We start from the raw sequence: 72089 nt of genomic DNA on the forward strand, positions 1-72089 counted from the left end.
TCAGTTGAAAGGGTTAATAGAAGGTAGATTCACATGGTAAAAGTAACCTGAAAAGAAATTTGTGTAATTGACAAATGGACAATAGAAAGTGCCTACAGGGCTGTTGCTTAATATCTTGTCCTTGTTTTGATTGTGAAAGAAAGTTTAGGTGGAGTAGATGGAAAGAAGTTGAGATATACATACCGGGACAATCTGTCCTTGGCGAGGTTAGTTCACCGACGATGCCCTCGAAGGTCCCAGCCCAAGCATCTCTCTGAGTCAAGAAATCTGAGGTGAGGTTGTATATCTTCTTTATAGTTGCAGGGATTGAAGAGTGCTCGAATTCTGAGTTTGGAGTTGGTCCATTTGGCCTTGTCACCACTGCAGCCAAAACTCAGAAAACAAATCACTTTGAGGTTTAGTAGGATTATCTCTGCCTTACGGCTTTAGAGATCGCCAAACTGCATCAGATATTATTTTCATTGAACTTCATTAAGTTCATAGCAGTTGGAGATGACTGGTAAGTTCCACATCTGGAATCTCTTCAGCTTGAGATATAGTTAAAAATTCTGAAAAGAAGGAAAGCGGAAAAAAATGGGCATTCTAAAAGACTAGAATTTTATGTTAAATTATTAGAAGCGAGTGACGATTATATATGAGTGCCTGAAAAAGTAGTAGTAGTCCTGAGAGAATCAACAAGAAGCAGCAATAGCATTGATTAATAACAAATTGCATTATTGATAATAACTTGCGAGTAATTCGTCGTATATAATTTGTACTGTTACTTATAATTCATAGCTAACTAGTGGAAAAATAATTCAAACATTTATCAACGGCTGGAGAAGTGCTATACATAAATATGCATCAGACTTCATTTTATATATGGACTAATAAGTTACCATCTCTTCTAACAAAATCAATCAAAGCATGAGAATGAGAGCAATGTACATATAATAATTGTGCATTTACCTGTTCCTTTCTTGATCCAAGGGGAAACTGCAATGGTCGGAACTCGAACTCCCAGCCGATCGAAAGTGAAGTTATATGGTGCAGGCCCTACAATCCCATCAGGACTTGGAATGCCGACATTAGGAGTCGGAACATGGTCGTAAAATCCACCATGCTCGTCGTACGTGATGAGCAAAAGGCTCTCATTCCACTGAGGACTAGCTCTTAGAGCCTCATACACCTCCTTCACAAGCTTCTGCCCATTGGCAACATCATGCGATGGATGGTCATCATTTGCAGGATCGGAAGCAATATCGAAGTACCTTGGCTCGAGCACACTAAGCGTTGCCAGCCTCCCATCCCTTGCATGATCCATGAACGTACCAAACGTATGGAATTTTCTCACGTATTTCAGCTTCCTCAAATTCCTATAGAACAGCGTTGTCGGAGCACTACTAAAGTAGATATTGAAGTCCAAGCCATCATCATCAAGACAGTCGAAGATGGTCTTCTGCGGATACCCTAAAGCTAGGTGCTTCTTGTCGGTGCTCGTCGCCCCATGGGAGGTGGCAGAATAGACGAAGAGCCTGTTAGGCTGTGTCGGCCCAGGAAGCGCCGAGAACCATCGATCGAAGACTGCGAATTCTTGCACCAGGGTGGTGAAAACTGGAACCCTGTCAGGCTTGAAGCCTTTCATGACTATGTTGGCTACGTCTTCGGAGATGGTTAGAGCTTGTTCGACGAAGCCTGACATGGTTGGGGTAGCGTCGGAGCCAAAGACTTGTTCCTTGATGCCTTGCAATGAGTGATCTGGATCGGGATCGACGTACGTGGCATCGTCGGAAACACAGATGGTTGGTGAATTGGGGTCTTTGGTGGATCTATGGTTGCATTCGGTGCCGTTGAGGCCATCGATCGATGCGTTGAAGGCCTCTTTCATCCATCCAAGCATGTGATCGAAGGACCGGTTCTCCAGCACAAGGACTGCAATGTGCTGGATGGGTTGTTGGGATGCATGGCAGCAATGTAGAGGGTGGAGGAGGGAGAGGGTGAGTAGCAGCTGGAAGGAGAGGAGAGGGAGAGGAGAGGGTCTAGCTTTGGAGATTGCCATTATTTGGTGGGTCAGAGAGTTTGGTGTGGGACTCACCTAGAGAGGTCCTTCATGCTGATCGGGGGTAACATTCGAGACAGTGTTATATTATACAATTTTTGATCTGGATATATCACGTGCACTATCCATCGCATAATGAATGACTGCATGCAGATGTGCACGGCAGTATGCGCTGTGCACAGCAGAGGATCCCAGTATATTTTTTTAAAAAAAGAAACCTCGTACATCTAGGAAAGAGTCTGAGATATATTTCTTTATATCAAATAAGGGATCTAAGATGTACTTCCTTATTGCGGATGTGGAGGCATGAATGTAGGACGAGAGGATGCATCTTAATAAAATCTCGGAGAAGTATCCTTTCCCAATAACGAATCCTCTGTGGTGCGTGTGTTACGCTGTAGGGTGCAGTGCATTTATGGATGTCATCCATCACAAGATGAATAGCCATCCATGAGCATAGCTTGTGTGATGCATGCCTGTCTATGATGTTTGATGACCGTCCATCCTATGATGGATGGCATCCACAGATGCACATCATCCTGTGGTGTTGCGCATGCACCACAAAAATTCATTCTCCCCTTGCCCTTGGCATTAGGATAAAGATGCATTGATCTTCCGGTTGCCGATGGAAAAATTGCTTGCCTTTTTTTCCCCAAGGATAATATATAATTGCCTATTTTTATTGTTTGCCAAAATCCTATGGGGGATGTTTTTGTCTGTGGTACTTTTGGTGAGCTATGAAAATTACTAAAAAAAAAGGGCATTTTAATAATTTCTATCTATGGAAAATGCCATCGTTGGCTTGGAGCCAAAAAGAATGGTGAATTATCAGTTCATGAATTTCCATAATCTTTTGAAATTGAGAGTAAAATAATAAAAGTGCAAACTAATTATTCATAGCATGTTTGGATATTCTTAAAGAACTGGCCTGAAAATCTTATAGTAATCAGATTGGCTGGTTTATCTAGCTTGAATTTCTTAAGAGCCTATTTAAACACATGTCAGGTTCTAGCCTTTGGGCTATATGAATAAAAAAGATCTATGGATATCTTTTTTTCCTCCTACAAGATTTGTGCTTAGTGGTGTTTAGTTGATACAAGGTTATGCTTAAATAGATAGCTTAATCCATGAATCCTACAAGATTTTCAACCCTATCCTATAAGAATATCTAAACAGGCCCTCAAAAAAGTAATTAAATAATAATCTAAGTATAGTGTAGGGTCTGGTTAGTTGGGCTTTGGTGATGCTATCTAGGAGTACAATCGAACCGAGCCGAGTCGAGTAGCTGGAAGCTTAAGCTCGACTTGATTCATATATTAGGACTCAAAACACGGCTCTAGATCGATTGAATTTTAATATTCTGAGCTTGAGCTTGATTCGATAAAAAATAAGCAAAATTCGAAATCGATTCGACTTAAATATCAATTAAGTCATATTCGAGCTCGAAATCGAGACTTAACCTATCAATAATGTGCATATAAGTATATATTAAAAATAAAAATAATATTATTAAAAATATATAGAAATTCGAATAGGCTCGTGAGTTTTCGAGTCAAGTATCCCACTATTTGAGCTTGATTTGAAAAATCATTCGAATTATTTATGCTTGATAATAATCGAGTCGAGTCAAACTAGAATAGCCTAGTGTAATTGGAGCAAAAGTTACAAAACTATAGAGTAAGGCATTTTTGGCTTGCACTAGCTTTCTTTAGCTTGGAGAATTCAGCTCTCAATAAAAAAAAAGTCTGATTTGTATAGGAGTAAACTTTCATTGTCCACCATGCTTCGATTGGTAGATGCAATTGGACATTCTCCATATGTCTTTTAGCTTGCATGGTGGTTGGTATTGATGGTCACGTGGCTTTAGAGGCTTTAAATGTTGCTTTGGTTTTGGCTGGCTTCTCTTTTTATTTTTTTCCTCTTTCTCGAACCAAGCCTTTGTTATGAAGCATGAAGGCATAAGTATAGTCCCAATCACTACAGACGGTTTCTCAATCACAGATCCATGATTGACCTAGAAGGAGGTTGCTAACCTTCATAGGTATTACATCACACCAAACATTTTTTCTTATCTCTTGTTCGGCCCGAAAGAGACAATACAATTCTGGCAAGTGATAAGTCGATATAGTGTCTCCCTATAAATGGGCTACATATAAATGTTTGTAGGATCTTTACAAGTGATAGAGTCAACAAAGTGTCTCCATAGTTTGACAATAACTATACAACAAAGTCCTAAAATTCCAAAACTTAGAAATTTTGCTGGAAGTGTCTTATAGAAGAAGTTTCAATCTGGTGGTGACCCAACTGCCATTGAAAATATTCTCACAATAATAAGTTTACTATCATATAGGTTTTGATGGTGAAAAGGTTACTATCATATCAACCAGTCCTCAAGTTCTATCCAAAGACTTCTTCAAACTTCTCAAGATACATGCTGCACTGTTTGATTAATTTGGATGGTAATATGGTCGCCATTCTGATACAGCTCTGATACCAACTTAATCCGATTAGAAAGAAAGATTTTCTTCAACCCACTCAACTAGAATCTCTTAAAGGTAAAAAAGTATAACAGAAAAATTGCAAAAGTAAGACTTACATCTCCCTTTCTTTCATTAATTAATTCTCTATACTATAATTTGAGGTACATAATGAAGGTTGAGGATCGCTCTCTAGATCGATCAAACTTGGCACAATGGAATTCAAAATTTTTTTTGACCCGGCACTTGAAACATAGATCAAAAAGATAGATCGTTAGTCAAAATTCAGCATGTATTAAAAATAACTGGAATAATACTCATTACTTTGCACGGGTAGACGATCTTCTCGATCTGATGATTGAGATAAGGTTGAGGTCCGCAGTGTTAGATGTGTATCCTAGAAAGCCAATTGTTGGCTGACACATTATAATTCCAAAGCTTGTATTTGTACTTGTAAAATTTCATTATTAATAAAAGGACTTCTTATTTTCAATCATGTTTTTGTGTCTATGATTTATTTTTGAACTTAAAAAAAATATTTTTATATATTCTTAAGATATTGAGAATTTGAGATATACATAATTAGTGATTAATTTCTAAATACTCTCCATCATGAAATCATCATAGAGGATAGTGATTGATCTCGTCAAGGTCGATGCACGAATTACTTCCTTCCAGATAGATGAGTCTCGAGTCTATGGTGTAGAGACAGTAGGATGAGAGTGCAGGTGGTTGTTAGAGAACAACTTGCATTGAGTATGACCATCATTAGAAACCACTTAGATGTCTACTCACTCGTCAGTGGTTATCTCGATGCTATAGTGGTGTGAGTTATCCTTTGATCTGCGGTGTATCAGTTATTCATAGCGAGGCTACTCTAATTTGACCATACGTTCTTTTGGTTCCGAGCCATTCAGATCCTTGCTGTGTATATTAGCTATAGTAGGTTCAGATTCGCTGTTTGAGTAGGTGTATTTAGATGGGATCTATCGACCTCGATAGATGAGGAGTAGTCTTATGTGATTTGTAAGATTGAGTTCAAAAAATCTCTGGTTAGAGTGTGTGTAAGTATTGAAAAAGAGTTTTCAGATGATTCATAGAGAAACTTGAGTCGAGCCAATCTGATGTATGACTGATGATGAAGTTTAATGAGTTCTCCATAACCTCTATCAAGTCGAAACTCTCGATAGAAGAACTAAATTATACAATAGCTGCACCTAGAGATTCATATCTTTATTCTACTGGATTGTCACTACATACTGTTAGACATTACTGATAGATTATGGGACTCATCGGGAGTCATCTTGATGATCGATGATCGAGAAGGACAGAGTTGAAATTATTCCAGTCTATCGAAAAAATTTTTGATAATACTGTGATAGAAATCATAGTATATCTCACTATCAAATAGAATAGAGTTTATGAGGTCACGCACAATAGAGGTTTTAATCGGATCAGATGATTAATCAATGATTGTAAATCGTTGAAGGGCTTAATCGTCAATTCAATTGATGGTTAAATTTATACAAATATTATAGAAGAATTAATTAATAATTTGATTATTAATTAGCTCAATTTAATTTAGCATTAAGGATTAGATCAAGTCTAATTAAATTGGATTCAGTTCGACTTAAATTGGGTTAGATTTGATTGAGTTATAAGATGGCTCAATTAAGCTCTTGATTTGATTAGAATTTGGATTTTAATCAAAATCTGATTTGATTAAGATTTGATTTATCTAATTTGGTACATAATTGGATTAAGTTTCATCTATCAATTTGGCTCTAATCAAATCTGATTTGGTTTGGACCAAATTGAAGCTAAATTGGACTAGAACCAGACTTAGCACTCAAACCCAATCGCCCACCCCCATTGTCCATGCCAATCTGATTTTGGTGTGAAGGTTTTGCATGCCTATCAAGGCTTGATCGACTAGCCTTAGCCTCTCTTGGATAAGGATAAAATCTGGTTTGATAATTCAAATTTGATTTGAATTCAAATTCAAACCGGATTGTTATCTAGTGGTTGTTTGCTCTCATCCAAACCTTGTCGCCACTCTTTGAAAGGACCCCTTCTCTTGGCTGCCAACTACAGATATTTTTATTTGAGTTTGGCCAACCAAAAAGAGAAGAGAAGAGGCTTTGGGCATAAGCAATTGTAGCCCTTAAGGCGTGGGTTATTTCCTAGAAGAGTCTAGGGTTTTATGGGTTGAGAATTGTTCTCCAATCTTCCACTATTTCCTCTTTTGTTTTGTCTCTTAGATTGTCTAGGAGAAAGAGCCTAGATCAAGCATCAAGAGGGATCTCTGCAAGGGAGCCAGCACCTTGAAAAGATCGCTGACCTCTGATCTGAGAAGACCTTATGCGGATATCTGTGGAGGCTAGGCGCGTGTGCGTGTGTGGCTAAAGGAACTAATTTCAACTCCACGAATCATCAGCTACAGTGAATTACAACCCACACAAAGGTGATGAGATATGATCTCATTGAACATGTGGATGTGATCTACACAATTTTAAATCTCTTTTATATATGTCATAGATTTAGGGATTCGGGTAGTCTATAGATATGATCTAATGCATGTGGGGTAAAAGGGTTTTAACTTTATTGACTGCCGCTGCATATTTCAAAAAAATTTTAAAATTTATATATATTTTTTATCCAACTTTTCAACAGTGGTATCAGAGCTACTAATTCTTTTGATATGCATAAATCTAATTTTTATTGATTTAAGATCTGAAAAGTAGATGTTTTAATCAATCTTGTGCCGAAATAAAGTTATCCTAGCATGAGATTGGTTGTTTTTGAAAAATATTTTCAAAACTAAAAATCAATCTTTTAGATCTGAAATCAGATGTTAATTTTATGATTAGATCTAAAATTAGAATGGTTAAAAATTTGCATCGGACTGATACAAGATTGTCTTGATATATGGTTTACCCCATATATTGAAAAGATTATCCTAGTACGATGTGAATGGAGTTTTTGAAAAGAATTTTCAAATATTTTAATTATTATTTTAGATCTGATTATGATTTGCATATAATGTATGTTTTAGGTCTTGATCCTTTATGCATATATTTGATATATGTTATGCTTCATTTTAGATCAAGAAAAAGATATATATGATATATAATTTTTGTACCCTCGATCTAAAACTTAATTTCATGCAAAATCTTAGATTTGAAACCCTAGGTCTGTTGCATGCAAAATTCGAAAGACCCCAACTTGAAGATAAAAAAATTATGTAAGACATAATTAAAATTGGCTTAGATTCAAAAAGGTGTTTTGACATTTAAACTAATCTAAACTAAAAGTCATGATCATAATGCACTTAATTATGAATTAAGATCTAAAATTAAGATCTAAAATTATGAATTGAAGATCTAATTTCAATTGCATAAAATATGGGCTTGGGTATGGGTTGAATTAATGAGATCTAGAGACTAAACTACAAAAGGGTCCATGATTAGATCAGTTTAGAACCTTTTTTTAATTTTGAGTAGTTGATTGAATCCTATCAAATATTGATGGGATTAGGTCAATAGGGGTTGAAAATTGAGATTAGTTGTAGCTGGTTAAATTGATTCACATTTGATATGAATTGGTTATCTCAAGATCGAATTTGGCTCTCTGGTTCGAGCCCGAATAACTAGGTCACCTATTCGATTCTAATAGACCATTTGGTATTTAAGGTAAGCTAGCAGGCTGACCGACCGATTGATGGTTTTTAATTGGATCTCGCTTACCTGGTCCGAAAGGGTGTCTAAGGCAAGTGTTGAAAATCCTCCCATCGATCTCACTTATCTGGCCATTTGGTAGATTATGGATTGAGTTTGGTTGATTAGTAACTCATGTTCATCCATGCTGACTAGATGGGTCGAACATGAGATGAGCAGATCTGAACCAATTTAGTCATTATATTTGATATATGTGACCAAGTAAAAGAGACCTAAATTAAATCTTCTCAATTGAATATTAATTCTAGTAGTCTTTCACCATTTTATAGATGCAGGTACTTTTTTTGATGTTGATCATTCTCGACTGATCACAGTGGTTCGATTGCATCAAAAAGACACAACCACTCTATTGGTATCTGATGCCCCAGGATGAAGATGAGGTTGGACCTAATAACTGTTAGATGAGGGATCTAAATACGGCTCTGCATCCGTTGATAAACAGTCGATCTGACTTAACTAAAAAATATACCGATAACTATTAGGTGAGGCCACAGGACTTAGAGACCAAATCCACTAAATCTTGCTTAGTGAAGTAATGGACAAAAAATTATCTACTCATTGGTTTGTGCGTTACCAATAACTGTTAGGTGAGGTACACATGAATCAGTGGAAGTGTAGTACCCAATCGAAGCTAATCGCGTATAGATTTTTATTTCTTCACCCGAGAAGTGTAGAAGATCCGTAGAAATAGTGGAAGCCCTTATTTATTTTTAAAGTCCATAGAACAAACAATTACAAGTATAAATCATCTAACTTGAAACTGTATTCTCTGTAGATCATCATGTTGAGCTCAAACCCATTAGTCCGAATCTTAAATACTAATAGATTGACCGACACCAACTATAAAGACTGGCTTTGAAATTTGAGAATCATTTTCACTTTCAAAAAATTGACTCATGTTTTTGACCAGGAGGTACCTGTGCTATTAGCCCATCTGTCTACTGATCAATGAGCTGCACTTGAGAAGTGGATGGACAAGGATAATAAGGCAAAGTGCTACATCTTACAATCTATGTTCAATGATCTTCAATGTCAGCATGAAGATATTAGGATTGCTTGCGACATGCTTGTCCATCTACAAGAGTTGTAGGGTGAGCAAAGTCGCAAGGCTCATTTTGAGGTTTTCCAAAGACTCTTCAGAGTGAAGATGCGTGATAGACAGTCTATCAATGATCAAGGATATTGAGGAGTTTAGGAAGCTCGGAATGAACATGGATAATTAACTGCAAGTGGATCTGATCCTCCAGTCTCTTCCTAATTTATATGGATAGTTCATTATGAACTACCATATGAATAAGATTGATAGTACTCTGCTTAAATTGCTGAACATGTTGGCGACAGCAGAGGGTACCTTGAAGGATTCAAAGGGTATGGTTTTGGCTATGGAGCGAACTTTCTTCAAGAGAAAGACTACTTGAAAGAAGAAAGAAAAGAAGCCCTTAAAGAAGCAAAAAACTAGGGCCAAGCCCAAGAAGGACATTCCAAAGAAGGCCAAAGATAAAAAAAATATTTTTACTGTAATGTTGAAGGCCACTGAAGAAGAAACTGTCCGGCATACCTGACGATGGTGAAGAAAAGAAAGATGGATGCACCTTTTAAAGGTACGTCTGAGTTGCTCATTATAGAATCTAATCTGATGGTTTCTTCATCTTCTAGTTAGATTCTTGATTCTGATTTAAGTACTCATTTATGCACTTCTATGCAGAACCTTGAAAAGTTAGAGGACTGAAGGAAGATGAGATCACTCTTCGGATCAGCAATGGAGCAAGGGTTGCTGCTATGACTGTCGGAATATATCCTCTACGACAATTATTAGGATTTAGATTGTTATTAAAGAATTATTATTATGTACCTGTAGTCAGTAGAAATTTAATTTCTGTATCTATACTGGCATAGGATAATTTTAATTTTCATTTCAATAAAGATATGTGCACAGTTTATTTTGAAAATAAAATTATTACACGTGCTTTCATGATTGATGGACTTTATCATTTGCATATAGATATGAATGTTCATGTTAATAAGTAATTAGTGAACACCATAGGATCTAAGCGACTTAAAGATAGGCTTAGTCAAAAATATCTTTAGCACTTTAGGCTAGGCTATATTGGAGAGGATAGACTTAATAAATTGAAAAAAGATGGTCTCCTTGGATCATTAACTTTCGAATCTTATCCAGTTTGTGAGTCGTGTCTTCAAAAAAAAATGGCTAAGCTTTTCTTTGTTGGACACAAGAAAAGGGCCACTGAGATATTAGCTTGGTGCACACTGATATGTGTGGTCCATTTGATGTACAAGCCAGAGGTGGCTATATCTACTTCATAATCTTTATCGATGATTTCTCACAGTATGGATTTATGTATTTGATGCACCATAAATTAGAGTTCTTTGAAAAGTTCAAAAAATTTAGATGTGAAGTAGAGAAGTAGATCAAAAAATCTATAAAGGCTCTTCGATCAGATCAAGGAGAAAAAATTTTTAGTGAAAAATTTTAGACCTATCTTAAAGATAATAGCATAGTCTCATAGTGGATACCTTTTGGGATGCCTCAGCTCAACAAGATATCCGAAAGGAGAAATAGGATCCTATTAGATATGGTTCGATCCATGATAAGCTTCACGAATCTTGCTATCCATCTCTAGAGACATGTATTATTTTCTATGATTCATCTATTGAATCAGATTCCCTCTAAATCTATTTCTATCTCATTATATGAGTTATGGCATGGTAAGAAGCTGAGTCTGAGTTATCTCAAGATCTGAAGATGTCCGATCTATATCAAGTGACAGTAGGTGGATAAGTTAGAGACTAGATTACTTAAAACTCATTTTATGAGGTATCATAAGAAATCTATGGGATACTATTTTTATCTTCTAGAGGATCACAATGTGATTGTGAGCCATCATGCCATCTTCTTAAAAAAGGAGTTTACCTAAGATAGAGGCATTGAGAAGAAGATTGAGCTCGAAGAGAAATCTCCAAAGAGCAGCGAGTCCAAGAGCCTAAGCCTATTAGTGAGTCAGTCGATGTGATACCTGCTCCACCTCATAGATCAAGTAAAGTCTCCCATCCTCTTAAAAGGTACTTAGATATTCTTACAGAGGATTTAGAGGAAGCATTTCTTATGAGAGATAGGACATTAGAAATGATCTCAAAATCTATGATGAAATGATATTGGATGTAGACTCTGAGAAATGGAATGAAGCGATAAAGTCAGAAATTGACTCTATATATTCTAACTAGGTCTGAATTTTAGTAGATCTACTTGAAAGTATTATGCCTATTGGATGTAAATGGATCTACAAAAGGAAGATGGGATCGGATGGCAAGGTAGAGACCTATAAGGCAAGACTGATGGTGAAAGGATATAGTTAACGTGAAGGCATTGACTATTAGAAAATTTTTTTATCAGTAGCCATACTGAAATCTATCCGTACTCTGCTTGCGGTTGCAGTATATTATGATTATGAAATCTGATAGATGGATGTAAAAATTACTTTTTTGAATAGATATCTTGATGAAGATATCTATATAGAGCAGTTTTTTTGGGTTTCACATCCAGTGATAGTGATCACAAAGTCTACAAGCTACAAAGGTTCATATAGGACTCAAGCAAGCATCTCGAAGTTGGAATACTCACTTTGACAATGTGATCAAATTGTTTGATTTCATCAAAAATGAGAAGAAGCCCTATGTGTACAAAAAGGTCAGTGAGAGCGCTATCATATTTCTCATATTATACGTAGATGATATCCTCTTGATTGAAAATGATATTCCTATGCTGATCTCGATAAAAGTATAGTTGTCTAAAGAGTTCTCAATGAAAGACTTAGAAAAAGCTTCCTACATTCTTGGTATTAAGGTCTATAGAAAAATATCTAAGAGAATGATAGGACTCTCACAGTAAATGTACATAGAGGAGGTGCTGAAGAGGTTCAGCATGAAAAACTCAGAAAAAGATCTTTTGCCCCTTAGGCATGGTATTTACCTCTCCAAGAAGATGTGTCCCGACACACCTGAGGAGATCTAGCACATGAGCAAGATCTCTTATGCTTCGGCAATAGAGAATCTCATATATGTCATGCTGTGTACTCGACCTAATATAGCCCTTGTCATGTGTCATGAGCAGGTATCAGTCGAATCCAGATGAGAAGCACTGAATAGTTGTGAAGAATATCTTTTAGTACTTGAGAAGAACTAAAGATTTGTTCTTGATCTTTTATGGAGAATCAAAGTTGAAAGTTGAAGGGTACATTGATTCAGACTTCATGCCTGATGTTGATGATAGAAAGTCTATATCAGGATGTATTTTCTATGTAATGGAGGATCGGTCAGCTTGAAGACTTTCAAACAACTGATTATTATAGATTTGACCATAGAAGTGGAGTGCATCACTCCCTCTGAAGCTGCTAAAAAAGCTTACCGATTCAAGAAGGTCATTACGGAACTGGACGTGATATCATCTGATGCCATTGTGCTGTACTGCGACAACAACGATGCCATAGCCCTTACTAAGGAGCTCAGGGTTCATCAGAAGTTCAAGCACATAGAGCGGTGGTTCCACATCATACGCGACTACCTCGAGAAAAAATTCATCGAGGTGCAGAGAGTCAACTCTATGCAAAACTTGGTGGACCCACTGACGAAGCCTCTCAGCTAGTAAAAGATCGAAGTTCACCTTGAGAAGATGGATCTTAGGTTTATGATCGATTGACTTTAAATCAAGTGGGAGTTTGTTGGATGTGTGCCTTAGAAAGTCAATTATTGGCTGACATATTATAATTTTAGGATTTGTATTTATACTTGTAAAATTTCATTATTAATAAAAAGGCTTCTTATTTTCAATCATATTTTTTGTGTGCATGATTTGTCCTTGAAATTAATAAAGATATTTTTGTACATTCTCAAAATATTGAGAATTTGAGATATACATAATTAGTGGTTAATTTTTAAATACTCTCGATCATAAAATCATCACAGAGGATCGTGATTGATCTCATCAATATTGGTGCATTGATCACCTCCCTTCCAAACAGATGAGTCTCGAGTCTGTGGTGTAGAGACACTAGGATGAGAGTGCAGATGGTTGTTAGAGAATAACTTGCACTAAGCATGATCAATATGAAAAATTACTTAGATGTTTACTCACTCATCTGTGGTTGTCTCGATGTTGCAGTGGTGTGAGTGTTCTTTGACCTATGGTGCATCGACTATTCACAGTGAGGCTACTGTAGTTTGACTGCATATTCTCTTGGTCCCTAACCATTCGGGTTCTTACTGTGTATATTGGCTATAGTAGGTTCAGATTTGTTATTTGAGTAAGGTGCATTTAGATGGGATCTATCAACTTCGATAGATGAGGAATAGTCCTATACAATTCGCAAGACAGAGTTTAGAAAGTCTCTGACTAGAGCGTGTGTGAGTATTGGAAAAGAATTTTCAAGTGATTCACAAAAGAACTCGAGTTAAGCCAATCTGACATATGACTGATGATGAGATTTGATGAGTTCTCTATAACCTTTATTAAGTCGGAACTCTCGATAAAAAGATTGAATTGTACGATAACTGTATCTAGAGATTCACATCTTTATTCTGCTGGATTGTCACTACATAATGTTAGGTGTTACTGATGAATTGTGGGACTCATCGGGAGTCATCTTGATGATCGATGATCTCGAAGGGTAGAGTTAAAATTGTTCCAATCCATCGAAAAGAATTTTGATAATATTGTGATAGAGATTATAGTATATCTCACTACCAGACAGAATAAAGTTTATGAGGTCACACACAATAGATGTTCTAATTGAATTAGATGATTGCAACGATTGTGAATCATTGAAGGGCTTAATCGTCAATTTGATTGATGGTTAAATTTATATAAATATTATAGAAGAATTAATTAATAATTTGATTACTAATTAGCTTAATTTGATTGAGCATTGCAGATTAGATCAAGTCTAATTGAATTAAATTCAGCTCGACTTAAATTGGGTTAGGTCTGATTGAGTTATGAGATGACTCAATTAAGCTCCTAATTTGATCAAAACTTGGGTTTAATCAAAATCTAATTTGATTAAGGTTTGATTTATCCAATTTGGCATATAATTGGATGAGGTTTCATCCATCAATTTGGCTCTAATCAAATCTGATTTGGTTTGGACCAAATCAAAGCTAAATTGGACTAGAACCTGACCAAGAACCCAAACCCAATCGCCCACACCCATTGTCCATGCCAATCTGATTTTGGTGTGGAGCTTTTTCAGACCTATCAAGGCTTGATCGACTAGCCTTAGCCTCTCTTGGATAAGAATAAAATTTGATTTGATTTGAATACAAATGTGATTTGAATTTGAATTCAAATTCAAACTGGGTTGTTATCTAGTGGTTGTTTGCTCTCATCCAAACCTTGTCGCCACTCTTTAAAAGGACCCTTCTCTTGGCTGCCGACTATAGGTGTTTTTATCTGAGTTTGGTTGATCAAAAAGAGAAGAGTGGAGGCTTTGGGCATGAGCAATTGTAGCCCTTGAGGCATTGGTTATTTCCTAGAAGAGTCTAGGGTTTTGTGGGTTGAGAATTGTTCTCCAATCTTCCTCTATTTTTTCTTTTGTTTTATCTCTCAGATTGTCTAGAAGAAGGAGTCCAGATCCAGCATCAAGAGGGATCTTTACAAGGGAGCTAGCACCTCGGAAAGATCGCTGACCTCTGATCTAAGAAGATCTTGTGTGAATATCTATGGGTGCTGGACGTGTGCACGGCTAAAGGAACCAGTTTCAACTCCACGAATCATCGACTGTCGTGAATTACGACCCACACAAAGGCGATGAGATCTGATCTCATTGTACATGTGGATATGGTCTACACGATTTTAAATCTCTTTTATGTATGTCATAGATCCGAGGATTCAAGTAGTCTATAGATATGATCTAATGCATGTGGGTTAAAAGGGTTTTAACTTTGTTGACTTTTGCTACGTGTTTCGAAAAAGTTTTAAAATCTATACATGTTTTCTACCCAACTTTTCAACATGCAGTTGAACCGCACATGTGCCTATCCTCTATGGGTATCCACTCGGACCTTCGTCTAGAATGCTTTTTCCAGAGCTGATCTGCCTTCTCCAAGGAGGATTTGGAGCTCTCAATCAGCAATGATCTAACTTTCGAGACTGATGGATTGACACTCGCCGCAACCTTCATCTTCCTTCGATCGATCAGCACCTAAACACCTTCAAGCGCACATGAGGACCAGCCCAATACCTTTGGGTGTGGAGGATGAGAAAGTAGCCTACTCTAGGCTAGCAAAGAGAAAGAGGATGTAGAGAAGTGGTGGGGTTTCGAGTCTATATTAAAAGCATAAGCTTCCGAACCCTTTTGAAGGGGCCCTTATATAGACACGAAACCCTAACTTAACAACCATGGAATGGCACCCATTTGAAATCAGATTTCAGATGGGGCATTCCTAATTTTTTCCACCGAAAATACATCTTATCCACAAGGGCGACACTCTTTCATTCCTCTCTAATTTCTTTGTGAAACATTTTCATGAGAAATCATAAAAGATGTGGATAGGTTGTTCCAATCAAATTTCAATTAGATCATATCCTCATTTAAATTTGAATGGCAACCTCCTCAATCTCTATCCCCATCCATATGGGGCGAACCACAATTGGATTCCTGGAATAGAAATCAGAAGACGGTGCATGCCCACCTCATTTCTTCCGAGAGAAATAATGCATAACATTTGCACGAGGAGGATAGGATTGGTTTCATTCAAATTCAAGAGGATCAAGATCAAAACAACCTTTGTTTGAATTTGAACCTTTCAAATTTGAATGGGCAACCAACTAACAACCTCACCCTTATCTACATGGGGTGCACGCCCTTTGGATCTTATCCAGAAGGAGCATGCATCCCTTCTCAATGAGAATATATGGAGAAAAAGAGAGAGGGCGATGGCATGTTGTCGCCCCTCCTTCTCATGTCATCCTCGTGCACCCATTTGACTTTCAAATGGGTGCAGATCCTTTAAAATTTGAATCAAATTCAAATTAGACTAAAGAAGATTCAATGGAACCAACTCTTGGTGCCAAATTAAGAGTCCAATTAGATTAGGCTAAATCCTATCTAATAGAGAACCCAATCCAAGAGAAATTTGGATTAAATCAAGTGCTAGCATGATTACGTTAGACCCAATTGGACCAATTGAGTCCAATTAAACAATCCTAGACCAAAATCCTTTGTTATGTGACCCCATAGATTCAATTCTGCATGATAATGAGATATGTTGTGATCTTCATCAGCAACATCATCGAAATTCTTTTCAATTCAGTCAATTAGAACTATCAATCATTAAAATAATTTTAATTAGTTTTACAATCCATCAGTGATATCTAGTAGTATGTAGTGACAATCCATCAAAACTGAATAAGAACCTCTAGGTGCAGTTATTGTATGATTCAGTTTTTCTATTGTGAGTCCTGACAGAATCGAGATCAAGATAAACTCGTTAAACCTCATATTTGTCATATATCAGAATCGATCGATTCGAATCCGATGTGAAATCCAATAGAAACTTTTTTTTATCTTTCACATTGCCATGGTCATAGTCTTAAGGACTCAATCTCATAATTTACATAGGACTACTCTCCCTCTACTAAGATCGATAGATCCTATCTTGATGTAATTTAATTCCTACAATGAACATACTGCAGCCAATACACATCTCAAAGCTCCGTATGGCTAGAAGATCGAGTATGGTATAGTCAAACTATAGCACCCTCAAGGTAAACTGCCAATGCACCTCAGATTAGAGAATTAAACACAACTGCAGTTACGAATAAGTCATTAATGAGAAGGTAGATATCTTTATGACTGTTCGAGATTGATCACGTTTAGTATCCTTATTCTTAACACGTACTTGTACTTTGATTTTAGTGTTCTACACTGTAGATTCAAGACTCATCTATCCGAAAAAAATGATTATATACCAATTTTTCAGATCATCACCATCTCCATGATAATCCTACGATCGGAAGCCATTTATGAGTTAACTAAGATTAGCACATATTTCAAATTCTCAACTCTTGAGAATATATGTAATCTTACTCATTAACCCAATGGATGATTCACAGATATTATTAAATAATATGTGAATAAAAATAATCTAATTTTATTAATATAAAAATCAAATTATAAATTATGTCCTAATAATATTTTATAAGTGTCAGCCAATCTAACTTCTAGGGCATACATCTAACAAACTCCCATTTGATCTAAAGTCAATTGACTATAAATCTAAGTTCTAGCTTCTTAAGGTGGGCTTCAATCTTTTGCTGGCTTAATTACTTCATCAGTGGGTCAGCCACATTGTCTACGATGTCAACTCTCTTCACCTCGACATATCCCTTCTCAAGGTAACTGTGGATAAGGTGGAACCGCCGCTCGATGTGTTTGAATTTTTGATGAGACCTCTGCTCCTTAGTAAGAGCTATGGTGCCGTTGTTGTCGCAGTAAAGAGGGACGACATCTAATGGCATCACTCCTAACTCTGCAACAAACTTCTTGAGCCAGAATGCCTCCTTTGTAGCCTCTGATGCGGTGATATATTCTGCTTCTATGGTAGAGTCTATAATCACAGTCTACTTGAAATTCTTCCAGCTGACAGTGCCCCCATTGTACAAAAAAATATTTTTTGATGTCGACTTTCGATCATCGATATCAGACATGAAGTCTGAATCAGTATACCCCTACATATTTAGTTCTCCATTCTCAAAGATCAAAAATATATTCTTAGTCCTTCTCAAGTACTTAAGGATACACTTCACAGATGTTCAATATTTTTTTCTTGAATTTGACTGATATCTGCTTATGAAACTAACAGCATAAGCGATATCAGGTCGTGTACAAAGTATGGCATACATAAAGCTCTTTGTAGTCGAAGCATAAGAAATTTTGCTCATGCATTCAATCTCCTCTGGTATGTTGGGGCACATCTTCTTGGAGAAATGAATACCATATCTGAAGAGTACAAGACCCCTCTTTGAGTTCTCCATGCTGAATCTTTTCAGCACCTTCTTAATGTACATCTTCTGTGACAGTCCCAGCATCCTTCTAGATCTGTTTCTATAGATCTTTATCCCCAAAATGAAAGATGCCTCTCCTAGATCTTTCATAGAAAACTTTTTAGACAACCAAACTTTGACCATGGTCAACATGAAAATATTATTCTCAATCAGGAGGATGTCATCTACGTACAATACGAGAAATATAACAGCACTTCCACTGAGACACACGGCTCCTCCTAGTTTTGGATGAAACCAAATGATTTGATTACATCGTTGAAATGAGCATTCCAACTTTGAGATATTTGCTTGAGTCCATAAATGGACCTTTGCAGTTTGTAAATCTTGTAATCACCATCATTAGAAATAAAATCAAACGGCTACTCCATATAGATATCTTTCTCAAGACATCCATTCAGAAAAGTCATTTTCACATCCATTTGCTATATTTCATAGTTGAAATATACTATAGCAAGTAATGTGTGGATGGATTTAAGCATAGCTAAAGGTGAGAAGGTCTTCTGATAGTCAACGCCTTCGCATTGACTATACCCTTTTGCCACAAGTTTAGCCTTAAAGGTCTCTACCTTTCCATCTACACCTATCTTTCTTTTGAAGATCTATTTATATCCAATAGGTACAATACCTTTAGATGGGTCTACCAAGGTAGAAACTTTGTTTGAGTATACTAAGTCAATTTCTAACTTCACTGCTTCTAACCACTTCTCGGAGTCGATATCTGATTTTGCCTCATTGTAAGTCTTGAGATCATCTGTATGTACTTCATTTTCTATGAGAAACTTTTTCTCTACATCCTCTGAGATAATACCTAAGTACCTCTTAGGAGGATAGAAAACCCTACTAGACTTACGAGGTAGAGGAGGAAGTGTGTGGATCGGCTTCGACTGAATAGGTTCCTCAGATTTCAAGGCTTATTACTCTTCAGAGACTTTCTCCTCGAGCCTAATCTGTCTTCCCATGCCTCCATCTTGAACAAACTATTTTTCAAAAAAAGCTGCATGTTGACTCACAATCACATTGTGATTTTTCAAAAGATAAAAATAGTATCTCAGTGATTCTTTGGGATATCCAATAAAATGAGCTCTAAGTGACCTGATTTCTAACTTGTCCACTTGTTATCGTTTGACATGGATCAGACAACTCTAAATCTTGAGATGACTTAGACTCGGCTTCTTACTATGTCATATCTCATATAGTGTGGTAGAAACGATTTTAGATGGAATCCTATTCAGTACATATATGGTAGTCAAAATATAATATCCCTAAAAAAAATTAGAAAGGTCTGTGAAGCTCATTATAGAATGAACCATATCTAATAAGAACTAATTTCTCCATTCTGAAACCCCATTTAGTTGAGACGTTACAGAGGAGTCCATTGTGAGATAATTTCATATTTCTTAAGATAATTCAAAATTTTTTTATTAATATATTCACATCCTCGATCTGATCGAAGAGCCTTAAGGAGCTTTTCGATTTATTTTTTTTATTTTATCTCTGAATTCTTTTAACTTTTCAAAGGCTTCGGACTTGTAATACATAAGGTACACATACCCAAATCATGAAAAATCATTGGTAAAGGTAATAAAGTAGACAAAACCTCCTCTGACCAGTATATCAAATGGATTGTAAACATCAGAATGCACCAGAGCAAGTAACTCTGTGGTCCTTTTCCCATATTTCACAAAGGATAGCTTGGTCATTTTGTCTTGAAGGCATGATTCACAGATCGGATATGACTCGAAAGTCAACAGACTCAATAGTTCGATTTTTTCAAATCTGTTAATCCCGTCTTCTGTAATATGACCTAACCTTAGGTGCCATAAGTATTTTTTATTTATATTTTCTTTAGGATGTTTGGAACTTATAGTATTCACATTTTGCTCGACATAATAAACATAAACATCAACATGTAACTGAAAAAGATTATTAACAAAAAAAATATTTTTAACTTTATTATTTCTTAAATAAATAGTATAATGGTCCTTAAAAAAACTGATTGCATAGTCTTTCTACATTAAACAAGATACAGAAATCAGATTTCTACTCGCGACAGGTACAAAATAACAGTTTCTCAAAGTCAAAATATTCTCCGATGGTAATCGTAGAGAATAGATTTTCACAGTCACAGCAGTAACCTTTGCTTCATTTTTGATGTGTAGGATTATTTCTCCATCCCTCAGCCTCCTGCATCCTCAAGATCCTACAAAAAAGTATACAAATGAGTGCTAGATTCAGAGTCAAGCACCCAACTGGATGTAGAAAAAATCATAAGGTTTGTTTCTATGATGAGCATACCTTCAAAAGGTTCTTCCTTTTTGTTCTTCAGGGTCACCAGGTAAGCAGGGTAGTTTCGCTTCTAATGGCCGTCGGTATTGCAGTGAAAATATTTTTTCTTTTCGATGGTCTTCTTCTTCGAAGCTGCCTTCTTCTCCTTCTTCTTGTCATCTACTTTTTGCCTCTTCACAGATTTTTTTCTTTCTAGTAGCTGTGGAGCAAACTTTCTCTTAGAGAAAGTCTGCTCCACAGCAAGTACAGAGCCCCTTGAACTCTTCAAAATTTTCTCAGTAGTGACCAGCACATTGACCAACTCGTAGATAGTGCATTGGATCTTATTCATATGAAAATTTATTATAAGCTATCCATATAAATCAGTCAAGGACTGTAGAATCAGATCGATCTGCAAGTTCTTATCCATGGATATGCCAAGCTTCTTAAGGTCCTTGATCATTGTCAAACAATGAGCGCGGACCAACTGTCCATCATGCATCTTCACTTTGAAGAATCACTTGGACACTTTGTAGTGAGCTGCATGGCTCTACTCACCACATAACTCTTATAGGTGAGTCAGCATCTTCCTGACAGTAGTCATATCTTCATGTTGGCGCTGCAATTCATTAGACATTGATGCTAACACATAGCACTTAACTTTGTTGTCATCATCTAACTACTTTTTATGAGATGCTCTCTGATCAGCAGTTGGACGGACTGGTAGAGGGGGAAGGTCTTGATCAAAGACATAAGCCAATTTTTTAAAACTCAAAATGGTTTTCAAGTTTCGAAGCTAATCCTTAAAATTCGGTCCGGTCAATCGGTTGGTCTCTAAGATATGAGCTAGGAGATTTGAAGCAGGTATTATTCCTTGAGAGAGTCAAAATTTTTAGTTAGATTTTTTAATTGACTTAATCATTTTATTTTTAAAATAAATTAGAGCTTCCACTATTTTTTTGATTCCTCACACTCCCTTGAAAAAGAAGCAAAAACTTCTACGATTAAGAGTCTTAAGTGGGTGCTGCGGTCTCACCAATTGACTCACCACCTCATCTAAAGTTATTGGTGTTGGATCAATTAATAAGTGGACAACTCTTGTCTAGTATTTCTCCAAACACCTTACTGCCAACTTCGGTCTCTAATTCATGAGCTTCATCATATCTGGAATATTGGCCTACTCTTTAGTTAAGTCAGACCCACCATTTATGCGAAATGGATCCGTCATTGAGACTCTTATAGTATCCAAAATATTAAGCCCAATCTCATCTCCAATCCACAGCATCTCATGCCTAATAGTCATGATTGCATCTTCCTGGTGCAACTAAACCACTGTATCTAATCGAAAATAATCAGTCTTGAAAAGGACCCACACAACCAACAGTGGAAGACAACTAGATTTAATATTTTATTAGAAAGATTTGGTTTAGGTCTTTTTCTTAATTAGTCATAATGGTTATAACTAACCTAATGGCATGGGCTAGCTCGAGTTCAACAAGTTGATCTAATACAAAAACTAACCTCCTAAAATGGCCAAATAAGTTAAGATGTGTGGGGTCCCCCCATTGCTAGCAAGACAACAGAATCAATTACAGAATCACTATCTATGTACTTATCTTAGACACCAAATTAGTTGATTAGAATTGATCAGATAAACCTATTAATCCGGGCTCGAACCGCTGAGCCGAATTAAGTCTTAAATTGATCGATAATATATGGCTGTTAATCGATCTGACTAAACTTACAACTACTAGATTGGTCACAAAGTATTCTTGATCCAAACCTAATCAACTCTTGAGTCGGTTTGATCAACCGCTCTCACTAGACCTAATTGAGCTACCCACACCCTTGACCCATGATTTATGAAATTGTGTCAGATCTGAATTTTCAATTAGATATTTTAATTTCATCTTTAATTCCTAATTAAGTTCATGGATCTAATTCAGATGATAAAATATTTTTGAATCCAAATTAATTAAGTTTTGGATCTCATACAAAATTTCAAAATTTTCTGCTCACCCTTGAGTCAACTCATCCTAGGTTTGAGTTGACTTGTCACTATGAGTCGGCTTGGATCAGAGATCGAGCCAGCTCCCTGTGATGAACAAAAATCCTGTTCTAGCCTATAAAACTCGAGTCGACTCGGATGCAAACCGAATCGGCTCATCAGAGACTCGAGTCGACTCGAACAGAACTCGAGTCGACTCCGCAGGCTAGACAAAAACTCTTTCATATGTTTGATATTTTTAGATCATGCATGCATCATAAAAAAAGTTTCAATTTAGATTTGAAAACTTTTTTAAAATCTAAACAACTAATCATGCATCACAATCAATCAAACCTAGAGTTTTAAATCTAGAAGTTAGCAAAAAATTAAGTTTTGATCCTTTCACTGTTCTTCTTTATGAGATTCCACATGGCACCCCTACATGCCATAAGAGAATCTTTTTGAATGGGCAAGAGAGGGACTTAATCCCTGCTTCCTCTTATGATCAGATGGCTTGGTATTCACTCAATTTGAGTACTTAGCTGCTTAGAGATTAACTAGATCTAATCTACTGCATATCACATATGTAAAATCTAGTTCTAACATATTACATATATAAAAACTACATTAGATCTAGCTAACACATACTGAAAAATAAATCTAAACAATTTTATATCTACTGACTACATCAGATCTCATCTGATCAGATCTGATTTTGATCTATTTTTTAGACTTTAATCTGGCTCTAATACTAGTTGAAGATTGAGGATCGCTCTCCAGATCGATCAAACTTGGCACAGTGGAATTCAAAATTTTTTCGACCCAGCACCTAAAACATGGATCAAAAGGATAGATCGTTAGTCAAAATTTAGTATATATTAAAAATAACTAGAACAATACTCATCACCATGTATGGGTAGACGATCTCCGTGATCTGATGATTGAGATAAAGTTGAGGTCTGCAGTTGAGATGCGCATGTGTTCGACCTCTATGGGTACTACTTGGACCTTCGTCTAGGATGCTTCCTTCAGATCTGATCCACCTTCTCCAAGGAGGATTTGGGGCTCTCGATCAACAACGATCTAACTTTTAAAGCTGATGGATCGACACTTGTTATAGCCTTCATCTTCCTTCGATCGGACAGTGCCTGAACACCTTCAAACGCACACGAGGAGTAGCCTAACACCTTTGGGTGTGGAGGATGAGAAAGTAGCCTATGTTAGGCTTGCGAAGAGGAAGAGGATGTAGAGAAGTGGTAGGGTTTCGAGTCTATATTAAAAGCATAAGCTTCCGAACCCTTTTGAATGGGTCCTTATATAGATACGAAAACCTAATCTAACAACCATGGAACGGCATCCATTTGAAATCAGATTTCAAATGGGGTGTTCCTAATTTTCTCCACCAAAAATACATCTTATCCACAAGGGGCGACACCCCTTCATTCCTCTCCAATTTCTTCATGAAACATTTTCACGAGAAATCATAGAAGGCGTGGATAGGTTGTTCCAATCAAATTTCAATTGGATCATATACTCATTTGAATTTGAATGGCAACCTCAACCTCTATCCCCATCCATATGGGGTGAACCACAATTGGATTCCTCGAACAAAAATCAGAAGAGGGCGCATGCCCACCTCATTTCTTCTGAGAGAAACAATGCACAACATTTGCACGAGTAGGATAGGATTGGTTTCATTTAAATTCAAGAGGATCAAGATCAAAACAACCTTTGTTTCAATTTGAACCTTTCAAATTTGAATGGGCAACCAACTAATAACCTCACCTTTATCCCATATGGGGCGCACGTCGTCTGGATCTCATCCAGAAGAGGTGTGCATCCCTTCTCAATGAGAATATATAGAGAAAAAGAGAGCTCTCATGTCATCCTTGTGCACCCATTTGACTTTCAAATGGATGTAGGCCCTTTAAAATTTGAATCAAATTTAAATTAGACTGAAGAAGATTAAATAGAACCAACTCTTGGTGCCAAATTAAGAGCCCAATTAGATTAGGCTAAATCCTATCTAATAGGAAATCCAATCTAGGAGAAACCTGGATTAAATCAAGTGCTAGCATTATTACCTTAGACCTAATTGGACCAATTGAGTCCAATTAAACAATCTTAGACCAAAGTCCTTTGTTGTGTGACCTCATAAGTTCAATTCTACATGGTAATGGGATATGTTGTGATCTCCATCAACAACATTATCGAAATTCTTTTCAATGGATTGAAACTCTTTTCAATTCAGTCAATTAGAATTATCGATCATCAAAATAATTCTAATTAATCTTACAATCTACCAATGATATCTAGTAGTATGAAGTGGTAATCTATTAGAATCGAATAAGAACCTCTAGATACAGTTACCGTATGATTCAGTTCTTCTATCATGAGTCCCAACAGAATCGAGGTCAAGATAAACTCATCAAATCTCATATCTGTCATATATCAGAATCGATCGATTCGAGTCTGCTGTGAAACATAATAGAAACTCCTTTCTATCTTTTACATTGCCATGGCCATGGGCTTAAGGACTCAATCTCATAATCTATATAGGACTACTCCTCTATCATGATCGATAGATCCTATTTTGGTGCAATTCAATTCCTATAATGAACATACTTAGCCAACATGCACCTCAAGACTCCATATAACTAGAAGATCGAGTTATGGTGTAGTCAAACTATAGTACCCTCAAAGTGAACTACCAATGTACCTTAGGTCAAAAAACTAAATACACAACTGCAGCTATGAACAAGGCACTGATGAGAAGATAGATATCCTTGTGACTATTTGAGATTGATCCCATTCAGTATCTTTATTCTTAACAAGCACTTGTACTTTTATTTCGGTGTCTCTATACTGTAGATTTAAGACTCATCTATCCGAAGAAAGCGATCATACATCAATCTTTTAAATTGATCACTGTCTCTATGATGATCCTACGATCGAAAGCTATTTATGAGTTAACTAAGATTAGCGCATGTCTCAAATTCTCAACTCTTGAGAATATGTATAATCTTATCCATTAACCCAATGAACGATTCAGAGACACTATTAAACATAATGTGAATAAAAATAATTTAATTTTATTAATATCAAAGTTAAATTATAAATTATACCTTAAAAGTATTTTACAAATATCAGTCAATCTGACTTCTGGGGCATACATCCAACACATAATCCCTATTTATAATAGTGAGGTTTGTTCTTGCATATTTTAAGTCATATTCTTCTTTTTATCTTCTAGAAGGATATCCATCTTTGAATAATTTGGGTTGGATTCTTTTTTCTAGCTTAAATAGGATTAGATCTCTAAAAATATAATGAATATAAAAAATCATGAAAAAATATTAAAATTTTATGGAATATAGATCTCAAATTCTGCATCAATTTTGCCTTCCACCACTCTATCTAATTTTTCATGGATTGGAAGATAATCTCCGGTCAATATCTTTTCTAAAAAGAAAAGTTAGTGTTTGATCAGCCTATTTCAATGTCTAAATGATAAAATTTATCCAATTTAGCATCCAAAGGATTGTCTTAAAATTTTAAATCTTGAAAAGATATTTAATTTCAAAAAAAATATCATCCAAATCAGGCATTGTATGACCGAGTTATGAACTCCAAAAACTTGGTACATGATTTGACTTATTGATGTGGTGGATTTTGCTCCTAGATCCTGTCTAACTTTGTTTGTAGTGGCCAACATGATCCACATCAAATCCTTATACTAATGAAAATGATCTATATTGAGTATGATGTTCCTCTTGAATATTCATAGTGGTCAAAATAGTTCACATCGAGCTTAATAATCTATATAGATCATAGCTCCCCTTATTTAGAGGGATTTTGCTTTTGCTAACTTAGAATTGAAGATGGGAAAACACTTGTTTTCCTACCTTGCGGCTAAACTGCTTGGCTTTACATGAAGATGGTTTTTAGTTTTGGTTTTTCTTGCTAGATGGTAGATCTTGATCTGTAGATGTAGAAGATAACTTTGCCATAATAGTTGCTGAAGCTTGTGTTAAAGGTGCTGCCAATTGAGGCAAGGCCTAGGTGAGTTGAGTAATCTTCTCCTCTAGTTGTGTGAAATATTCCTCTATCTCATCATTCATCGAAATAAAACTAGCAGTCATACTCACTTTTTTTCTTTCAATGTACTTTAAGCATGAATAGCTTTTCTCCCGATTGCTTGTATTTTGTACAACTTTTTTAAAAAAGTAGATACTCAACCAAATATAAGATACTTCAAAATATGTTACTTTTCCATGATCAACTAAACATATCAAAACTATTTTCTTAAAAATCATATTTTCAAGAATCAACTTTCTAGAAAAAATAAGAGAATTTAACGCCCAGTCCATTAGTGGATTGGACTTGAACTTTTAATCCTAGTTGACCAAATTTAAAACTCCCAGTCCATTTTCAAATTAAGTTTAACTTTTAATCCTCATCAGACAAAATTGTCCTCAATTGAATGTGGTACATTCTCCCCTAATGGGATTTTTTCTCCTAACTTCCTCATTCCCCAACGAGAAGTAGGTTTGGCGGCCAAGTTCAATGCGAATCTACCCATGCTACTAGTAGCGATGATGTTCTCTAACCTTCTCTTCACTGGCCAAGATGATGAAGGTGGTGGATGTGAGTGGTGAATGCGGGTGGAGGCGAGGCCAGTCAGTAATTTTCTTTCTCTTTCTATCTCTCTCCTCTCTTCTCCCTTTTCTCCCTCTCTCCCTCTTCCTTCTATCTGGCCTCCATTCTTGCTGTGGCTTGTCCTATCCCTCTTTCTATCTCTGTCATACGTCGAACCTAACATCCGGATCGATCACGTGATATAGTCGCATGAACCCTAAAGTAAATCTCTAGAGATCATGCAAGACCTATAAAATCACTTTACTGCTCGAACTCCAAGTCAAATCCATCCGAATCATAAACATCCTGTAACTCTAAAAAAGAAAAGAAAAAAAGACGTTGAGTTTTACAGTCCAGTAAGAATGCCTTACACTCGCACCAGCATGAACATGAAATATTTTTTAGCAAATATACATAACTAATAGAAAAATAACAAGATTCATACATTATCAATATAATAGTTGAATAATATCATCAAAATTTTATTCAACACATCACACGTCACCAACTAGTAATTCTATTCAGTAGTCTTTCAAAGAAATTACTTATCACTAGCTAGTTAACACAATTTTGATCCACTTGTGCTCCAACTCGTGGTAGGCCAAACACACACCATATTTCTATCCATGTCCGGCAACTATATCTTAGCCCACAGCTAACATCACAATACCATATTTCACATATGCTGACTAGTCCAGATATCCTTCAATTAAATATGATTTATCATCTTGATTTGATTTCGGTACTAGACTAGTTACAACCATATTCCAGACTGTGACAGGCTAAATATCTCAGCCCGTGGCAGATACACCATGTTTCACACATGACTGACTGTCTATATGCTCTCCTTTTCTTAGATATTATATTTATATTTTTATTATTGGACTAATTACAACCATGCTCTAACTCGTGATTGGTCAAACATAATGCTGCACCCTAGTCTGAGGCTGATCCAGTATAGTCCAAACACCGCCCATGCCCCATCCATATTATTGAAGTTATAATCTGATTTTCAGTATTAGATTAGTCACAATCATGCTCTAATCCATAACAGGATAAAATAATGCCACACCCTAATCTAAGACTGACTTATACACCATGTTTCTTACATGACCGACTAATCTAAATGCCGTCTATCCCATCAATTATATAAAATCATATTTTTCTTGCTCAGCAATCATTAAGCATCAATTAATCATAATTCAATAAATATCAATTCAATAATATATAATACACATACTGATAGATATAGAATATACATCAATCATGTAGATTTAATTTTTTATAAATATGTAAGTTATCATGTTGAAGAACCCTTATCTCTATTGGTGATTGACTCAAATATAGAAATTGATGAACTTCTCGATCTACAAACTCCAAAGCAAGGTATTCCGCTCAACACTTTATGCAGACAGTCGCACCTTTACATGATCATGTCAAATATAAAAATCATAGATGATTAGAGATAATAGAAAATTATAGTAAATGATTCTAACAATGTAGGTTCAAAACGTCTCCCAGGATTAACTGGCCAATCCAAATGTACTGGACATCTGAACCCTCTACTAGTCTACAGGATTTTTAAAGAAAAATTCACGAAGAGAGAGAAAATTTTTTAAAAAAATAGAGAGACAAACTAATTGAAAAAAAAAATAGAAAAAAAAATAAGTGGAGAGGGGGAAGAAAGAGAGAAGGAAGAGAGAGAAACCCTTTCTTTTTTTTCTTTACGGATCCTGCGCTTACCTAATAAGAGAGGAGAGAATAAAAGAGAAAGGAGATAGCTCTCTCTCTCTCTCTCTCTTCTTTCTTAAGGCCAATCACCCCTCCCCTCCCCTCTTCTTCCCGTCACGGCTATGAAGCCCGAGCCGGCGACCAACAACAGTACTCGACGACACCACATCAACAACCCCGGCATGGCAACGGCCGACATTGGTCGGCGAAACAAAAGGAAAACTCAAGAGAACAGGGGAGACCCTATTCATAGTGACGTCGGCGCAAGCTGACTAACTTCCATCATGTAAGCTAATGACTTGGAACAACGACATACTTCTCTTCATTGGAAATCTTACTTCGATCAAGCTCCGTGATAACAAGCCCGAGGACTAGCGTTTTTCCGATCATGTCGTTAATGTCGTCGACGGCACGAGTAAGCCTGAAATTTCAAAAAAACCCTCCAACCGTCAACTTAACCGTGACAACTGCCTTGGCAGCCATGGATCCTGCAGACGTCGCTGATGGAACTGCGGCCTCTGAACCCACCGACGTGGTGGGTGGGACTGCAGTCAGCACACGACAAGTCTGGCCACATCTCGCCGACGTCCGGCGAGGAACGGATGGTCGGAAGATAGACTTGGACAGGGTTCTATGGCTCCTGCTCCTGCTTGAGAAGAAGAGGAGGGGGAGAGAGTGGAGGTTTGATGTCTGAGACGCAGCGAGGAACATCTCTTCTGCAGGCTGGTTTTTTTGGGGGGTTTACTTCATGTGTCATCTGAATACGGGTACCCCTCCTGATGTATATATAGGAGTGAGCACGCTCTTGCCAACTCTAGATTTGAGAGACTTCTGGTGCTAGAAACGGGCGCAAAACACCGTAGCTATTGCTTGCCCGAGTGTCCTTCAATAAATTCTTGTTGACTTGCTTGTTTCAGTCTTCGGTACAAAAAAAAAAAAATTATTGATCAGAATGATTCTATTATATATATCTTAAATCATCTAATAATAAATCAGTGCACCATTTAAAAAAATAATTTTTTTTTCATTTAAAACAATAAAAATTGTTAGCCGATCATTCATAATTAATTATAAAATATTTTTGCATTTGAAATTTTCAAGCAAGTGTAGATAATGATATATTTGCATTATCTAAACTTGCTTCTTTTTTTTTTTCCCGGGCGGGTTGTTACAATCTCCTCCATGTTTCTTTGTTGCCGCACCCTACTAGTGGCTGGCGGCCCCTCCCTCTGTCTCACTGTCTCCCTTCTGGCTGTTACTTTTTTCAATTCAATTAATGACCTGAATATTTCCAGTAATTGCCAATCCCAACCGGTAAGAATAGGATGGTGCTTTCTCATTGACAACTTTCAGAGTTTCCTCACATCAATGATATTTCTTCTACATGTTGATTTTTATAATTAAACTAATGAAGCGCTTACCCCACATATGATATGTATTCTACTTTTAACCAAACAGTTGCTCATGCTCAGAGATTGATCAGTTTAGATCTGATGAATTACCTATATTTAGCCCTTCAAATGATTACATTAGTGAGTGGATTGGTAGAAGGGAAACAGATTACTAGAGAGGAAGCAATTGCTTACATTCATAATGCAGCTATCAGAGAGTTATAATTACTGCTTAGACCTCTCATTTTTTTGCATAGAAAGTTGTGTAGGTACCATGATCAACACTAGAACGAAAGCATACAGCTTGATTCTTTACTGTATATAGTCTATGTTTTAGAAGTTCTTGTAGAAATTGCATAAAGAGCATTTGATTAGAAAATGTCTGAATGGTTTCTTGTTGATATGGTTTGTCTTTAATTTGGTTTGGGTTTATATTTTATTGTCAAACTGATAAGAGTTAAATTTGTAGGACTGCAAGCTCTAGTCCATGTGCTTGCTTTCTTCATTCTAAGAACAGTGACTGCCGCTGAAGCATGATTTGTGCCCTTTGTAAAATATTGATCATCATGTTGCAGCAGAGAATTGACAAGAGGTCACAGAAATTTTAGTTAGTGTATTGAAATTACAAGCTTTTACAAATCTGATTTGGATATCATCTAAATACCCATTCATTGACCTTAGACATCTAAGTTTGATTACCTTGTTGTGAGCTCATGCTCATCTCTAAAATGTTCTAATATTATTATTGAATTATCTAGATGACTTGTCTGTAACAACCTCTGAGAGCACGCCATTGCTTCTATTAACCTTTAACATTGTTTCCATTATATTGGGGTTGTTTGGTTAAATTTATAGCTGCTATTTTCCTATAGTTCGGATTGTTAGGATGTCTGTAACTTATTGTACATTGTTATGCTACAATTCACTTTATACTTTATTTTAGACATTATTATTTATGAAATAAAATTTTGCTTCTCTAGTAGTAGCTTTGCATTTCAATTTTCTTTTAGGTTTTTTGAGATAAATTTAATTGATATATGTTTGTAATATTATGATGAGGTTTCTAATATATATAGTTTGAATTTGATTTGTGATGTAGTGTTATGATGTCAAGTTCAAGAAGAGACAAAGAATTTTGTATTGATCCGACAAATATGGCTAATGGAAGGTGCTCCTTTAGCCACTACGTTGAGTTTATAGACAGACTTATGGAGTACATGTCCGGGGAGTAGAAAGCAAGGGTAGTTGGTACTCCATTTGTTGTGAGCTCATGCTCATCTATAAAATGTTCTAATATTATTGTTGAATTATCTAGATGACTTGCCTGTAACAACCTCTGAGAGGAAGCCATTGCTTCTATTAACCTTTGTTGCGGCCAATCCCCTCGTCGCCTGGTTGCCGGGAACGAGCGCCTGCAAAGGAAAGTCCACACTGATCGGAGGCTGCTCCGGCGGGGACCCTCCGACGGTCAAGTCAGAGAAGAGACTAGGCAACAGTGAAAAGGAGACAAGGAGCTCTACGGAGAGAGAGGGGGGGAGAGAGAGAGAGAGAGCAAGCTTGAGTGTTTTCTCTGGGAAGCCTCCCCCGCTAGCACTGTTGCCTTCTCCGATTTATAGTAGGAGGCGGTATGGCCTCGCCATCGGTGATATAGATAACTGGAGAGTTGTCAAATCACCGGAAGTTGTCATGCCGTTGACAAAGTTGACAGGTCCTAGGAATTAATTCTCGTCCTTAGCAGGACAGTGCCCCAGGCTTCATGGCAGGGTAGTGCCCCCTGGCGCTCGTACGGTGTTTACTTGATTGGACTGCAGCCCACGTCGCTCATCCGGCATCTAGGAAGGCCGGTAGAGGTGGGACGACAGCCATCCAAACCGATAGTGAGTCGTTGGCATCCCATCCGATGGGAAGTCAGTGATGGGGGGTCGTGTTGGGAATAGTGTCCCAAAGCCAATCGTCAGCCTGTTGACGGTTGTGCTCCTTTTGTATTAGTACATGAATTATAAATAAATAAAAGTTATTTTGGTATTTTTCATCACAAATGTTTCATCTTCTAATGAACTCCTGTGTTGTGGTGAAGTCCTTAGGACTATTTAGACTCGACAAAGGAGGATTTGTCGTTTAGTCCTTAAACATGTTCGCGACCAAATGATACGTTGTTACCAAGGACGACAATATTTATCGAGCATAGGTCGTTGTGTGCCATATGGGTTGGTTGTCCTCATAACCAAAGAGTGTGGAGACACTGGTATGGCATACAGGTGAGATGTAATGGTACATCTGCACTGAACGTGACCAACTCCGGAGCTATTTCTGCTGTCAAGATTTGCTCCGATGGGATATGGGTATAAATGTCCCTCCGACCTGAGACCGACACGGTGACTTGCAAGCAACTCACTGCACTTAGGCACTGGACTACCTGAATTTCTAATTCAGTGACGGAAGGTTGCTGGGTGTAGTCAAGTACTTGACTTGTCGGTGCGTGTGTCAAGATGGGATTGACCACTCCAGTTTAGGAGCTGTGTACAGTCGTGTTTCAATTTAGCAAAACCTTGGCCAGGGTAGTCCTAGTGAGGAGTCACAGGACTAATTGAGTTGAGCACGATTCGGATGATATCATCAGGGTTGACAGTTTAACCCTGAGTCATCCTAAACACAGGGGTCAAAAGGGATGAATTATACGGTAACCATATTCACGTAGGTTCTGAATGTTGCGATTGCGATTATTCGACCTATCCGGTCGTCGGGTACCATTGCTAGATGGTCACTTCGATTAGTACAGAAATTGGTTCCTGTGCTACCGGCTTAGGTTCGAACCTGCGGGGTCACACACATTAGAGGTTCCTTTCTGATCTGATGGCTGATTATGAGTCTTATCTATCTGAAACTCTATGATTGAGAATTAGGATTCTCTAATCATGAGTTCCACACATTTTGGGTACCGGGGTCAAAATTTTGAATTTCGAATTTTGAATTTGAAATTTGAACTCTTTGATCAGGGTTTCATATCGATGGTCTCTGATGCCTGATTGCCCATCAGATTTGGACTCAACATTTATGAGAGGTTTAATTAGTGATTTAATCACTAATTAACTCAATTTGATTGAGTAATTATTTTTGGATCAAGTCCAATTGAATTGGATTCAGTTTGGATTGACCCGATTAGGTTAAATGTTGACTGATCATATACTGTATATGATCGAGATGATTGAGCGCCTAAGCAAATTGGGCTTTCTTCTGCACGAGCAGCTCGGTAAGGATGCGATCCTTAATTCCTTGCCCAAGTCCTTCCTCCCAATCCTTACTCATTTTCGAATGACAAAGCCTGCAGTAAACTACCACAGATTGTTGGGGTTGCTGCAGAACTTTGAGAAGGATCACCAACTCCATAAGGAGTCGGTGAATGTAGTGGGAGGGTCTTCTTCTCGTCGTCAACCCTTTGGGAAGGGGAAGAAGAACAAGAAGAAGAAAAATAAGAAGGTGCAATCTCATGCTGGGACAGTAGCACGGGGTCAGACCAAGAAGCGCAAGCATGACCAGAGTCAGGCGGAGTGCTTCTTTTGCAAGAAGCACGGGCATTGGAAGAGGAACTGTCCTCAATACATTGCCTCACTGGACCCGAACAGGCCAAAGAAGAAGCAAGGTAATTATATGATAACTCCTTGCAACTTTTTGATTTGTGATACGACTGCCTGGGTATTGGATACCGGAAGCCCTTATCATATTTGTAATTCGATGCAGGGTCTGCAGGTCAGTAGGAGATTTGATGAAGGCGAGAGGTTCCTGAATGTTGGAGATGGAAGCAAAGTTCCAGTTCTAGCTTTAGGAATCATGAGTCTTGTAATCAATTCTCGTAATGTAATTCTGAGTGAATGTCACTATTGTCCAAATTTTTTATTAAATATTATTTCTGTAGGCCTTTTGGCCATGTACGGTTATGATTTTTTAATAAAAGAAAATATTTGCAATATCATTTTGAATGGTGTTACAATATTTGTTGGACAATTAAATAATGGAATTTACTTACTATCACAGCCTGTTAATGTGGTTCAAAAATTCGGTAAACGCTCTAGAATAGATAATATGTCAGAAGTCTACCTTTGGCACTGTAGGCTAGGTCATATCAATAAGAACAGGATAAACAGGTTGGCTCAAGAAGGAATTCTTGAAGTTAGTGATTGTGAATCACTTCCAACCTGTGAGTCCTGTCTTCTTGGAAAGTTGACCAAGTCACCTTTTACTGGAAAAGGTGAGCGAGCCAGTGAACTCTTAGGTCTGGTACATTCTGATGTATGTGGACCCATGAGCTCAAGTGCAAGAGGTGGATTTTTCTACTTCATAACCTTCACAGATGACCTATCCAGGTATGGGTATGTCTATTTAATGAAGCATAAGTCGGAATCATTTGAAATGTTCAAACTATTCCGAAATGAGGTAGAAAAACAAACTGGGAAGTGTATTAAAACTCTTCGATCTGATCGAGGAGGTGAATACCTTTCCAATGAGTTTCTGACGTATCTAGGGGAGAATGGGATTCTCTCTCAGTGGACTCCTCCTGGAACACCACAGCATAATGGTGTGTCTGAAAGGAGGAATCGGACCCTGTTAGACATGGTTCGATCCATGATGGGGTTTGCTGGTCTGCCGATCTTCCTCTGGAAATATGCGCTCGAATCGGCTAGTTACCTTCTAAATAGAGTTCCGAGTAAGTCTGTAGCCAAAATGCCATATGAGATATGGATAGGACGTAAGCCAGTACTCTTGCACCTTAGGGTTTGGGGGTGTCCGGCTTATGTTAAACGTTTAATTACAGACAAGCTTGGACCTAGGTCTGACAAGTGTAATTTTATAGGGTACCCAAAAGAGACCAAAGGGTATTATTTCTACCTTGCTGATGAGCAAAAGGTGTTTGTCAGCCTTAAGGCAATCTTTTTAGAAAAGAAGTTCCTTAGTGAAGGAACTGTTGCCTCTAAAGTCAAAATTGACGAAGTTCGATAGGTGAAAAAATCGACACATGTTACTGAACCTGAACCGGATTTGATTAGATCAGATCCGGAGCCCATTGATTATGCACCCTTAAGGCGGTCTGGTAGAGTACCACATCAACCGGACAGATATTATGGTTTCTTGGTCTGGGATGGTGATCCTATCGAACTTGATGAAAACGATGAGGATCCGATCACCTACATGGATGCAATGCAGAGACCTGACTCTGAGAAATAGCTAGAGGCCATGAAATCCGAAATGGAGTCCATGAAGGTCAACGATGTGTGGACATTGGTTGACCCACCCGAAGGAGTAAAACCCATAGGGTGTAAGTGGGTCTTCAAAAGGAAGAGGGGCGCAGACGGAAAGGTGGAGACCTATAAAGCCCGTCTGGTTGTCAAGGGATATCGTCAACGTTATGGTATAGACTATGACGAGATGTTTTCTCCTGTGGCAATGCTCAAATCCATTCGGATTATGCTTGCGATAGCTGCCCATCTGGACTATGAAATCTGGCAGATGGATGTGAAGACAGCTTTTCTAAACGGAGAGCTGGACGAAGAGGTGTATATGATACAACCTGAAGGGTTCACATCCACAGATGAGTCTAAGGTGTGCAAGCTACAGAGGTCCATTTATGGACTTAAGCAGGCATCTCAGAGTTGGAACATACGTTTTGATAGGACGATCAAAACGTATGGCTTCGTTAAGAACGGAGAAGAACCCTGTATTTATAAGTGGGCTAATGGTCCAACAGTAGTATTTCTTGTATTGTATGTGGATGACATTCTCTTAATCGGGAATGATGTCCCTGCATTACAGGGAATAAAGATTTGGCTATCGTCACAGTTCTCCATGAAGGATCTGGGAGAAGCTTCCTACATCCTAGGGATGAGGATCTATAGGGATAGATCCAAAAAGTTGCTTGGCTTATCCCAGTCCACGTACATTGATACTATGCTGAAAAGGTTCAGCATGGAAAATTCCAAGAAAGGCTATCTACCGATAGGCCATGGAATTTCTCTCTCGAAGAGGGATTGTCCGACAACACCTCAAGAGAGAGAGCGTATGGGTAGGATTCCATATGCTTCGACAGTGGGATCTATCATGTACGCCATGACATGTACACGATCAGATGTGGCATACTCACTAGGGGTAGTGAGTAGATACCAATCTGATCCAGGAGAGAATCACTGGAAGGTTGTTAAAACCATCCTGAAGTATTTGAGAAATACTAAGGACCAGTGGCTTATATATGGTGAATCAGACTTGAGACTTATAGGGTTTACAGACTCTAGTTTTCAGTCTGATCGAGATGATAGCAAGAGTGTGTCAGGATTTATTTTTACCCTTAATGGTGGGGCTGTCTACTGGAAGAGTTCCAAGCAGCACACTGTGGCTGATTCAGTATGCGAGGCGAGTATATTGCTGCATCAGATGCTGCCAAAGAAGCGGTGTGGCTGAGGAAATTCATCATCGAGCTCGGAGTAGCACCCTCCCTTGTTGGTCCAGTTCTGCTCTACTGCGACAGCTCTGGAGCCATTGCTCAGGCGAAGGAACCAAAGGCACACCAGCGGACGAAGCATATTCTGCGCCGCTACCATCTCATCCGGGAGATCATGGATCGAGGTGACATCGACCTTCAGAAGATCGACGGGAAGGAGAACCTGGCCGACCCATTCACTAAAGCCATTGCGGTGAAGGAGTTCAACGACTACAAGTCGAAGATGGGTATTAGATACTGCACCGATAGGCTTTAGGCCAAGTGAGAGATTGTTGGGAATAGTGTCCCAAAGCCAATCGTCAGCCTGTTGACGGTTGTGCTCCTTTTGTATTAGTACATGAATTATAAATAAATAAAAGTTATTTTGGTATTTTTTCATCACAAATGTTTCATCTTCTAATGAACTCCTGTGTTGTGGTGAAGTCCTTAGGACTATTTAGACTCGACAAAGGAGGATTTGTCGTTTAGTCCTTAAACATGTTCGCGACCAAATGATACGTTGTTACCAAGGACGACAATATTTATCGAGCATAGGTCGTTGTGTGCCATATGGGTTGGTTGTCCTCATAACCAAAGAGTGTGGAGACACTGGTATGGCATACAGGTGAGATGTAATGGTACATCTGCACTGAACGTGACCAACTCCGGAGCTATTTCTGCTGTCAAGATTTGCTCCGATGGGATATGGGTATAAATATCCCTCCAACCTGAGACCGCCACGGTGACTTGCAAGCAACTCACTGCACTTAGGCACTGGACTACCTGAATTTCTAATTCAGTGACGGAAGGTTGCTGGGTGTAGTCAAGTACTTGACTTGTCGGTGCATGTATCAAGATGGGATTGACCACTCCAGTTTAGGAGCTGTGTACAGTCGTGTTTCAATTTAGCAAAATCTTGGCCAGGGTAGTCCTAGTGAGGAGTCACAGGACTAATTGAGTTGAGCACGATTCGGATGATATCATCAGGGTTGACAGTTTAACCCTGAGTCATCCTAAACACAGGGGTCAAAAGGGATGAATTATACGGTAACCATATTCACGTAGGTTCTGAATGTTGCGATTGCGATTATTCGACCTATCCGGTCGTCGGGTACCATTGCTAGATGGTCACTTCGATTAGTACAGAAATTGGTTCCTATGCTATCGGCTTATGTTCGAACCTGCGGGGTCACACACATTAGAGGTTCCTTTCTGATCTGATGGCTGATTATGAGTCTTATCTATCTAGAACTCTATGATTGAGAATTAGGATTCTCTAATCATGAGTTCCACACATTTTGGGTACCGGGGTCAAAATTTTGAATTTCGAATTTTGAATTTGAAATTTGAACTCTTTGATCAGGGTTTCATATCAATGGTCTCTGATGCCTGATTGCCCATCGGATTTGGACTCAACATTTATGAGAGGTTTAATTAGTGATTTAATCACTAATTAACTCAATTTGATTGAGTAATTATTTTTGGATCAAGTCCAATTGAATTGGATTCAGTTTGGATTGACCCGATTAGGTTAAATGTTGACCTAATCGCTAAGGTGGTTTAGTCCCTGATTTGATCAGGGGTTAGGTTTAGTTAATTCCTGATTTGATTAGGATTTTATTAAGCCTAATTAAGCCTAATTATGTTGGGTTTAATTTGGTCTAATTGTGCTCAACCTATTTTAAACTAGGTTGGCTCAATTTGAATCAAACCACCTTGTTTTAAATTCCCTGCGTCACCCAACTTTCTTGCACCCATTTGAATTCACGAGAAGAAACTTCTTGTGAAATTTTTCTCACATAAAACCCTTCCCCACGTCCTCATTTGTGCACCATATGGATGGATAAATTAATTAGTTAGCCATTCAAATTCAAAGCATGTTTGAATTTGAATGGATAACTTATCACTTGCCCTTTCATCCTTATCCATTTTGTGCGCCACATTACTTACACGAGAAAAGGTTTCTCGTGAAACTTTTCTACGCACAAAGAGCTACACCCCTTCTCTTCTCACGCCCAAAAGGATAGGGATAAGTTGGTTTTCGTTTGAATTCAAATTTGATTTGAATTCAAATGTGTAACCTCTTGTCTTTATCCTCTCACGCGGATAAGACACGTTCGACGTTGTTTTAAAAAGAGGAGAAAGGTGGGACGTGCGTAGAAAAATTAGGAGAGAAACTTTGGGGCATGAGGAAGGCTTCTGCTCAAGGTGAAGGTCCAAAACCTTCCGAGAGAAAAAGAAAGAAAAGAGAGAAAATTGGGCGCAGGGTTTTTGGTGAGTACCCTAGGGTTTCTACCTAGGGTTCGGGAAGTGAGATTGGTGTGCCACGAGTGTCGTGAGTCTATCAAATTTCAGAGAGAGATCCATCAGTCTCTCAAGTAACTGTGCAAATGATCCGAAGCATCTGAGAAGTCGGCACACATCGATCGAAGGAGTTCGATCAACATCTGCCATCAAAAGGGTGAAATCACGAACTAGCATTCGTGAGGAGCTGATCAGACGGGAGCTTCGTGTGGACGATCCGCAGAGGCCAGACAGTTGGGTGGCTATGACGTGATGATCAGAGCCCTCCGACGGTGATCAGATTGCGGTGATCGACTACCCGCAAAAGGTGATGTGTTCTGAACACAGTACTGTAAAACGTTTACTGATTCAAATTTGAATTTCAAATTTAAATGCATGCTGTTGTATCATATTTAGATCCTAGTGTAGGGTTAATTAGTATTAATTAATGAGATTAATTAATAATTTCGCTGTAAAATAGTAATTTTGAAAAAGTTTTAAAATTACCATTTTGCCCCTGCACTAAATTTTTGCTTCAATTGGTATCAGAGCAGGTTCTAGAATATGATATACATATGCATGCGTAGATTAAGGTGTAATCTATAAGTTTAAATTTAAAATTCAAAATTCAAAATTCAAAATTCAAAAAGATTTGAAATTTAAAATTTGTTAGAAGTTTCAAATTTGAAATTCAAAATTTGAAATTTGAAATTTGGTTGAAATCTCAAATTTGAAATTTGAAATTTGAAATTCGAAATTTAAAATTTGAAATTCAAAATTCAAAATTTGAAATTTGAAATTTGGTTGAAATCTCAAATTTGAAATTTAAAATTTAAAATTCAAAATTTGAAATTTAAAATTCAAAATTTAAAATTCAAAGATTGAAAATTCGAAATTTGAAATTTGGTTGAAATCTCAAATTTGAAATTTGAAATTTGAAATTCAAAATTTAAATTTTGAAATTTGTATATTTAGATATACATGATCCAAGTAGCAAGTAATCTAATTGGGTTGGTTGCCATGGCCGTCCGGTCATAGGAAAAAAGTAGGGTTTAAAAGCCCTCTCTTCCCATTCGATGGGGTCTCCTATGGCGGTAGGGGTGCCGATGCAATTATATCCCATGCCGATGAAGCAGCGAAAGGACTTAATTAAGAAATTTATCATGAATGTGTTAGATTAGATCTAAAAGAAAATTTATGATTTATTTTGAGTTATTTTCTGTTATGAAATGAGCAATAGAATTGCTGTTTATGAAATGTGCTGACCCGTTTGTGAAATGAGTTAACACATTTGGCGAACAGAAAATAAAATCTTTCAAATTTGAAAATTATTTTTGAAATGCCAAACTCTGACCCATCAGCCCAAGTACTTAATTAAAAGAATTAAGTGTTGTCTAGTAGGTCTAGAATTGTGAATTAAGACCTAAGACAATTGCATAAACTTTTGGGTCAATGGGTTAGATGAATTAGGTCCATAATTGGGTTAGACCTAAGGTTAGTTTAAAAAATGGACGAATTGGAGTAATTGGTCAAATCTAATCAAAAGTTGAATTAGATTAGGTCAAGGATACTCTAGACTCAACTTCAATAGTTGTAGTTGAATGGGTCCATGTCTTTAACTAGACCAAGATGGACTTAATTCATGGCTACGCGGTGGAGCTCTATTTACTAAGTTGATCAAAATTAAAACTAATGAACCGGTTGGTGTCTAAGGTAAGTTCGGCAGTTTTGACCAGTGGTTCTTAAGCGGGAGCTACTCACATTGATTCGATCATTGACGAGTTAATGGCAAATCCCCACCACTGATCTCACTTACCTGGCCAATCTGGTAAGTTAGATTTTGATTAGATCACTTGGTGATTAGAGCTCACCCATGTCATTAGGTAAATCAGTATGACTGATTAGGTGCTCCTAATGCCAGCTTTAATTAAATCCTTTTTAATCTGACTTGGTGAAGTCAGTGGGAGGATTGAAATTGGCTGGATGATTTCTTCTCTACTATTCTTTAATAAAATCCTCAAAAATTATTAGGTCCCTAAAATAATTAAGTTATAATGATAACTAAGTCATAGCCTCCCATTAAGTGAATGATAATGAGTCCATTAGTTCAATGATCATTGGAGGCCCAAAGGCCTGGTGCTCATTGGCTAATGAAATTATTATTCATAATATGATAATTTAATTGAGTCTTTCTGATGGTGGTTAGGTTGGCCGGCCAAAGTCGGGCATGATCATTTATTGGTCCGATTCACTAAATTAAGTCATGTTAATGGTTGGACCTAACCAGATCTTTTCAGTGGAGGCCAAAGCCTACTGATTAGGTTCTGGGGCAAAATAAATTACTAGAAGTTGTTTAGAGAAACAACTGGTTAAGAACCTACCCATAGATGCACATGGGTTGACCAACCAAAGTTGGGCTCGTGTGTAGTCTGTGTGGATTCTAGTACCCATTAAGGAATTAAAGTAATTTCTCGAATTGGAGGATGAGGCTACCAGTTCGTAAAAATATTGGGAAAAACTTTAGACTAAAGTCCAAGTCTTTAGTATTAATTTATGTACTAATAGAGGTCTCGTTTTTCTTTAAGCAGCTATGGCCACTACCCTGTCGCTCCGGTCATTATTAGATAATGACAAGCTCATGGGGCCCAATTTCGATAGCTGGTATCGAAAATTGAAAATCATCCTTGAGCATGAACAGATCTTTTATGTAGTAACGGATCCAGCACCTGAGGAGCCAGCTCCGAACGCTAGTAAAGCGATCCAAGACACTTACTTGAAGTGGCTCAATGACCGCACCACCGTTCGATGTATTATGCTGGCAGCAATGAATGACGAGTTCAGCTGAAGGTTTGAGAACGCCCAGCCACAGGAGATGCTTCAAATGTTGAACGACTCTTTTGGCACGCCTGACGACGTTGAAAGGCACAAAACTAGTTGTGCTATTTTCAATGCTCGGATGAGGGATGGGGCCTCAGTCACTGATCATATATTGTATATGATCGAGATGATTGAGCGCCTAAGCAAATTGGGCTTTCTTCTGCACGAGCAGCTCGGTAAGGATGAGATCCTTAATTCCTTGCCCAAATCCTTCCTCCCATTCCTTACTCATTTTCGAATGACAAAGCCTGCAGTAAACTACCACAGATTGTTGGGGTTGCTGCAGAACTTTGAGAAGGATCACCAACTCCATAAGGAGTCGGTGAATGTAGTGGGAGGGTCTTCTTCTCGTCGTCAACCCTTTGGGAAGGGGAAGAAGAACAAGAAGAAGAAAAATAAGAAGGTGCAATCTCATGCTGGGACAGTAGCACGGGGTCAGACCAAGAAGCGCAAGCATGACCAGAGCCAGGCGGAGTGCTTCTTTTGCAAGAAGCACGGGCATTGGAAGAGGAACTGTCCTCAATACATTGCCTCACTGGACCCGAACAGGCCAAAGAAGAAGCAAGGTAATTATATGATAACTCCTTGCAACTTTTTGATTTGTGATACTACTGCCTGGGTATTGGATACCGGAAGCCCTTATCATATTTGTAATTCGATGCAGGGTCTGCAGGTCAGTAGGAGATTTGATGAAGGCGAGAGGTTCCTGAATGTTGGAGATGGAAGCAAAGTTCCAGTTCTAGCTTTAGGAATTATGAGTCTTGTAATCAATTCTCGTAATGTAATTCTGAGTGAATGTCACTATTGTCCAAGTTTTTTATTAAATATTATTTCTGTAGGCCTTTTGGCCATGTACGGTTATGATTTTTTAATAAAAGAAAATATTTGCAATATCATTTTGAATGGTGTTACAATATTTGTTGGACAATTAAATAATAGAATTTACTTACTATCACAGCCTGTTAATGTGGTTCAAAAATTCGGTAAACGCTCTAGAATAGATAATGTGTCAGAAGTCTACCTTTGGCACTGTAGGCTAGGTCATATCAATAAGAACAGGATAAACAGGTTGGCTCAAGAAGGAATTCTTGAAGTTAGTGATTGTGAATCACTTTCAACCTGTGAGTCCTATCTTCTTGGAAAGATGATCAAGTCACCTTTTACTGGAAAAGGTGAGCGAGCCAGTGAACTCTTAGGTCTGGTACATTCTGATGTATGTGGACCCATGAGCTCAAGTGCAAGAGGTGGATTTTTCTACTTCATAACCTTCACAGACGACCTATCCAGGTATGGGTATGTCTATTTAATGAAGCATAAGTCGGAATCATTTGAAATGTTCAAACTATTCCGAAATGAGGTAGAAAAATAAACTGGAAGTGTATTAAAACTCTTCGATCTGATCGAGGAGGTGAATACCTTTCCAATGAGTTTCTGACGTATCTAGGGGAGAATGGGATTCTCTCTCAGTGGACTCCTCCTGGAACACCACAGCATAATGGTGTGTCTGAAAGGAGGAATCGGACCCTGTTAGACATGGTTCGATCCATGATGGAGTTTGCTGGTCTGCCGATCTCCCTCTGGGGATATGCACTCGAATCGGCTTGTTACCTTCTAAATAGAGTTCCGAGTAAGTCTGTAGCCAAAACGCCATATGAGATATGGATAGGACGTAAGCCAGTACTCTCGCACCTTAGGGTTTGGGGGTGTCCGGCTTATGTTAAACGTTTAATTACAGACAAGCTTGGACCTAGGTCTGACAAGTGTAGTTTTATAGGGTACCCAAAAGAGACCAAAGGGTATTATTTCTACCTTGCTGATGAGCAAAAGGTGTTTGTCAGCCTTAAGGCAATCTTTTTAGAAAAGGAGTTCCTTAGTGAAGGAACTGTTGCCTCTAAAGTCGAACTTGACGAAGTTCGACAGGTGGAAAAACCGACACATGTTACTGAACCTGAACCGGATTTGATTAGATCAGATCCGAAGCCCATTGATTATGCACCCTTAAGGCGATCTGGTAGAGTACCACATCAACCGGACAGATATTATGGTTTCTTGGTCCGGGATGGTGATCCTATCGAACTTGATGAAAATGATGAGGATCCGATCACCTACATGAATGCAATGCAGAGACCTGACTCTGAGAAATGGCTAGAGGCCATGAAATTCGAAATAGAGTCCATGAAGGTCAACGATGTGTGGACATTGGTTGACCCACCCGAAGGAGTAAAACCCATAGGGTGTAAGTGGGTCTTCAAAAGGAAGAGGGGCGCAGACGGAAAGGTGGAGACCTATAAAGCCCGTCTGGTTGTCAAGGGATATCGTCAACGTTATGGTATAGACTATGATGAGACGTTTTCTCCTGTGGCAATGCTCAAATCCATTCGGATTATGCTTGCGATAGCTGCCCATCTGGACTATGAAATCTGGCAGATGGATGTGAAGACAGCTTTCCTAAACGGAGAGCTGGACGAAGAGGTGTATATGATACAACCTGAAGGGTTCACATCCACAGATGAGTCTAAGGTGTGCAAGCTACAGAGGTCCATTTATGGACTTAAGCAGGCATCTCGGAGTTGGAACATACGTTTTGATAGGACGATCAAAACGTATGGCTTCGTTAAGAACGGAGAAGAACCCTGTATTTATAAGTGGGCTAATGGTCCAGCAGTAGTATTTCTTGTATTGTATGTGGATGACATTCTCTTAATCGGGAATGATGTCCCTGCATTATAGGGAATAAAGATTTGGCTATCGTCACAGTTCTCCATGAAGGATCTGGGAGAAGCTTCCTACATCCTAGGGATGAGGATCTATAGGGATAGATCCAAAAAGTTGCTTGGCTTATCCCAGTCCACGTACATTGATACTATGCTGAAAAGGTTCAGCATGAAAAATTCCAAGAAAGGCTATCTACCGATAGGCCATGGAATTTCTCTCTCGAAGAGGGATTGTCCGACAACACCTCAAGAGAGAGAGTGTATGGGTAGGATTCCATATGCTTCGGCAGTGGGATCTATCATGTACGCCATGACATGTACACGACCAGATGTGGCATACTCACTAGGGGTAGTGAGTAGATACCAATATGATCCAGGAGAGAATCACTGGAAGGTTGTTAAAACCATCCTGAAGTATTTGAGAAATACTAAGGACCAGTGGCTTATATATGGTGAATCAGACTTGAGACTTATAGGGTTTACAGACTCTAGTTTTCAGTCTGATCGAGATGATAGCAAGAGTGTGTCAGGATTTATTTTTACCCTTAATGGTGGGGCTGTCTACTGGAAGAGTTCCAAGCAGCACACTGTGGCTGATTCAGTATGCGAGGCGGAGTATATTGCTGCATCAGATGCTGCCAAAGAAGCGGTGTGGCTGAGGAAATTCATCATCGAGCTCGGAGTAGCATCCTCCCTTGTTGGTCCAGTTTTGCTCTACTACGACAGCTCTGGAGCCATTGCTCAGGCGAAGGAACTAAAGGCACACCAGCGGACGAAGCATATTCTGCGCCGCTACCATCTCATTCGGGAGATCGTGGATCGAGGTGACGTCGACCTTCAGAAGATCGACGGAAAGGAGAACCTGGCCGACCCATTCACTAAAGCCATTGCGGTGAAGGAGTTCAACGACTACAAGTCGAAGATGGGTATTAGATACTGCACCGATAGGCTTTAGGCCAAGTGGGAGATTGTTGGGAATAGTGTCCCAAAGCCAATCGTCAGCCTGTTGACGGTTGTGCTCCTTTTGTATTAGTACATGAATTATAAATAAATAAAAATTATTTTGGTATTTTTTCATCACAAATGTTTCATCTTCTAATGAACTCCTGTGTTGTGGTGAAGTCCTTAGGACTATTTAGACTCGACAAAGGGGGATTTGTCGTTTAGTCCTTAAACATGTTCGCGACCAAATGATACGTTGTTACCAAGGACGATAATATTTATCGAGCATAGGTCGTTGTGTGCCATATGGGTTGGTTGTCCTCATAACCAAAGAGTGTGGAGACACTGGTATGGCATACAGGTGAGATGTAATGGTACATCTGCACTGAACGTGACCAACTCCGGAGCTATTTCTGCTGTCAAGATTTGCTCCGATGGGATATGGGTATAAATGTCCCTCCAACCTGAGACCGCCACGGTGACTTGCAAGCAACTCACTGCACTTAGGCACTGGACTACCTGAATTTCTAATTCAGTGACGGAAGGTTGCTGGGTGTAGTCAAGTACTTGACTTGTCGGTGCGTGTGTCAAGATGGGATTGACCACTCCAGTTTAGGAGCTGTGTACAGTCGTGTTTCAATTTAGCAAAACCTTGGCCAGGGTAGTCCTAGTGAGGAGTCACAGGACTAATTGAGTTGAGCCTGATTCGGATGATATCATCAGGGTTGACAGTTTAACCCTGAGTCATCCTAAACACAGGGGTCAAAAGGGATGAATTATACGGTAACCATATTCACATAGGTTCTGAATGTTGCGATTGCGATTATTCGACCTATCCGATCGTCGGGTACCATTGCTAGATGGTCACTTCGATTAGTACAGAAATTGGTTCCTGTGCTACCGGATTAGGTTCGAACCTGCGGGGTCACACACATTAGAGGTTCCTTTCTGATCTGATGGCTGATTATGAGTCTTATCTATCTGGAACTCTATGATTGAGAATTAGGATTCTCTAATCATGAGTTCCACACATTTTGGGTACCGGGGTCAAAATTTTGAATTTCGAATTTTGAATTTGAAATTTGAACTCTTTGATCAGGGTTTCATATCGATGGTCTCTGATGCCTGATTGCCCATCGGATTTGGACTCAACATTTATGAGAGGTTTAATTAGTGATTTAATCACTAATTAACTCAATTTGATTGAATAATTATTTTTGGATCAAGTCCAATTGAATTGGATTCAGTTTGGATTGACCCGATTAGGTTAAATGTTGACCTAATCGCTAAGGTGGTTTAGTCCCTGATTTGATCAGGGGTTAGGTTTAGTTAATTCCTGATTTGATTAAGATTTTATTAAGCCTAATTAAGCCTAATTATGTTGGGTTTAATTTGGTCTAATTGTGCTCAACCTATTTTAAACTAGGTTGGCTCAATTTGAATCAAACCACCTTGTTTTAAATTCCCTGCGTCACCCAACTTCCTTGCACCCATTTGAATTCACGAGAAGAAACTTCTCATGAAATTTTTCTCACGTAAAACCCTTCCCCACGTCCTCATTTGTGCACCATATGGATGGATAAATTAATTAGTTAGCCATTCAAATTCAAAGCATGTTTGAATTTGAATGGATAACTTATCACTTGCCCTTTCATCCTTATCCATTTTGTGCGCCACATTACTTACACGAGAAAAGGTTTCTCGTGAAACTTTTTCACGCACAAAGAGCCACGCCCCTTCTCTTCTCACGCCCAAAAGGATAGGGATATGTTGGTTTTCGTTTGAATTCAAATTTGATTTGAATTCAAATGTGTAACCTCTTGTCTTTATCCTCTCACGCGGATAAGACACGTTCAATGTTGTTTTAAAAAGAGGAGAAAGGTGGGACGTGCGTAGAAAAATTAGGAGAGAAACTTTGGGGCGTGAGGAAGGCTTCTGCGTAAGGTGAAGGTCCAAAACCTTTCGAGAGAAAAAGAAAGAAAAGAGAGAAAATTGGATGCAGGGTTTTTGGTGAGTACCCTAGGGTTTCTACCTAGGGTTCAGGAAGTGAGATTGGTGTGCCACGAGTGTCGTGAGTCCACCAAATTTCAGAGAGAGATCCATCAACCTCTCAAGTAACTGTGCAGACGATCTGGAGCATCCGAGAAGTCGGCACACATCGATCGAAGGAGTTCGATCAACATCTGCCATCAAAAGGGTGAAATCACGAACTAGCATTCGTGAGGAGCTGATCAGACGGGAGCTTCGTGTGGACGATCCGCAGAGGTCAGACAGTTGGGTGGCTGCGATGTGATGATCAGAGCCCTCCGACGGTGATCAGATTGCGGTGATCGACTACCCGCAAAAGGTGATGTGTTCTGAACACAGTACTGTAAAACGTTTACTGATTCAAATTTGAATTTCAAATTTAAATGCATGCTGTTGTATCATATTTAGATCATAGTGTAGGGTTAATTAGTATTAATTAATGAGATTAATTAATAATTTCGCTGTAAAATAGTAATTTTGAAAAAGTTTTAAAATTACCATTTTGCCCCTGCACTAAATTTTCGCTTCAGGTCGGCCCTCAGGCGATCGACGGCGATATGGGGCCGCTAGGCCGATCCGCTCCGATCGAGGCGCAATCGATAGTTGCTGTCAGTGTCGCCCGCGGTCGGTCGGGATGAGTCGGTCGATCAGGATGGAGTCGATCGGTCGGGATGGAGTCGGTCAGTCGAGATGGAGTCGGTCGGTCGGGATGGAGTCGGTCGGTCGGATGGAATCGGTCGGTTGGATGGAGTCGGTCGGTCGGGATGGAGTCGGTCGGTCGGATGGAGTCGGTCGGTATATCCCAACAGTTGCCCCCTCCCACTCCTGAGCTTGATGTCACATTGGCCCGCGTCTCCACATGGGTAGGACATTGGGCGAAATGAGTGGATTCCTTGCTGCATCCTGGATCGAGTTTGCCGACCTCACCGGCGGATAGTCTGGGCGAGTCGATGTCAGGTGTCCCATTGTTCGATGTCCCGATGTCGAACGATCTGGTGTCAGGCGATCGGGTGTCATACGATCGAGTGCCGGACGATCCGTTGTCAGGCGATCAGGTGTCGGACGATCGAGTGCCGGACGATCGAGTGTCGGGCGATCCGGTGTCAGGCGATCGGGTGTCAGACGATCGAGTGTCGGACGATCCGGTGTCAGGCGATCGGGTGCCGACGATCGAGTGCCGGACGATCGAGTGCCGGACGATCCGGTGTCAGGCGATCGGGTGTCAGACGATCGAGTGTCGGACGATCCGATGTCAGGCGATCGGGTGTCTTGCACCTTTTGGGGAATGCAAACCGCCGTCCGGCGTCGGTTCTGGGGACGCGGGTCGTTGTCAGGCATCCCATCGGGGACGCGAATCACCGCGGGCAATTTAATTCCGAATCACGGCCCTTCCGCCATGTGTCAGTGGTTGTTGGCCCGGCGCCCCTCACATTTAATGAGGGCGGCGTGGCCTTCCCGGGATGGGTGCGCCGAACCGCCGGATCGAAAGGGGGCCTGGATGCCGCCACATGTCGCTCAACCGAGAAGTCTCGATCGGTGCGGCATCATCTCGGCCGTCGAACAGCCCTATATATATGGGGCCACTTGTATTCGAAGCTCCATTTCTGACGGTTTCACTGCGGAGACTCTGCCCAAGCGGTCTCTCTGTCGTCGACGGCAGCTGTGCCCACCCCCACTCCCATAAGGGTTCATTTGGAGCTCGTCCCCTCCTTTCTTTTCCTCCTCCTTCTTCGATTTCGTCTTCTTCTTGGTTCTGGTGTTATGGCCAGAACCTCTCCTCAGGAGGCTCGGTCGGGAAACCCGACCGACGACCTTCGGTCGACTCCGGAAGTTGAGGTTTCCTCACTTTCGGGGCCGAGTGTCGATCGACTTCAGGATCAGTATCGTATCCCGGAGCAGTTTCGACTTTCTGCCCCAGGGACCGACGATCGGGTTAACAACCCGCCTGCGGGCCAGGTGGCATTGTACGTCGAGGACCTCCGAGCTGGTCTTCGTCTTTCGATTTTGGAGTTTGTCCGAAATCTGCTAGATTATTACGGACTTTGTCCGGCGCAACTGGCGTCGAACTTTGTTCGGCTAATAATCAGCTTCGCCCTGTTGTGTCAGCTTCTGCCGACCAACCCTCGTATCTCTCTCTTCCGGACATTTTTTGTCCTCCGACCCCACCCTAAGGCCCGAGGGTGGTGGCTCTTCAACCCCCGGAAGGGTCTTTCCTTTATCACTGGCCTTCCATCGTCCATTCACCGATGGAAGAATCAGTTTTTCTTTGTTTCTTCTTCTTCTCCCTGGGGCTTCCCTTCTCACTGGGGCGTGCCTCGAACCGAGGCAAACGAGAACAGCTGGGTGGAGGCAGACGATCGGGAGGACTTCCACCGACTCAAAGACATGTCGGTCTCGAAGCAGAGGGAGCTTGTTACCGAACAAGCCCTCTATGACGCTGGCCTGAGCTTGGTCCCCCATTTAGGTATCGTCCGATCCATCGGTTGTCTTTTTATTTGGCATTCATTCTCGTGCATGTACTGATCCTTTTGTCGGCATTACAGGGACACTATCGAGGATGAGGCCGACCGACGTTGAGATCAGACAATTTGCGACGAGGAAGAGGCCGACGTCGGGGGTCGGACCTTCACGACCGTCGAAGAAACCCTCTGTAGTGGCGCTGACCGTCGCAGCATCAGCGACCGATCAGTCGGAGCCAGTGATTGCACTCTCGGCTCCGACGGTGCAACCGGAGGACAGGCCGGTGGAGGTAGCGGCCGAAGGAACGTCGGCGGCTTTGCCAATGGGAGTAGCGTCGGACGCCGTTCGGGAACCCGAACGTCATCCGTCGGCGTCTGCAGCGGCAACGGGGGGGTGCTGTGTCAAGCTCGAGCATCCCTTCCTTACCCGATCCACTGGCTGGGGTGGCCGATCGAGGGAAAGCCCCGATGGACCCCGCTGACGATACAAGGTCGGGGAGTCGCACCGCGCCACCTAGTGCTCAGGTCCCCGAAGGAGCGTCGGTGCTGGCCGACCACAACCTGGCTAGGAGACTGTGCCAGGGGATCCTTCTCCCAGCCGACGTGGAGGTGCTGAAGTCTCGGCAAGTGACCGAGATGCTATCTTCGTTCTACCCGACCATGGTCGGGGTAAGTTCCACTTCATCTTCCTTCGTTCTTAGTATTTTCATTACTTCGCTTTCTTGATATAGTGCCCACGTTTGCAGCTAATCTATACCATGTTCGAACTTGAGGTCGGGTACCGGAGGTTCGAGAACGTCCGGGCGGCCTGGAAGGACAGGGCGGCGGCCGTCGAAGCCGACAGGGCGATGCTGGTCGAACACTTGAAGCAGTCGACCGATCGGGAGGCAAAGCTGGTGGACGAGATCTCTCATCTCGGGTCTGAGCTCAAGTCGGCCCGTAAGGAAGCCAAGCGCAAGGGCCGGACTGCGCACCGTTTGCGGCACGAACGGGACGACGTCACCGTCGAGCTCGAGGCCAAACGCGAGCAGCTTCGGGTCAGTCTGGAGAGTCTCACCAAGGCCAAGGAGGGCTTGTCGATTGCCCAAGCCGATGCCGACATAGCGAAGGCAGAGGTGGAGTCGGCGAAGGACTCTCTCGATCGGGCGAAAGCGGAGGTAAGGTCGGTGAAGGAGTCAGTGAGTCGGGCGGTGGATGACTTCTGTGGCTCCGACTGGTATCGAGAGGAGCTGCTGGAGTCCGGCTTTGCGTCGTACCTGGTGGGGTACAAGGATGGTCGGGACACAGTCCAAGCTTTGTACCTGGAGCTGGACCTCAGCAGCATCATTCCATCGGGGGTCGAGGACCAAGCCACGGAAGAGATGGCCGACCCGTCGTCGGAGGGCGTCACCGTGGCGGGAGAGGCCATCCCAGAACAGATTGCCGAAGGAGGGACGGCCCTGACTCCTGACCAGGCCCCGACCCATGATCCAGCACCGACCGCCAGTCCAGCACCGACCGACGATCCTGCCCCAGCCGTCGACCCAGTGCCGATCACGGTGGATACACCGATCATCCCTGAGCTTCCGTTAGTCGAGGAGATTGACTCCGAAGGATGATCGCGGCCTTGTCTTCCTTTATCGTTTTCGTTTTTCTCTGCATACTTGTAACCGGGCTTCGACCTAATTTTGTAATCAAATGAACTTAAGAAAATTCTTGTTCCCTTTTCGACTTCCCTTTCTTGCCTGTTGGGATGTACTTGCAATCGTGGGGTCATAAGGTCGGAGAGCCGCAGCCTTGGCGTGCCGCATTAGGACACCCAACGTCATCCCGAGTCGTTAGTCGAGATAGTCGGTGGCTCGGTATAGGATAGGCAAGACGAACCCCGACCATTAATCTCCCGTCTCAAGACCTGGACCGAACTTCCGTCGTTAGGCCGTAAACCGAATGCCAGAGTCGAACGTACGTCGTCCTGGCGTGAGTCGGGGGTCGACCGACTTCCAGGCACGAGTCCGCTGAGTCGGTCGACCGACGGAGTCGAAGGTCGTCTGTGGGGAAGAAAGTCGACCATCTTTCGGGTGCACCCCGATGACCCTAGTGTCGTCCGATGCGATCAGTCGGACTGCATCGGGTACATCGTCGCACGCGATCGACGTGTCTGGTCGGGAAAGCGATGGCAAGTCGGGTTCCCCTTGCCCAGACGTAAGTCAGGCACTTGTGCAGTGCCGTGTGATAAACGGTGATAAGCCGAATACCCTTCGACCGACCTCGACCCGATCGGTAAGTCGCGAACGCAGCGTTGGTTGCATTGGCGCTTGTGCCTTTCCCGACCGGAGTGGGGTCGGTGAGTCGGCCGATCGTTCTGCCCGAACGTTCTAGCCGAAAGCTCTAGATGTAGAATGAGTGTAACTCCCATTTTCGCAAGTGCGTCGGTCCTTCAAACATTCGACGCACCGTCGGCGGTCAGTCCGATGGCCCGCAGTAGAATGTTAAGTCCGTGTTGGGATGTCGGAGGCTCGCGTTCCTTGGTGAGCGTCGAACCACAGTCGAAGGGTCAAAACTCCAGACTCCGAAGTTTAAACTGAGTTCGTATTCCAAATGGGGGAGGTACAGAGTTCACTGATAATACAACCTCAGATTGTCGGTGTTCCAGGTCCGGGGAATGGGTTTCCCTTCCAGGGTTTCCAGTCGGTAAGCTCTCGGTCCGTAGGCATCGGCTACTTTGTAGGGTCCCTCCCAGTTCGGGGATAATTTTCCCTGATCCAAGGATTTTGAGACTTCTGCCTTTCTCAAGACCAGGTCTCCAGGTCGAAGGAGCTTTGGCTTTACCCTGGCGTTGTAATATCGGGCTACCTTTTGTCGGTAAGAAGCCATACGAAGTTGTGCCTCACGTCGGAGCTCGGGTAAGAGGTCCAAGTTGGCCCTCCGACACTCGGAGTTATCCGGCACACGATATTGCTCGACCCTAGTTGATGGCAATTCGATCTCCAGCGGGATCATGGCTTCCGTTCCATAGGCCAAGCTGAAAGGTGATTCTCCGGTCGGGATACGGGGTGTCATCCGGTATGCCCATAAGACAGAGTTCAGCTCTTCGATCCAAAGGCCCTTGGCTTCATTCAGTCAGGTTTTGAGCCCATACAATATGGTCCAGTTGGTCACCTCGACCTCGTCGTTAGACTGTGGATGCCCGATCGAGGTTAGTCGGTGCGCGATCTGAAATCTCGCGCAGAAGTCTCTGAAGTCTTGGTTGTCGAACTGCCGCCCATTGTCGGTAATGATGGTGTTTGGCAGTCCGAACCGAAAGATGATGGACTTCTGTACGAAGTCTTCCATCTTCCGCTCAGTGATTTGTGCTAAGGGTTCGGCTTCCACCCATTTAGTGAAGTAGTCGATCGCGACGACGATGAATTTTCGTTGTCCGGACGCTGGGGGAAAAGGTCCGAGTATGTCGATTCTCCACTGGGCGAAGGGCCTCGGGGCGATGACCGGAGCAAGCTGGCTGGCAGGTCGATGTTGTATGTTGGCATACTTCTGGCATGGTTCGCACTTCCGAACCAATTCAGCAGCGTCCTTCTTCATAGTGGGCCAGTAGAAGCCCTGTCGCAGGACTTTATAAACCAAGGACTTGCCCCCCAAGTGATCGTCATAGATTCCTTCATGTACTTCTCTGAGGGCATAATCCGCGTCGGTCGGCCCCAGGCACTTCAGCAAGGGAAAGGAGAATGACCTTTTATACAGTCGGCCATCGATCATCACGTACTGGGAAGCCGCCCACCGGAGTCGTCTGGCCTCCGCAGGGTCTTCGGGGGTAGATCCGTCGGTCAGGTACCGAGCGATCGGGTCCATCCAACTCGGCCCCGCCACTAATTGCAGTACTTCCTCGACTTCGTCGATGCTCGGCCGCTCAAGACTTTCCACGAAGGTCCGGCCCAAGGCGCCGTAGTCGGATGTCGCGAGCCTGGATAGCACGTCGGCCTGAGCATTTTTTGCCCTGGGGATGTGGGAGATCTCGAAGTATTCGAAGGGCGCCACGAGATCTTTCACTTTTTGGTGGTACTTGGCCATGGTCGATCCCGTATTTCGAACTCGCCTTTGATCTGCCCAACGATCAGTTGAGAGTCGGAGAAGACTTTGAGTCGGCCAACTCCGAGCTCCAGTGCTAACTTCAAACCCGCGACGAGCGCCTCATACTCGGCCTGATTATTGGAGGCCTTGAAGTCGAATCGGAGGGCGTGCTCAGTAACCACCCCCTCTGAGTTGGTGAGTAGGAAACCGGCCCCACTCCCTTGAGCATTGGAAGCTCCGTCAATGTGCAACACCCAGGCCGAATCGGGGTCACAGTCGGGGGTCCCGACCTCCACGGGGCTTCCCTCCCCCGATGGTAGGTCGGTCGTCGGGCATTCGGCGATGAAGTCGGCCAGAACCTGAGCTTTGAGAGCAGGTCGTGGCCGGTATTGGATGTCGAATTTGCTCAGTCTCATGGCCCATTTCGCCAGCCTTCCTGATGTGTCGGGGCGGTGCAAGATGGCTCTCAGGGGCTGGTCGGTGAGGACCACGATGGCGTGTGCCTGGAAATACAGACGGAGTCGCTGTACCGAAATGACCAGAGCGAAAATCATTTTCTCTGCTTTCGAGTACCGAGTCTCGGCTTCGTGGAGCACCTTGCTGACATAATATATCGGTTGGTGGACCCGGTTCTCGTTCTCTCGGACGAGCACCGAACTAACTGCCTCCGGGGAAGTAGCCAGGTAAAGGTACAGGACCTCCCCGACCTCCGGTCTCACGAGGAGCGACAGAGAGGCCAGGTACCTCTTCAGTTCCTCGAAGGCTTGCCAGCACTCGTCCGGCCAAGAGAACTGCTTGGCTTGTCGCAGGGTTTTGAAGAACGGGAGGCATCTCTCAGCCGACCGAGAAATGAATCGGCTGAGTACGATGATCCTTCCGTTGAGTTGCTGCACCTCCTTCTTGGTGTCTGGGTGTCGCATATCGACGATGGCCCTGATCTTCTCGGGGTTAGCCTTGATTCTCCGTTATGAGATGAGGAATCCTAGGAACTTCCCCGAGGTCACTCCGAAGGCGCACTTGGTCGGGTTCAGCTTCATCTGGTGTCATCATAGAGTGCGAAAGGTTTCTTCGAGATCCCGGATATGACCCAAAATTTGCGCACTCTTTACCAGCATGTCGTCGACATACACTTTCATGTTGCGCCCGATTTGATCTTTAAAGACCTTGTTGACCAGTCGTTGGTAGGTGGCGCCAGCGTTCTTCAGTCCGAACGGCATTACTCTGTAACAGTAGAGGCCCTTGGCGATTACGAAAGCGGTGTGTTCCTCATACTCGGGCGCCATCCGGATCTGGTTGTACCCTACGAAGGCATCCATGAAGCTGAACAATCGGTAGCCGGACGTCGCATCCACCAGCTGATCGATCTTCAGAAGTGGGAAGCTGTCCTTCGGACAGTTTCGATTCAAATCGATGTAGTCGATGCAGATTCTCTATTTTTTATTGGCTTTTTTCACCATCACAACGTTCGCGAGCCAATCGGGATAAGTGGTCTCCTTGATGAAGCCTGTCTCGAGTAGCTTATCCACCTCCTCGTCGATGGCCTTCTGTCTTTCTGAAGCGAAAGATCTTTTCTTCTGCCTTATCGGCCTCACTGATGGGTCGATGTTGAGTCGATGGGTCATCGTCTCTGGGAGAATTCCCAGCATATCCGCCGCTGACCAAGCGAATACGTCGGTATTTGCCTTCAGTAGCTCTGCCAAATGTCGCCGCTCGGGGTCGGGTAATTGAGACCCGACCCATACCTTCCGGTCGGGGTTCCCTGCTATCGCGATGGGAACGAGCCGTTCGGCTGGCTCGCCCCGCTCTTCTTCCTCCCGTTGGTCCAGCTTATCGGCCGTCAGGGGGCCTTTCGATTCGTCGCTTTGAGCGGAGATCTGAAAGCATCGACGAGCGAGGTGTTGATCTCCGCGCATCTCCTCGATGCTGTTTTTGGTCGGGAACCGAATCAGGAGATGATACGTCGAAACTATCACCTTGAGGGCGTTCAGTCCGGGTCTTCCGAGTATGGTGTTGTAGGCGGAGGGCACCTGGACGATCGTGAAAGTTAGGAGGACCGTGCTTTGTCGTGGTTCGGCTCCAGCCGTAACGGGCAGGGTGACCTCTCCTTCCACTGCGACAACGTCTCCAGCGAAACCTATTAGGGGCGTAGAGACTCTCTTGAGTCGGTCGGCCGACAGTCGCATCTGTGAGAAGGTCGAGTAAAACAGAACGTTCGTTGAACTTTCATTATCTATAAAAAAAAAATTTTCATCATAATTGGCTATTGTTGCCAAGACAACAACAGCATCATCATGGGGGATTTGGATGCCCCGAACATCTTCTTCTGTAAAGGTAATCGCATCGTCCGGGTGTAGCTTCTTCGCCGGCTCCCCTCCAGCGGACGTCCCCGGGCCCAGCCGTTTGGAAATCATGTTGATGACCCTGGCCGTAGGTCGATTATCAGTCGCTTCTTGGATCGGCTGGGGTCGTTGGTCGGCAACGGGTTGGGTTGGTGGGTTTCTTCGAAATTTTTCAAGATATCCCCGGCGGATGAGGGCTTCAATCTCATCCTTAAGCTGGATGCATTGCTCGGTATTGTGGCCGTGGCCCCGGTGGAATCGACAGTATTTTCGTCGGTCGAGGCCCTTTGCCTTCAAAGGTGGAGGCCATCGCAGGTACTGTTCCCCTTCGATCTCCATCAGAATCTACGCACGGGGAGCAGAGAGGGGAGTGTAGGAATCGTACCTGGGGTGCGTCGGCCTCGGGCTCCGTCGTCGGGGCGACCTCTGGTCCCGTCGTGGGGGTGATACCCGACCGTCGGTCGGGGGCCTGCTAGGCACAGCAGGGTCCCGACCCTTCCTCCGCTTCTCCTTCGGGCCCTTGGGCTCAGCCAGGCATCGGTCGGAAGCTCTCTCGTCCGTGCGCATGTACTTGTACGCTCGCTCCAGCAACTCAGCGTACGTTCGGGGGAGGGTCTTGTCCAGGGAGTAGGTGAACCGGGATGCCCTCAGCCCGCGCTTCATTGCCGAGACGGCCATGTCCTCATTGAGATCCTGAACCTCGAGCGTGGTCGCGTTGAATCGCGCCACGAAGTATCGGAGTGTCTCATTTTCCCCTTGTTTAAGAGAGAAAAGGCCGTCCAATGTTCGGGGTGGCCTTCGGCTAGTGCTGAAGTAGACCGCGAAGGAGTGCTCGAGCTGCCCGAAGGAGTGGATACTTTTCGATCGAAGATCGGAGTACCAGACCCTGACAGCTTTGCGTAGTGTGGTGGGGAAGCCAATGCAAAGGAGAGCGTCGGTTGCCCCCTGGATCGTCATGAGAGCTCTGTAGCTCTCCATGTGGTCAATCGGGTCGGTGGAGCCGTCGTAGGGCTCCACGTGCGGCATTTTGAACCGACTGGGGATCGGCTCATCAAGGATGAGTCGGGAGAGAGGTTGGACGGTCTGGAAGTCAACGTCATTCGAGGACTTCTGCCCGTCCACCTGCAACTGGACAAGCCGATGATCGATCTCGTCGAACCTGCGTTCGTAGTCATCGATCCGTCGGTGCTGGGAGACCCCAGGAGTGGAGTCTCCAGAGGAGTCCGGAGAGAGGCGGACGACGTCCGCGGTCGCTTCTCCTTCCTTGTCCGTTCCAGCTGGGAAGGGGAGGGCCGTCGAGCCCGACGGGCGTCGCGCCGTGGGTGCTCCCCCTCCTTCCGGTGGGAGCGGGGTGACAGGGGCTTTGGAGAAGGCGACGGTGAACGGTGCGGGTGTTGGCGGCTACTCCTGGAGGGTATCGGATGCGCCGTCGGTCGCTCGCCCGGTGAAGGCGGCAGTCGGATCGGTTGCTAAAGGCCTTTGACCGTGTCTGTTAGCACGGTCATCTGCCAAAATATTGCCACGTTCTGCACCTCCGTGGTCACTTCGGGATGCGGAGAGCTGGGCTCCGCCATGGAGGGTGGAGGGGAGGCCTCTTCCCGACAGGAAGAGCGCCTCGCCGATCCAGTGACCCTTGACCGTTGAGCTCTTATCTTCGTCATCTCAAATTTCATGGGGATAGTGTACCATCCGTAGATGTCCTGTACACGTGACTGTTCGTCGTCCCCCCTACCTAGCGCGCCAATCTGTTGCGGCCAATCTCCTCATCGCCTGATCGCCGGAAACGAGCGCCTGCAAAAGAAAGCCCACGCCGCTCATCCGGCATCTAGGAAGGCTGGTAGAGGTGGGACGACAGCCATCCAAACCGATAGTGAGTCGTTGGCGTCCCATCCGATGGAAAGTCGGTGACGGGGGGTCGGCCCTCAGGCGATCGACGGCGACGTGGGGCCGCTAGGCCGACCCGCTCCGGTCGGGGCGCAATCGATAGTTGCTGTCGGTGTCGCCCGCGGTCGGTCGGGATGAGTCGGTCGGTCGGGATGGAGTCAGTCGGTCGGGATGGAGTCGGTCGGTCGGATGGAGTCGGTCGATATATCCCAACAACCTTTAACATTGTTTCCATTATATTGGGGTTGTTTGGTTAAATTTATTGCTGCTATTTTTCTACAGTTTGGAAGATTGTTAGGATGCCTGTAACTTATTGTATATTGTTATGCTACAATTCACTTCATACTTTATTTTAGATATTATTATTTATGAAGTAGAATTTTGCTTCTCTAGTAGTAGCTTTGTATTTTAATTTTCTTTTAGGTTTTTTAAGATAAATTTGATTGATATATGTTTGTAATATTATGATAAGGTTTCTAATATATGTTGTTTAAATTTGATTTGTGATGCAGTGTTATGATGTCAAGTTCAAGAAGATGCAAAGAATTTTGCATTGGCCCGATAAATATGGCCAATGGAAGGTGCTCCTTTAGCCACTACATTGAGTCTATAGACAGACTTATGGAGTCCATGTCTGAGAAGCAGAAAGCAAGGGTGGTTAGTACTCTATTTGGCTATTTGCTCCACCTTCTATACATCATGCAGAGCAAGCTAGTATTGGATGTGCTGCTTTTTTTTTGGGATGATGAGGAGAAGGGCTTTAGCTTTGGTAAGACTCTGGTTCCTTCTGTGGGGACCAACATTGTCCTCATCTTTGGTTTGAGGGCCACGAGTAATGATATGTCCTGTTGAAAAGTTTGGGTTACAAGATGCAGAGGACTCCATAAAGTGTTGGATTCTTTATCTTTTTGTAACTATCCTCTTCCCAACTATATATTACAATGTTCCTAAGGTGCTATATCCTTTTCTTGATGATTTGGATCACCTTGGATCATATAGTTGGGGTCCTACAATTTTTTCTTTCCTTTGATAGCATATCCTTAGCCTAGCAAAGAGTGCATGCAAATAGAACACAACTGGGACATGCTTTGCCAGTCGGTACATGGATGGATGTACGATGGCTTTGGTGGTAAACTTATCTATATTGATTTACAATTTAATTATTTAAGAATTAATCTAATATAGTATACAATTAATTTCACTACAAGAAAAAAAACTATTAACAATGGCTAATTACCATTGCTAATAGTCAGTTTGCCATCGCTAATAATTAGCCGTTGCTAATAGTTAATTTGCCATCATTAATGTTATTAGCGACGATATACCATCACTAAAAATTCGATAGAAATAACCTCATTGCTAATTACCATTATTAGCAATGGCAAATCCGCCATCGTTAATAAAGATAATTAGTGACGGTATTAGCGACAAAGTTTCATCGCTAATAATTTTAATTTTTTTAATTAAATTGTTAAAAAACTATTAGCAACAGTGATTTTGTCACTACTGTCATTGTTAAAGTTTTTTATTTTTTTAATTAAAATTTTAAAAACTATTAGCAATGGTAGTTTATGTCGCTAATACCATCGCTAATAATTTTTAATTTTTTTTAAAAAAAATTTAATTAAATATTTTAAAATCTATTTTAATCATAGTAACAAGTAATAATATTTTTTAAAATTTATTATAAATAAAATAATAATTATATAATATAATCATAAATATAAAATTAATTATATTATATTAAAAATATAAATTATATAATTTTACATATAGATATTGCTTTACAAGTATCAAAATTGCATACATATCAAAAAAAAAATTATGTACGATCCTCCTCATGTTCCTCTTGCTCCTGTACATCTTCTCCAGCAGCTGGTGGATAAGAGCCGGATGTCTCAATATCTCGTAATAAAAAAATAAAATATTATTAATAAATTTTAATACGAAAACATATATGTCGATACGGAGATGTATATTTTGATATACTATTCTGATTCTCGAACAGATTACTTCTACACATTTCATTCGATAATACGGAGCTATAGATATCTCTGGTCCATCGTTTGGATGGTTAGATTAAATTTTTACCCCCTATATCTTTTTTCTGGACTCAAACCTAAACATATGAAGTTTTTAAATATAAAAATTTAAAATAAGTAAAAAAATTATTAATAGATGTATCTACTATGATGGCTGTGACAACGAGTCCAATTGATTGCACAGATACAGATCTCAAAGAATCTCAACAACTGTATCACGGATGGCATCTCAGAAGTTCTAACGTCACTGGCTCCAAAGTTTCTGCACGACCTCCTCCACAGTGCGTTAGCCCATGTCTAGATCATCAAGCCCTAAGAGGAAGATGTCGACGAAGATCTTCAAGCTGATGGAGGGTCAAAGCTGTGATCGAATCCTATGACCCGGCTCCTATGCACCCTTCTTGTGGCCCTAAGCCATCCTTCGAGATTAAAGAGGGGCTGAGAGGATGGCTTCTCGCCGTGCTGCGATACGAGATACTCTGTATAATCTGCCTGTATAGTTTAAAAATTCATTAATCCATATATATCAGTATATATAAAAATTTAATAAATAATATTTTAAGTTATTATCGTGATCCAACTAGATCGAGGATCTAAGTAATCACCAATCCTTCTAGACTGATGTGCGGCCTCCCATATCTACAGTTGCCCTAGTGCATGATCCAACTGCCATATCTATAATAAATAAATAATAAAATTAAATTAATTAAAGTATATATATAATTAATTCAATATGAAATTAATTTAAGTATAAAATTTTTATCAATCTATCGGCCACAACATGTGTGCCAACGGAGCCGCTAGTGTGCTTAATCGGATACTACTGGGCAGATCGATTCTATCGTACCCTCTGCCACCTATCAGAGTACTCTTCAGTACTGCACTGGTCACAAAGGGCCTCTCATATGTCTGCCCGCATCCAATGATCTATGTAAGACTTTCAATCTGATGGTGATTCGAAGCTAAAATGATTTATAGCAAACTGTCGAAGGCTGAACAGTCTATCTCGTTACCTTCGCATGGCCACCTCCTCGAAGGTCTAACGGCTAACCTCCTCATCCTAAGAAGTCTCGAATCGATAGTATCCCTGCAAGTAGAAGCAACCATATATTGATAAATAGAATACAAACCTACCGTGAATTTAAAAATTAAACATCTTTGACTTATCAGGAACATCTTCTAGACAGCATCATGAGGTCTCGATCGATAACCAACTAGAGAACTCGTTCATCGATCCAGCATCAATCGTCGGATGATATCGATAACCACACAAGGTACCTCAGGCTCTGTAAATATGCTGCAAAATTTATTTTGAACAATAAATGTTAGACTCTAAAATGGTTAAAATTTAAATATATTCAGTGAACATATATAGTACTTACGTATGGCTCTGAATATGGACAAGCTCTCTATCTTCTAGCCGAGTCAGAGTGCCGTGAACTAGGTGGATCCTCTACCATGCCTCTGACTCTGAGAGCCAGGTGCAGCTCCGTGTAACTGTGGGGTCACTAGTGACCCTACATCATCCGAATCTGAGAGTATCAAGACATCATAAAGAATATTATATTAGATAATAAAGAATAAAATAATATAAAGAAGAATATCTAAAGTATTAAAGTTTATCCCATAGTACATATGGTATAAAAATATGCGAGCTGGCGGCATGAGAGCTCTCTCCTCAACTGCGATGGCTCCGACCTCAGAAAGACATGATCCATAATATCTGAAAATAAAAATAACTATGTATCATATTGGATTAACTGTATACCAAAATAAAATAACTATGTATCATATTTATTTAACTGTATATAATGATATCTTAACTTTGTACCAGCAGACCAACATATTTTCATGTACTGCTGGATGAGAAACATTTTCTACTAATATATTATAAATGCTAACTAACAATCTTACATAACATCTTTTCTTGAGTAGTTTTCTCAGCATATTATGCACATCTGGTCGCTTTTCATGCTCGGTATTATATAGAGTTTGATCTCTCTAATGGAGGATAAACATCAATTGGCGGGTCTACCTTCTTGATACCTTTCGAATATTTGGTATACTTTAGATAGATGGCAATACAAGATAAAGTATTTAAATTGAGTCAGAGGTAGAAAAATTCATCGCAAGCGAGGAGCACACTTATCGGCCTCTTTAGATATTTGGTACCCTTCGAATTCTTCATCTATTTTTTTCTCTTCTTCTACTTCTTCATCTTCATCTTTTTCTTCTCCTTCTTGGATAGGATTATCTTTCAAAATAAACTCAAAATTATCTACCTCCTCATGTTGGCCATCGCATAGGAGAAAATGAGAGCATCAAACTCCGCATCTATGAAAGACTGATGAACTCCAGATGTTTTGTCCTCTTGAAAGCATTCTGATAAATGGGACTCTTCTTCTTCTTTGAGTATGTAATGAATGGCTCAAGATTTAATTTTGCATACAGCCCACCATTCTTTTCTTCCTCTCTTTCTTGATGGGAATGGAGTATAATACACTTGAACAGCTTGTTGGGCTAGTATAAAGGGATCATTGACATATATTTTTGATCCATATTTGATTTCAATAAGCCTGTGCTCTGAATCAACCTTTATACAATTGTCAGTATTAAACCATTGGTACTTGAACAGAATACATTATTACCTCTAAGGTAGGTCAACTTGATCACTTCTTCGAGGATTTCATAGTAGTTACTCTTCGCCTTTGCCCACCAGCTACCCTTTATACACACACCGCTGTTCATTGTACTCTTATAATATCATATTACTGCATGTAAAATTTGAAACCATTTACATTACAACCATTATAACATGTTACGTACTTTGTTGGCCTGTAACCTAATGATCTTAGCTTCCTAGGTATGGATTCATTCCCTTGCATGACCTGCATATTATAAAAGAAAAAAATTGAGAGAAATTAAAATAAATAAAATGATAATAATCGCTTACCAGTTGATGGAACTAATTTATAAAGTTCTATGCATGCTGAGTGGAGATTTCTTCTTCGCTTATCATCGAGTTGTCCTATCTCAGCATCTCATCATATTGCCTATATATGCATAAAATAAATACATGATGATAAATGATTAAAAAGTTGAGATTGTGATGGATACTTACTCAATATATGGATCGATCTCCGTGTAGTTTAGCAAAATATAAGTCTCTACCTATCGAATTTCGATATCAATTAATATCCAACGAACCTCATGCCCAAATTCATGAGCGACATGGCAAATAGTGAGATCTCCACCTCTGATCCCTCACCACCATCATCATTTCAACTCACTTGAGTCAGTTTTGTCTACACACTAGAGTTAAAGTAGTGTCGGCTGAAATTAATTTTTTTTTTAATTACATAAGCCTCCATAATAGAACTTTTGACTCTGGTCTTGTTTTTCACTTTCTTCTTGAGACTGTGCATGTATCTTTCAAATGGATACATCCACTTGTACTACACTGATCTCTCCATCCTAGCTTCATATACCAAATGATTTATAAGATGCTCCATAGAGTTGAAGAAACTAGGAAAAAATTATTGAGAATATGTCCCAAAATCAATCGTCAGTCTGTTAACAGTTGAACTCTTTATTATAATTATATATAAATTATTAAATAATAAATATTATTTGATTTTTTCATCACTTTGTATACATCTTCTTTGAACTCCTGTGATTGTAATGAAGTCCTTAGGATTATTTGAAACGATATAGGAGGATATATCGTTTAGTCCTTAAACTTTATTCGCAACCAAATGATATGCTATTATTAAGATGATAGCTATATCAAGTATAGGTCATTGTATGCCATGGGCGTTAGTTGTCCTCTTAACCAAAGAGTGTAGAGACACTAACATGGCATGCAAGTGGGATGTAGGTGTACATCTAACTAAACATGATCAATTACGAAGTACTCTACTGTCAAGAGTAGCTCGTGAAGGATATGGATATAAATATCCCTTTGACTTGAGATCACCATGATGACTTACAAGCAACTCACTATGCTTTGATGTCGGACTACCTAAATTTTTAATTCAGTGATGAAAGATTTTTGGATATAATCAAGTACATGCGAAGTCAGTATGTGTGTCAAGATAGAATTAACCCCTCCGAATAAGTAGAAGTTAATGCATCATTGTATTTCAATTCAGTAAAATCTCGATCGAGATAATCCATATGATAGATTTGAAAAGTTAAAATATAATATGGATGATCTTTTTAGGATTGACAGTTAAACTCTAGGTCACTTTGAGCATTACGATCAAAGAGATGAATTATGCGGTAACCATATGCTAATGGATTCTTGAATATTGCTTAACATTTTTTCGATCTATCCGAACGTCGGGTACCATTGCTAAATGGTCATTCTGATTGGTACAAAAAAATTATTTCTGTGCTATCAGCTTAGGTTCGAACTTATGGGGTCACTCTCAAAAAAAATTTTTGACTGATCATGTGGCTGATCGATGATTGAAAATTATTCTAAGGTATAACCATCAATTCGATTGATGCTTAATCTTGTGCAAAAGTTATAATAAATTAATTTACTAATAATTAATGAATTATAGGAAGAGTGATTAGTAATTAAATTATTAATTAATTTAATTTAATTGAGTATTAAGATTTGGATAAAATTTAATTGAATTGGATTCAATTTGGCTTGAACCGATTAGGTTATGAGATGACCTAATCGCTAAATGTGTTAGATTCCTGATTTGATCAAGACTTGAGCTCGATTACTCTCCAATCTGATTTGAATTTGATTGAGATAGCACCTAATGAGATTAGGTCCTGATGTCTAATTGGGTCTAACCTAATTTGGTTAAGAAAGAGAGCTAATGAGATAAACCCTAAAGAGTCCAAACTAGGTTGAACTCTTCCTAAAGCACCGAACAAATTCTCCACGCCCTCCTCTCCATGCGAATTTTGATTTTTGCATGGAGATTTTTCATGCCTAAGAAGCTTTTGTCACCCACTCTGGATTAAGGAAGGGTTGGTTAAAAATTTGAGTTCAAAATGTTTGAATTTGAATGAGAACTTAGAGTCCAAACATTGTTGGACTCTTTCCTAAAATTGCCGACCACTCTTCCCAAGCGCGAGAGTCAGTTCTTGCATGATATTTTTCCACGCCATTCAGATGTTTGTCACCCTCTTTCTGAGCTTCATGAATAAGGATAATGTTTGAATCAAATTTGATTTGAATGGTGATAAGGATAAACCCTTATTCGAACTTGAATCAGACTACCTCTCCTTGTCCTTATCTTTAATGGAATGCCACCTTAAGAAGGGATGGAATTTTGTACAACAAGAAGGTTGGTTTTTTTTCGATGAGAATTATCTGAGAAGGGGCATCAAAAAAAAAATTAGAGAGGGGTGGGCTTTCTTGTGCAACAAAAAGAGGATACCGATTCCTCTTTAGGCATGAGTTCTAGGGTGGGCTCTAGGGTTTTGACTCTAGACTTCTGTGAGAAGAATAAAATAAGAGAGTCTTGTTCCATATTTCCTACACCACTACCTCCTCATGTTCCATCCTCTGATCTGAAAAAATCTGCATGATCCAAAGGAAGGAGCATATTTCAGCCATCCAGCACCTTTCGTGTGAACTAGCATTCCCGAAGAAGGTCGATCTGATCATGGCTTCGAGCAGACATCCCGTAGAGGTCGGACGTACTATATGCCTCCACAGCATCAGCAAAAACTCTTTACCATGTCTATCAGCAGTGGTGATCATTGACTCCTGATCTGATAAAAAATCTAATCTCAATAGATAGGATCTGCTCCTGGTTAGAATGTTTGTTTCAGATTCGATCTGATTGCAAAATTGATATAATCAATTATTTAAATTCAAATGTTGCATTTATTCATATCATATGATCCTTGTTTGGTAGTTTCTAGATCAGATCTAGGATATGCAATTAGATTAAAATATTTAATCTGTAGTCTTCCGTTAAAATTTTTGAAAAATGCATGCTATGAATTATCGATTTTCCTTTCAAATGGTATCAAAGCTGCGTTCAATATGACATGTATATTATGCACATAATTTGATTTTAATTATTTAGATTAGATTTAAATAATTAATCTTAATTCTGAGTAGTAGTAATCATATTGGATGGATCCCTATAGCCATCCGATCATAGGAGAAAGTAAGGTTTTATGGCCCTCTTCTCTCATTCGATGGGGTTCTTCTATGGCGTGTAGGGGTACTGCACGATCTTTTTTATGAAGATAAACAATGAAAAGAGATTAAAAATTTTATTTTAGATCTGATATATTGTATGTTAGATCTAAAATTATTTTTTAATTGATTGTATGATAATTTATAAAAATATTTTATAAAATTTGAAACTATTTTCAAGTATCGAACCCCAATCCATGTCAGTCCAAAACTTAATTAAGAATTAAGTGATCTAGATTTGAGAATCAAAGATCTAAGGCCTAATTTTCATAAATCATGGGTTTATGGGTTAGCTCGAGTCAGGTTCGTTTAATTAGGTTAGATCTAGGGTTAGAAATCATTGATAATAGATTATGTTAGTAATTGATCAAATCTAATTAACGATTAATTCTGATTAGATCAATTCTTTTCTTGATCAATTCTCAATAGTTGTAGTTGATCTAAATCTATATCTTTGATTAGATCAAGATGGACCACTTTCATAGCTCTGTGGTCGAACCCAAGTCTATAAGTTAATCGAATTGAAACTGATTAATCAGTTGGTATCTAAGGTAAATATGGCAGTCTTGATCAATGGTCACTAATTGGGAGCTACTTATATAGATTGAGTCTATGATGAGTTAATGGCATATCCCTTCTATCGATCTCACTTACTTGGCCAACATGGTGAATCATGTTTTAATCAGATCACTTAATGATTAGGATTGACCCATGCTAGCTAAGAAATCAGTATGACTGATCTAGGTGCCCTTAGTTTGACTTGTCTATAGTCCTCTTCATGACTTGATGAAGTCAGTAGGAGGATTTATGACTAGTCAACTAGACCAACTTATATTTAGTCTTCTTTGATCTGACTTGATGAAATCAGTGGGAGGATTATGATTAGCTGGTCAGTCTCTTCTCTTTTTTCAATACATTTAACTAAATCTTATAAAATTTTAAGTTTTTAAAAATAAAATAATTATGGTGATAACTAGATCATAGCCTCCCATTAAGTTGGATAATAATGGGTCCAACAATTTAGATGATCATTAGAGGCACCATACGCCTCATCTGACTGTCAGAATTATCATTCATAATATATCGATTTAGATGTGTCTTTCTAACGATGGTCAGGTTGGCCAAGCCACACTCAGACCAGGTCATTCATTTGTTAGATGAATTGAATTCTAACATGTTAACGATTGGACCTAATCAGGACTTTCAGTGAAGGTGCCACACGTCTGCTGAAGAGGAGCCAGGGGCAAACTTAATTGTTAGAAATTATTTGATGAAATAATTGGTTAAGAACCTACCTATGGATACATAAGGGTTGGCTGAGCTACACTCGAGCCTATATGCAGCCTATGAGGATTCTAGTACCCATTAAGAAATTAGTGTAATTTTTTAAATTGGAGGTAGAGACTACTAATTCGAATAAAACAATGAGAGAATCTTTAGACTAAAATCTATGTCTTTAGGCTTAATCAATTCATATGCTAATTAGGTTTTGATTTTTTTTTATAGTTATGGCCACCACTTTGTCGCTTCGATCACTATTGGACAGTAATAAATTAATGGGATCCAATTTTGATAGTTGATATCAAAAATTAAAAATCATCCTGAAGCACGAACAGATCTGGTATGTGCTGACAGATCCGGCACTCGATGAGCCAGCTCTGAATGTCCGCAGTACGGTCTGAGATACATCAGAAATAGCTCAACGACCAAATGATGGTGCGTTGCATTATGCTGGTGGTAAAGAATGATGAGTTTAGCCACAGATTTGAGAATGCTCGGGCACAGGACATGCTTCAAATATTGAACAAGTCCTTTGGCACATCCGACGACGTTGAGAGGCATAAGACAAGTTATACTATCTTCAATGCTCGAATGAGGAGGGAGACATTAGTCACTAATTATATAATATACATGATCGAGATGATTGAGCGCTTGAGCAAGCTCGCCTTTCCCCTGCATGAGTAGCTGTGGAAGGATGCAATTTTGAACTCTCTACCAAAATTCTACCTTCCTTTTTTTACTTATTATAGAATGATAAAGCATGCAGTCAACTACCATTGTTTGTTAGGATTGCTGCAGAACTTTGAGAAGGATCACCAGCTCCATAAAGAGTCGGTGAATATAGTGGGTGGGTCTTCTTCTGGGTGTCGACCCTATAAGAAAGGGAAAAAAAGCAAGAAGAATAAGAAAAAGGAACATAGTGCTGGGGTATCTAAGTCCAGTCAAATCAAGAAATTTAAGTCTGATCAGAGTCAGATGGAATGCTTCTACTACAAGAAGCAGGGGTATTGGAAGAGAAACTGTCCTAGATACATTGCCTCCCTGGATCCGAACAGGCCGAGAAAGAAGCAAGTTATTACGGGACAAGATAATTATATGATAACACTTTATAATTTCTCAATTTTTGATTCTATTATCTGGGTATTAGATACCAGAAGCCTTTTTAATATTGACAATTTATTGCAGAATCTGCAAATCAGTAGGAGATTTGAAGAAAGCAAAAGATTTCTTAATGTTGGAGATGGAAGACCTATTTTAGTTCTAGCATTAGAGATTGTTAAGGTTGTATTCAAGTCCAATATAATTGTTCTCAGTGAATGTCACTTTTGTTCTTCATTTTATTAAATATCATTTTTGTAGGTCTTTTGACCATGAACGATTATGAGATTTCAATAAAAAAAAAATTCAATATCATTGTGAATGGTATTAATGCAATGAATGGACAATCGAACAATAAAATTTATATATTATCACAATCTGTTAGTATAATGTACACATCCAACAAGCATCCTAGAATTGATGATGTCTCCGATATCTATTTTTAGCACTATAGGTTAAGTCATATTAACAAGAACAGAATAAATAGATTGACTCAAGAGGGAATCATCGAAATCAATGATTGTGAATCATTTCCAACCTGTGAGTCCTGTCTTCTTAAAAAAATGATCAAGTTACTTTTTATTGAAAAAGATGAACGAGCCAGTGAAGTTCTAGGTCTAATACATATTGATGTATGTGGATCCATAAATACAAGTGTCAGAGGTGGATATTTTTACTTCATTATATTTATAGATGACCTATCGAGGCATGGGCGCATCTATTTAATGACACATAAGTTCGATCGTTTAAAATGTTCAAATGATTTTATAATGAGCTAAAAAATAAACTGAAAAGAGTATTAAAACTCTTCGATCTGATTGAAGAGGTGAATATCTCTCCAGTGAATTTTTGACATACTTAGAAGAGAATAAGATTCTCTCAAAGTGGATCCCTTTTGAAACACCACAGTATAATGGTGTGTCAAAAAAGAGGAATTAAATCCTATTGGATATGCTTCGATCCATGATGGACTTTGTAAGTCTATCGATCTCTTTTTGAGGATATGTACTCGAGCTGGCTTGTTATATACTTAGTAAAATTTCGAATAAGTTCGTAAGTAAAATACCACATGAGATGTAGATAGACCATAAGTCAGTACTCTCTCACCTTAGGATTTGAGGATGTTTGACTTATGTTAAATATTTAAAAATAGATAAGCTCGGACCTAGATCTGACAAATGTAACTTTATAGGGTATTCAAAAGAGACTAAGGGATATTACTTCTACCATACTGATGAACAAAAAATGTTCGTCAGCAATAGATAGTCTTGTTAGAAAAGAAGTTCTTTGAGAAAGAAACTAATACCTCTAAGGTTGAACTTGATGAAGTTGATTGGTAGAAAAACCGACACAATCTAGTAAATTCATATAATCAGATTTGATTAGATCAAACTTAAAAACTGTTGTAAAGACATCTTTGAGGAGATCTGGTAGAGTACCGCATTAGCCAAATAGATTCTACAGTTTCTTGATCCGGGATGGTGATCCTGTTAAACTTGATGAGAACAACGAGAATCCGATCACTTACATGGATGTAATATAGAGGTCTGACTCTGATAAGTGGCTAGAAGTCATGAAGTCTGAAATAAGGTCCATGAAGGTCAATAATGTGTGGACATTAGTTGACCCATCTGAAGGGGTAAAATTCATAGGATATAAATGGATCTTTAAAAAGAAAAAGAGCGCAGACAGAAAGGTGAAGATCTATAAAATCTATCTGATTGTCAAAAATTATCATCAGCATTATAGTATTGACTATGACGAGATATTTTCTGCTGTGGCAATGCTCAAGTCTATTCAGATCATACTTACGATAGCAACATACCTAGACTATGAAATCTGATAAATAGATATGAAAATAGTCTTCCTAAATGGAGATCTGGAAGAAGAGGTGTATATAATACAATCTAAAGATTTTATATCGACAGATGAGTTTAAGATGTGCAAGCTTTAGAGGTTCATTTATGGATTGAAGCAGGCATCTTGAAGTTAGAACATGCGTTTTGATAAAGTGATCAGAATGCATAGCTTCGTTAAAAATAAAGAAGAATCCTGCATATACAAATGGATTAATAATTCTATGATAGTATTTCTTATTTTGTATATGGATGATATTCTCTTAATTGAGAACGATATCCCTACGTTATAAGGAATAAAGGTTTGGCTATCATCATAGTTCTCTATGAAAGATTTGGGAGAAGTATCTTACATCCTTGAGATGAAGATCTATAGAGATAAATCTAAAAAATTGCTTGGATTATCCCAGTCTATGTATATTGATCTGTGCTGAAATATTTCAGCATGGAGAATTACAAAGATCTTTCGATAGGTCATGGAATTTCTCTCTAAAAAAAAATTTATCCGACAACTCCTCAAGAGAAACATATGAGTAAAATTCTATATACTTTGGTAGTGGGATCCATTATATATGCCATGACATATACGAGATCGGACGTGGCATACTCACTAGGGATAGTGAGCAAATACCAGTCCAATCCAGATGAGAACCATTAGAAGGTCGTAAAGATCATCCTCAAGTATTTAAGAAATACTAAGGACTAGTGACTTATCTATAGAGAATCTGACTTAAGACTTATGAGATTTACAGACTCCAGTTTTCAGTCAGATCATGATGATAGCAAGAGTGAATTGGGATACAAATATACCCTGAATGATGGAGCAGTCCACTGAAAAAATTTCAAGCAGCACATCATGTCCGACTCTACTTGTGAGGTGGAACATATCACGGCATCCGATGCTATGAAGAAAGCTGTATGGTTACGGAAGTTCATCGATAAGCTAGGAGTGGCACCCTCCATCGATGGCTCTGTCATATTGTACTGCGACAGCACTGGCACTATTGCTCAAGCGAAAGAACTGAAGTCACATTAGTGCATCAAGCATATTCTGCATCATTACCATCTGATCCAAGAGATTGTGGATCGAGGTGACGTCAAGCTTCAAAAGATTGATGGAAAAGAGAACCTAACCGATCCATTCACTAAAGCCTTTGGTGTCAAAAAATTTGAGCATTATATATGAAAGATAGATATACGATACTGTACTGATTGGATTTAGTCCACGTGGGAGTTATTAAAAGTTATGCCCCAAA

At 40.3% G+C, this 72089-nt stretch overlaps 2 protein-coding genes across 2 annotated transcripts in view; both read right to left on the reverse strand.

The window, feature by feature from the left end:
• The window catches only part of LOC105049017 (non-specific phospholipase C6-like), a 2930-nt gene extending 892 nt beyond the window's left edge, over positions 1-2038 (reverse strand). Inside the window, exons 1-2 of the mRNA XM_010928552.3 lie at positions 949-2038; positions 184-360 (exon numbers count right to left, since the gene is read on the reverse strand). Of these exons, the coding sequence (XP_010926854.1) occupies positions 184-360; positions 949-2038 (1267 nt within the window). The remainder of the gene's footprint in view (positions 1-183; positions 361-948) is intronic.
• A 52092-nt stretch (positions 2039-54130) lies between these two features.
• LOC140859322 (uncharacterized) lies at positions 54131-55438 on the reverse strand. The gene is made up of 2 exons (XM_073260979.1): positions 55376-55438; positions 54131-54679 (listed from the first exon to the last, which is right to left on the reverse strand). Exons 1-2 carry the CDS (start codon positions 55436-55438, stop codon positions 54131-54133), a joined length of 612 nt encoding a protein of 203 aa, XP_073117080.1.
• Positions 55439-72089: the final 16651 nt, after the last annotated feature.

The sequence above is a fragment of the Elaeis guineensis genome, chromosome 7 (assembly GCF_000442705.2).
Source record: "Elaeis guineensis isolate ETL-2024a chromosome 7, EG11, whole genome shotgun sequence".
NCBI lineage: Eukaryota > Viridiplantae > Streptophyta > Magnoliopsida > Arecales > Arecaceae > Elaeis > Elaeis guineensis.

What these genes read in the sequence shown, in the direction of transcription:
- LOC140859322 (XM_073260979.1), bottom strand. Translation starts at nt 55,438, where the DNA reads ATGGCGCCCGAGTATGAGGAACACACCGCTTTCGTAATCGCCAAGGGC. An exon ending in AGGGCCTCTACTGTTACAGA is followed by an intron (nt 54,680 to 55,375) that starts GTAATGCCGTTC and finishes ATTTCGGTACAG; the next exon opens with CGACTCCGTCTGTATTTCCA.